Source organism: Erythrolamprus reginae, chromosome 4 (assembly GCF_031021105.1).
Source record: "Erythrolamprus reginae isolate rEryReg1 chromosome 4, rEryReg1.hap1, whole genome shotgun sequence".
Taxonomy (NCBI): domain Eukaryota; kingdom Metazoa; phylum Chordata; class Lepidosauria; order Squamata; family Dipsadidae; genus Erythrolamprus; species Erythrolamprus reginae.
In genome coordinates, this window is record NC_091953.1 from 65,443,900 (window position 1) to 65,515,988 (window position 72,089).

The 72,089-nt window shown below is 39.0% G+C and overlaps 1 protein-coding gene and 1 long non-coding RNA gene across 5 annotated transcripts; one reads left to right on the forward strand and one right to left on the reverse strand.

The window, feature by feature from the left end:
• Window positions 1-19,937: 19,937 nt before the first annotated feature.
• SIK1 (salt inducible kinase 1) lies at window positions 19,938-35,534 on the reverse strand. Its single transcript, XM_070750501.1, has 14 exons — window positions 35,321-35,534; window positions 34,276-34,508; window positions 33,271-33,387; window positions 31,048-31,111; window positions 30,339-30,500; window positions 29,992-30,116; window positions 29,772-29,895; window positions 28,990-29,213; window positions 28,263-28,412; window positions 27,110-27,232; window positions 26,591-26,813; window positions 24,854-25,129; window positions 24,208-24,466; window positions 19,938-22,667 (listed from the first exon to the last, which is right to left on the reverse strand). The coding sequence occupies exons 2-14, from the start codon at window positions 34,426-34,428 to the stop codon at window positions 22,271-22,273; spliced, it is 2,397 nt and encodes a 798-aa protein (XP_070606602.1). The 5' UTR covers window positions 34,429-34,508; window positions 35,321-35,534; the 3' UTR covers window positions 19,938-22,270.
• Window positions 35,535-35,600: 66 nt separating this feature from the next.
• LOC139166662 (uncharacterized) lies at window positions 35,601-44,422 on the forward strand. 4 transcript variants are annotated; one of them, XR_011559010.1, is made up of 5 exons: window positions 35,601-35,849; window positions 36,569-38,402; window positions 38,741-39,157; window positions 41,146-41,262; window positions 44,091-44,422. It is a non-coding gene; the product is annotated as an uncharacterized lncRNA (long non-coding RNA). The 4 variants fall into 4 exon arrangements; XR_011559009.1 differs by lacking the exons at window positions 41,146-41,262; window positions 44,091-44,422 and having other exon boundaries at window positions 35,607-35,849; window positions 36,569-36,665; window positions 38,283-38,402; window positions 38,741-39,503; XR_011559008.1 differs by lacking the exons at window positions 41,146-41,262; window positions 44,091-44,422 and having other exon boundaries at window positions 38,741-39,503.
• The last annotated feature ends 27,667 nt before the right edge of the window (window positions 44,423-72,089 follow it).

A 72,089-nucleotide genomic window follows, 5' to 3' on the forward strand; every position in this document is an offset into this window, starting at 1 on the left:
AATGCTACCCAGAGCAATAACCGGAAAAACTATGGAATTGAGTTCTATACCAAAAGTAATTCTTGCTGAGATTCAAGTTCAATCTGTTTTACATCATCTAGACCCCCATAGCCTTCAGGTACTGGAGTAGGATTCCTACCACATATTTTGCTTCACTAGAAATAAGCTGTTGAAGAGATGCAACCCAAACCTCCCTATTTTGTGTAAATCTATGGCAAAGTAGGAAAGAAGTCTAAGCACTAGGGCAATTGCTGGAGTAATTTCATCTTTCTTTTCCCAGATTGGAATCACTTCTACAAAACATTTCTTCCAATCAACCTCTCTTGTAGATGGCCGCAAAGGCTAATGCCCATTTTAAAATGTGTTTGTTTGTTTGTTTGTTTTGTCAAGTACATATTGGAGGTATGTAAAGATATAATAATATTCATATATATGATACTAGTAACAAGAAAAAAATAAGAAGAAACATTAGATATAATAACATTCATATACATGATACTAGTAAAAAAATAAAAGAAACATTAGGACAGGGGACGGCAGGCATGCTTGTGCACTTATGCACGCCCTTTACTGACCTCTTATGAATCGGGAGAGGTCAACAATGGATAGTCTAAGAGTAAAGTTTTGGGGGTTAGGAGATGATACTACAGAGTCTGGTAGTGAGTTGTTGGGGCGGTTTACATTAAGTTTGTATCTGTTATGTGCTCGCGTGTTGTTGTGGACTTAGATCATTTGATATGAGTATTCCAAGGTCTTTGACAGAGTGAGAGTTGTCTTCAAGGTCTTGTTTATTCAGCTTGTATTTGGTGTTCTGATTCTTTTTGCCAATGTGTAGGACTGAGCATTTGTTGGTTGAGATTTGGAGTTGTCAGATGTTTGACCATTTGGACACAAAGTCAAGGTGTTTCTGGAGAGTAGCTGTGTTATCGGTGATGTTAAAAAGTTTTATATCATCGGCGAAGAGAACACAATTGCTTGTAATATGATCACAAAGGTCATTTATGTAGAGTATGAAGAGTGTTGGTCCAAGTATGCTGCCTTGGGGGACGCCACTCTTAACCGGAACAGGGTTAGATATGGTGCTCCCTATTTTGACAACTTATTGTCTGTTTGATATGAACTCAGTTATCTAACTATGGAGGGATCCAGCCGTAGGATTTGAGTTTTAGAAGTAATAATAAATAAATAAAATAATTGTCAAGTTTGAAAAAACACTGTTCTATATACAGCAAAGGTGGTTCTCTATATTTTGAAAGAACTCTCATTATCATTCAAGTAAGAATGGTAGCATTCTCTAATTCTTTTAACAGTAGTTTAATAGTTACATTAAGCAGATGAGGGCTTTCACATCAAGTTATTTCCAAAGGCCATCTTACCCAAACCTTTAATCAGATAATGTAACCCACTAAGCTTAAATAATGATAAGTCGACATGTTTCACAAATCCAATCGATTTGGATATCTAATGGTTCTCCAGAAAATGAATTCATTCAGTAATCAGGTCAATCTTGGAGTCAAAGATAAGTTGAAATAACAACAGGAATGTCACTAAAAAGTGACAGCTTTTATGTTCTTATTTTTTTCTGCATTGTTACATGCTCCCTGTTTTCTTAACGACACAGGTTCCTGGAGCAGAACTTGATTTCTTTTGGCAGGAAAGTTGATTAAAAATTTCAGGCATTCCTTTAATAATTGGGTTTGTTTATAGCTGTACAAGCTAAGCAATAAAAGTACAAGTATAAAGATGATGATAGTGAAATCAATTTTCTACATCTGAGTCTTGGACAATAGTTTCACATTATTATATGCTTTTGCTGAAGATTCGGTTCGTGGTGTTTACGCTCCTAAAAGATGCTCTGGATATGCATGGTTTTCTAATGACAAAACAAATTCTCCATAGTGTGTGCATATGAGGCCAACTGCTAACCTGCATAACCCAGCTAAAAATGGAAGCTGCAAGGGTTGGGATGACAGCAGTAGAGTCAAATTGATTGCCATGAAATTTATTTTGTAACGATTTCTTTCATTTCATTAAGAAAGCAGGGAGCATGTAACAGGTTTAGGTTAGGTTTATTGGATTTATATGCCGCCCCTCTCCGCAAACTCGGGGCGGCTCACAACAATAATAAAAAAAACAGTACAGTACACAATACCAAATCCAATGCCCACCCATCCAGATTCCAATTGAAATTAATAATCTCATTAAAAAAACAAAAACAAAACAGTATATATAAAAAACAGGCACACAGTCAATCAATCAACAAAACAACATGGGCAAGGGGGAGGTGTTTTAGTTCCCCCATGCCTGACGGCAAAGGTGGGTCTTAAGGAGTTTACGAAAGGCAGGGAGGGTGGGGGCAATCCTAATCTCAGGGGGGAGCTGGTTCCAGAGGGTCGGGGCCCCCACAGAGAAGGCTCTTCCCCTGGGTCCCGCCAGACGACATTGTTTAGTCGACGGGACCCGGAGAAGGCCAACTCTGTGGGACCTAACCGGTCGCTGGGATTCGTGCGGCAGGAGGCGGTCCCGAAGATATTCTGGTCCGGTGCCATGAAGGGCTTTATAGGTCATAACCAACACTTTGAATTGTGACCGGAAACTGATCGGCAGCCAATGCAGACTGCGGAGTGTTGGAGTGATATGGGCATACTTGGAGAAGCCCATAATTGCTCTCGCAGCTGCATTCTGCACGGTCTGAAGTTTCCGAACACTTTTCAAAGGTAGCCCCATGTAGAGAGCGTTACAGTAGTCGAGCCTCGAGGTGATGAGGGCATGAGTGACTGTGAGCAATGACTCCCGGTCCAAATAGGGCCGCAACTGGCGCACCAGGCGAACCTGGGCAAACGCCCCCCTCGCCACAGCTGAAAGGTGTTTTTCTAATGTGAGCTGTGGATCGAGGAGGACGCCCAAGTTGCGGACCCTCTCTGAGGGGGTCAATAATTCCCCCCCCAGGGTAATGGACGGACAGATAGAATTGTCCTTGGGAGGCAAGACCCACAGCCACTCCGTCTTGTCTGGGTTGAGTTTGAGTTTGTTGACACCCATCCAGGCCCCAACAGCCTCCAGGCACCGGCACATCACTTCCACTGCTTCGTTGACTGGACATGGGGTGGAGATGTACAACTGGGTATCATCGGCATATTGATGATACCTCACCCCATGCCCTTGGATGATCTCACCCAGCGGTTTCATGTAGATATTAAATAGCAGGGGGGAGAGGACCGACCCCTGAGGCACCCCACAAGGGAGAAACCTCGGGGTCGACCTCTGACCCCCCACTAACACCGACTGCGACCGACCGGAGAGGTAGGAGGAGAACCACTGAAGAACAGTGCCTCCCACTCCCAACCCCTCCAGCCGGCGCAGAAGGATACCATGGTCGATGGTATCGAAAGCCGCTGAGAGGTCAAGGAGCACCAGGACAGAGGACAAGCCCCTGTCCCGGGCCCGCCAGAGATCATCCATCAACGCGACCAAAGCAGTTTCCGTGCTGTAGCCGGGCCTGAATCCAGACTGCTGAGGACCTAGATAATCGGCTTCATCCAAGGACCGCTGGAGTTGAAGTGCCACCACCTTCTCGACAACCTTCCCCATGAAGGGAAGGTTGGAGACTGGACGGTAGTTATTAAGCACGGCTGGGTCCAGGGAAGGCTTCCTGAGGAGGGGGCGCACAACCGCCTCCTTATAAAGTGGCGGAAAGGACCCCCTCCCCAAGGAGGCGTTGACAATCTCCTGGACCCAGCTCCGTGTCACCCCTCGACTGGCCGAAACCAGCCAAGAGGGACACGGATCCAGTAAACAGGTGGCGGAACTCACAGCTCCAATGGCCTTGTCCACTTCATCAGGTGTCACCAAGTCAAACTCCCCCCAGACAGATGGACAAAGACGTTTAGCCCCAGTCACCTCGACTGACTCATTGTCAGTCGACTCTGTTTCACAATTGGAGTCGAGGTCGGCCCGGATCCGAGCGATTTTATCAGCGAAAAACGTGTTAAAATCCTCGGCACTACTCTGCAAGGGCTCCCCAACTCCCCTCTGATTAAGAAGGGAGCGGGTTACCCTAAACAGAGCGGCCGGGCGGGATTCCGCTGATGCAATCAAGGCGGCATGATACGCGCATCTTGCCGCCTTGAGCGCCACTTTGTAAGTCTTAATATGAGCTCTTACAAGTGTTCGATCGGATTCGGACTTACTCTTCCTCCATCGCTTCTCCAGACGTCTCTTCTGGCGCTTCAACACCCGGAGCTCCTCGTTGAACCATGGAGCTCTACGGGGTCTAGTGCCGCGGAGAGGTCGCAACGGCGCAATCCGGTCAAGAGCCTCCCCTGCAGCCTTGTTCCAGGCCTCAGCAAGAGACTCTGCCGAACTGTGGACAAGTGTATCTGGAATAACCCCAAGCGCCATCTGGAAGCCTTCTGGATCCATCAGGCGTCTGGGGCGGAACCTCCTAATTGGTTCCGCCTCCCTGCGGGGAAGGATTGGAGCCAGGAAGTTAAGCCGCAGTAGGAAATGATCTGACCACGACAAAGGCAGCACTTCTAAGCCCCTTAATCTCAGATCATTACTCAGTTGCTCAGAGAGGAATATCATATCGGGTGCGTGCCCACCCTCGTGAGTCGGACCCTGAACTACTTGAGTCAGGTCCATGGCTGTCATGGTGGCCATGAACTCCTGTGCCAGTCCAGAGGAACCGCCGAGCGACGGCAGATTGAAGTCCCCCAGGACGATAAGTCCGGGGAACTCCACCGCCAGCCCGGCCACCTCCTCGAGCAGCACAGGCAGGGCTGTTGACACGCAGCTGGGAGGCAGGTACGTGAGTAACAAGCCCACCTGAACCCCTAAGTCCAACTTCACCAGGAGGGACTCGCAACCCGCAACCTCTGGAGCAATGAGCCTACGCAGGCCAAGACTCTCCCTGGCTACAATAGCCACTCCTCCCCCCCTTCCCTGGGGTCGAGGTTGGTGCCATACCCGAAACCCAGCTGGGCAAATTTCAGAGAGAGGAACTCCTCCCTCTGGGCCCAGCCAGGTTTCGGTCACACAAGCCAGGTCGGCCTCCTCATCCAGGATCAGATCCCGGATGAGGAGAGCTTTATTTACCACCGACCTGGCATTGAGTAGCAACAACTTGAGCCCAGGGCCAGAATTACACTCATCACCAGTGCTTTGAGTTAAGCTCATGGAGCCTGAAGAAGGGATCGCTACTAAGCAGCGATTCCTCCTTCCCCTGGAACGGCTAGCTCCATGGCTTCCGCCATACCTGCCTCTCCCCAGCAAGACTGGGATATTTTGACCCTCTGCCACCCCAGAGATAAGTGTCCCCTCCCCTCCTGCCCCTCCAGCGTCAGGTGTGCCAAAAATTCCATTCATGTCATATTCATTCATTCCATACATATTATAATCCCTCTCACCCACTCCATTCCATCTATCACTCCCCTCCCATTCATTTTCATTCACAGTATTCCATTCATTCCAATAATTACTAAAATAGTCCCATTCATTCATGCCATCACTACCATCCTCCCATCCACTTAAAAATCCCCACAATAATTTAATTAAAAAGAGTTAATATAAAACTAATAGTTCATATTATTAAAATATTAATTATTAAAAATATAGATAAATATAAGTAATAAAAATAAATATATAGGTAGAAGATATTTCAACTGGTCAGTTAATTAATCAATTAAGCCAAGTTCATATAGATATCATCCAGTCTAAAAAGGTGAGTCTGAGGGATGTATGATGTTATTAGTAGGACAAACAGTCCTGAGTATAAACTCTGTCCTCTGTCGTCCCAGGTTTTCTCTTTGCCACTGTCGTTGTTATCAGCTTTCTCACCTCCACGACACCCCCGGTCTCTCATGGGTCGCCCCAAATGTCTACCAGTACCTCTGCTGTTATTTGAGAGGTATCTCTGTATCCCCTGGTCTTCAGTTATAGCATCCAGCAGCCACAAGGTTTTCATACTGTCAATTTCAATCTGGCAGTTTCTTTCTCACAATCTCCTTGTTCACTATAATGGCAGACCCTCCTTCTTCCAGGCACTCCAACACCGAGTATGTCCACCGCAAAGCCCTCCGACGTCAAGCGTGCCCACCATGTAACCACTCGACGTCCAGCGTCTATCCGGTAGATCCCGTTGTTTTTGGGAACGTCCTGCTGTTGTGGGGGACGTTTTCCTCTATCTACTTTCCTCCTCGGCCCGTGCACAGTCGGCCCAGCATGCTTGCCCTGAACATTCACACACTCGCTCGCTCCTTCTCAGTCCCTCTCCACCTCTCCACCTCTGTCCGTGTCAATATGAGTCAATGCTGGGCGGCAACCCCCACTCTTCTTATCTCTGTCAGCCCCCGGGTTGAGCCTCAATGTAATTGCAACAATACAGCTCACCCCACTGCAGAATGCTCTTAAAAAGTGTGGATTCAGGGCAGAATCAAACCAGCTCGGTCACAATCGCCATTTTCCGAGCCCCAGCTGATCGGGGCTCCCAGCTTTCTCACAGCAGGAAATAAAGAGAAAAGCACTGCCGAGACACAAGGTAACACGATCCTCCGAAACGGGGGAGTCTAATCCTTCTGAACTATCTGTTGTTTTTCAAAATTAACTGAAAAGTTTCCCTATATTTGATCTTAATGCCGTAGTCCAGCGGAGCAGCAGTCTCTTCCCTCCCTCCTGCTACTCAACCGGAACAGGGAGCATTCCACAATAAAAAGAACCGGATGCTGTTACACCCACTTGAATCTCACTCACAGAAGAAACTGAAAATGGCACTTACAGCCTAAAGTGCAAGATGAGCAATGGATCAAGTTCCATCAGTGTGAGATGTGACCCTTCCACAATAATCATTGAATTGGAAGACTGGTAAGTTCTAGCACAAATAGATTTTTAAAAATGAAGCATTTCTTGATTTTCTTAATGTTACAACATGTGCGCTTTGCACAATACATTTCCTAGGGACCTCTCCTTAGTTTATTTTTAAAACAGGGATACATATGACAATTAGCTACTCATTTTCAGCTTCCCATTCAGTGTTCAGTGAAAAGTGTTTTCTGCTAAGCCAAACACAGTTTTTATATTCAAATAGAAAGTTTTACTACAGAAATATCAAAGGTGCAGAGATCACTGGGAAAATTCTGAACAACTTTTTCGCATTTTGAGACTGAACGATTTCTAAAGGTGAACACAGTACTTATAATAATTTCACTAAATAACTGCCAGAATTTTTCTTGCAGACTGTATTTCCACAGAAGAAAAGACTTGTTCTTATAATGAACACATTGTATACAGCACATGAATATGAAGCTCTTTTGATTAATTCTGGCAAACAATATTCTTGTGGTTTCATGTGCAGATATATGTTGACATTGGATGTTTTGCTGGCTTTCTGGAGCCCTCCTAAATAGGACAGAAGATGGAAAGGGGCTAGACTGGGTAAAGCTAGACTCAAGGGCATTAGCAGAGAATGAATGCATTAAAGCCAACCAGAACATCTGTTGTGGTTAGCTCTGGCCCAGCTCCTGCCCCAAGGACTGTGGATGTGGGGGAGACATCCACATGCTGCAGGCCTGTTTTGCCCCCGGTGGAATCTGATGATGAAGGCTCCTCTGACCAAGAAGACATGAGTGACAGGGAGGAGGAGAGTGTGGCAGACAGCTCAGAAGGAGATAAATTATCTAGCTCCTCCTTGGATTCAGAACAAGAGTTAATGATACAGCCATGCATGCGGAGAGCGATGCATAGGCAACAACAACTGAGAGATTATTATCAACAAAAATGAGGCCACCTGTGGTTGGGTGGGGCTGTGGTAATTAGTGAGGCTGCTATAAATAGCAGCCTCTGGGTTTGGCCATTGTGGAGGATTATCTGATCATTGTGTTTCATGACTGCTTTACTGACTTTGGCTTTTTGTGTGCTTGGAAACTAAACCAGAGCAAAGTGTGTTTCACTTTGTGAAAGAAGGACTTTGAATTGCCTCACAGCTGCAAGCTAAGTATCACAGGACTGATAAGGGACTTGTATAAATTACCAGTTTGTTTGGACTAGTGCCCTTTGCTATACCAAAAGAGGGCTTAGTTTAAGTGAATTTTCATTATAAAGAACATTGTTTTGAATTTTCAAATGTGTGTGTGTCTGAAATTTGTACCTGTGAATTTTTGGGAGGATTCTACCAGAGAGCCCGACAGAACAACATCCAATAAAAAAAGAGCAGTTTTTGATGATGTTTGTGGCTATCATCTTGTCTTTTCAACACTTTCCTTATGGGCACCCTGCAATGACAGTAAGCACAGGTGCCCTTGAAAGTCCCATATTCAAAAATGGAACGCTTGTATATTTCAGGGAAATAGCTAATCTAAAATGTCCTTATCTCAAAATGTGGATTTGGAACCCTGCCATCTATTTTAACAGAGCTACAGCCTAATAATCCATATTGTAGCACTTATTTCAATGTTCCTGTCTTCTGCCAGCACATCTACAGAGAGGGTCCAAAAGAAGCCAAGGTAGCAGCTATACTTGGATGACTGAAACATGTTGCGCATATTACAAAGCACCGCAGCCTATTATACTATATTCATCTCAGAGAGGTTTTTTTTAATAACTTAGAATAGACTGAATCTGTAGGCAAGGCTGGAGATCATATCCCTCCCACCCCCGCCAGTTGTGTTTCTGATTGAACATATTGTACAGCTGCTCACTTTCAAATGCCGTCATTTGCAAGAGATTAAATAATGCCAAAGACTTTCCAGGAATCCCCTAAAGAACACTGATACATATATAGAACTGTATGGCTTGATTATTTATAAACAAAAGCTTCTGATAGGAAGAGTTACACTTCAGACAGAGATTCTCCAGTGGGGCTATTGCTACCGGTACTGAATGTCGATTTGCTAAAAATATATAAAAGAAAAATGTTTGGGGACATTAAGGAAGCAGCAGTTGGTGGCAACCTACACAAGTATTCTTCTGTGAACTTGTGTATTACAGGAAATGTTTAAGAGCTCAATGTCACATACCTCAAATCACTGTATATCTAACAGCTACTACCAGCTGGTGGGTCATAACTACACACCCAGATTATTCACTGTCGCAACTAGGAATGGAAAAACTGGTTTGGATTAAGAAGAAGCAACCTACACATGTCTGTGCCTGCATATTCATACACATGCACATGGTACAAAAATAACTTTGTCTGTGTAAGTGCCTATGTATTCTCCAGAAATCATTCTGAAATTTGAATTCTGGAACCCTAATTCCAGGGAAAAAATGAAGTTATTTCAATCCATCCACTATTCTTTTCACACAGCTACAAAACTAGAAGATTCTCCCACACAAACATGTATTTATTTTTGTATGGTGGGTTGCTACTGGTTCAACACAGTACAGCGAAACAGTAACAGTGGTGGGAGGCTCCGCCCACCCATCCGGACATGTGCAGAAATGTTGCACACATGCAAAGCCCGCCCACCCCCAGGGGCTCCCATTCCCGAACCAGTAGTAAAGGTAAGTAGAACCCACTACTGTATACTGTATAAAGGTTTAATCAAATTATCAGTAAACTTTTACATTCTCCATCACATCGTGACAATTATAAAACAACTGATTATCATGACAACCTACAACTATTGAAATCAGCTATTAAAAGAACTACTGCTAGGAAATCTTTATGAAGATGTGAGTCACACATTGCTCCTTTTTCAAGGTATAGAAGGTAGCCAATGCAGTTTTCAATCACAGTCAGAAAGTGTGCCTTATGAATGAGCCTGTTCTGAAAAATCAATTTGACATTCCTAAAATGCTTACAAGATTCTTTGAATTTATTTTCTTTAATTCAAAATTGCCATTATAGTCCTGCTCCAGAGATAGATAGATAGATAGATAGATAGATAGATAGGGAGGGAGGGAGGGAGGGAGAGAGGGAGGGGGAGAGAGAGAGAGACACCCTGATTGTGGATTACAGAGGTCCAGACTAGATTATTTTTATTCCATTGTCATTCCAGAAATAAGTAATGAATGCTTATTGCTAATGCTTCCATTTAGTTTTTTAAAAAATCCACAGTATAAATAATATATGGATGTACCTATTAGGTTTTTTTGGTGTAATCACCATGTTTTACACACTTCACTTTATGGAAAATCGAGATAACTTCTGAACCTTGCCTACTGGTGAGTTAAAGTGCTATCTACTTCTCCTTGAGTCAACCAAAAGCAATGCTTGCAATTCCTGTCCAAACTCATACAAAATGGCACAGTCCTAGGAGATGGCATTCAGCAGGTTCTAACCAGTCCTGGAGAACCGGTAGTGGAAATGTTGAGTAGTTCGGAGAACCGGTAAATATCACCTCTGACTGGCCCCGCCTCCCTTTATTATCTGCATCCTGAGTCCCAGCTGATTGGGAGAAAATGGGGATTTTGCAGTATCCTTCCCCTGCCACACCTACCAAGCCACGCCCACAGAACCAGTAGTTAAAAAAAAAATCAATCCCACCACCATCTAAGTAAGTGTGCCATTTGGGGACAATCAAAGCAATTTTCCAATATTGCTGTCTTCCTTCTTCAGCACATCATCAGCCCCTGGGGAGAATGCAATCTGCAATCACTACACTGCAGCAAGAAACAGGCTCATCTGCCTGCAAATCTCTGTTTATTCTAACCTTTTGAATAAAGATTTGTTTTATAAAAAAACCAGATTCAGAAAGAAGCTTATTCACAATTCTTTAGGAGATATTTCTCTTTCCTTCCTTTCTTTTCTTTATAAAAGCCACAGTATTGACTTCCAAATTTCTGATGTTCTGTTTGGGATGCTGCAGGGGACACAATTGGCACTGTTGTTCCATTGTCATGCTGTCTCAACCTCCAGGTGAAGCGCCAAAAGCCTAGAATTAAAGCCCATCCAGAACTACTGTTTGAACAGTTTAGTCCTACCATGCAATTCTAACACGCCATTATTTAAATTTATCAGTCATAAATTGCTTCCATGATTCCATGGCAGATGTAAAATGGGGCCCTACATGTGTCGTACTGATCTATATGGGAGTATATTTGCCAGAGGAATGCAAAACCACCACCTGTACTAACAAGAACTCAGTTCTACTGTTCATGCACAACTTGGAAGGCCAGTAGATAAACACTACTGTATCCATCTCTTTCTTCATTTAATTAACCAGTTAGTCAATTTATATGGATGTGCAGCTGGCCAATGTAAGTCTGGGCAGCAACATAACATTAAAACAATTAAAAATAGCAGAAATAAAGAACATGCATATATTTACAGCTATTAAAAATTTCATAGGAAACGGACTAAATTTGGGTTTAGCTACGCCAGTAGTACAGCGATGGATTGCTCCTGGTTCGGCAAGCGCATGCACAAAACGGTAGTAAAGGTTTTTAGAACCTTTACTGCCTTTACTGCAGTAGTAGTGATGTTTTCCCCTTCTTCTGGCACATGGCATGTTACAAAAGGCTTCATTTATAATGTAAATGATGTCTTAGTCAGAGGCTGAAGTTCTTAAAAGGACATTGTTATGTTCGTATTTTTAAATAAAGGCGATCACTGATTGGCTTAGGCGCAGCCAAGGGAATTCTTGGCGCGAAAGTTTAAAATGTTGTCACACCATTTCCCCGTGCTAGGCAAAGGTATATAAGGCACGGCTTAGCTGTTAGCGGGCAGTCACGTTCTACCTGCAGACTGGTCACTTCTAATGCTCCTGTTTGCCTAATAAAGTGCTGTTAACTCTTCCTCGGCCTCCAGCCTCTGATTTAACAGACATAAAGAGAAAATTATCAGAATCCAATTTAATGAGCATTATTTCATACCATTAAGCTGATTCTTCGGGAGTTGGGCAGCATGTAAGTCCAAATAATACATAAATAATACATAAATAGATAAACAAATTAAAGATCAAGTTTTTAAAAAGTAAACAAAGAAATATAAAATGAACTCATATGACCAAGGTAAATAATCTGTGAGGGTTTCTAGTAGCAATTTATGGAATTTATTTTTGATCAATACTGAATGTTGTTTTAATCATCTGGGTTATAAATGGGACAGACTTTTTTTTATATCTTAGAAAAAAGTAATAACTTAGAATACAAAATGGCTGTTAAAATAAATGTTACCATTCCTGATATCTCTCAATAGCCTTTTGCTGATTAGGACTGAATGATGAGTCTTATAGTTTGATTATTGATAAATGGTGAAATAGAAGGATAAATATTTTTCATACTGAAATATTAGAAGATTTAAAGTGACTGAAATTGTTAATATGTGTTTAGAGGGAGGTGGTGTCATCTTTTATATATATTTTCTTCTTATTTTTTATGTTATTCTTCATTTCATTTCCTTTTGTTTGTTTTTATATATTTCTTTGTGAGCATTCGTTTTTTTATCTTTGTACTTGTGAACTTTAATAAAATTATATTTTAAAAAAGAACTGGACTGCAAAAATTAACAAAGGGGGAGGAAAAGAGCCACATTTCAATACGGCTCTTTGCTGTAGCTACTGGTTGTCAAGATATTTGCAGCCCTATTCACATTTGCAGATGATCGTTATCCACAAGTGAAAAAAATAATTGTTTCACAGCATCTTTCATAGTTCGACAGAAGTGGGCTAACTAAGTAACTAATTAGGCATCCTAAATAACATTCTTTTGGATTAATGTTATACTAAAAAGTATATGATAGCACTTTAAAAACTGAAAGAACTATGAATGCATTACTTGTCTGTATCAAAGTTCTAATCTACAGTGATCCCTCGATTATCGCGAGGGTTCCGTTCCAAGACCCCTCGCGATAATCGATTTTTTGCGATATAGTGGTGCGGAAGTAAAAACACCATCTGCGCATGCGCGCCCTGTTTTCCATGGCCGCGCATGCGCAGATGGTGTTTTTACTTCCGCACCTGGGAAGACCCAGGGAAAGTTCCTTCCGCCGCCCAGCAGCTGATCTGCTCGGCAGCGCCGCAGCAGCGAGGAGCCGAAGATCGGGGTTTCCCCTTTGCGTGGGCGGCGGGGAAGACCCAGGGAAGGTTCCTTCGGCCGCCCAGCAGCTGATCTGCTCGGCAGCGCCGCAGCAGCGAGGAGCCGAAGATGGGGTTTCCCCACCGCCCACGCAAAGGGGAAACCCCGATCTTCGGCTCCTCGCTGCTGCGGCGCTGCCGAGCAGATCAGCTGCTGGGCGGCCGAAGGAACCTTCCCTGGGTCTTCCCCGCCGCCCACACAAAGGGGAAACCCCGATCTTCAGCTCCTTGCTGCTGCCCGCCCGCCGCTCGCCCGCCCGCCGCTCGAGAGCAAGAGGGGGAGAGATAGAGAAAGAGAGAGAAGGAAAGAAAGAGATGAGAGAGGGAGGAAGAGAGTGTGAGAGAGGAAGAAGCAAGATAGAGAAAGAGAGAGAGAAAGAAAGATGAGAAAGGAAGAGAGTGACGTCATCGGGTGGGAAAATATTTTTAATTAATATTTTTTGAAAAATCGCGATATAGCGTTTCGCGAAGATCGAGATCGCTAAAATCGAGGGATCACTGTATAGCAACATTTCTGATGGGAGATTTCACACCCACTTAGAGAATTTGAAACTGTTCCACAAATTAGTTATCTCCTGTTTAGAATGCATAAACACCATTTCATTACATATGTCTTATTGTACTGGGGTTGTGCATTGTTAGGATTCAAAGTGGGCCAAGATGCCTTCAATCTAACATGACTACTTAGCACCTAGTAAACAATTCCTTAAAGCAGTCTTGACTTTTCCTGGTCTCCCTCAGTAATCATAAGTGCTCAGAAAAAAAATGCTTGAATTAAGTGACATTAAGAATAGAGCAATAAAGCCAGAGTCACTAGGTGGTGTGGAAATTTACATACATACATACATACATACATACATACATACATACATACATACATACATACATACGAGTCTTCGGAGAGGGGCGGCATACAAATCTAATAAATTATTATTATTATTATTATTATTATTATTATTATTATTATTATTATTATTATTATATACATACATACATACATACATACATAAATACATTAAAATGTATTAATTAAAATAAAAATGTACAGCTCCTTTAAGAGGGCACTAACAGCTACAGGAAAGCTATCCATGTTAAATCCTTTGCTCACGTAGGATTCAAATACTGAACACTTGGAATACTGTGTTCAGTTCTGGAGACCTCACCTACAAAAAGATATTGACAAAATTGAACGGGTCCAAAGACGGGCTACAAGAATGGTGGAAGGTCTTAAGCATAAATCGTATCAGGAAAGACTTAATGAACTCAATCTGTATAGTCTGGAGGACAGAAGGAAAAGGGGGAACACGATCAAAACATTTAAATATGTCAAAGGGTTAAATAAGGTTCAGGAGGGAAGTGTTTTTAATAGGAAAGTGAACACAAGAAGAAGGGGACACAATCTGAAGTTAGTTGGGGGAAAGATCAAAAGCAACATGAGAAAATATTATTTTACTGAAAGAGTAGTAGATGCTTGGAACAAACTTCCAGCAGATGTGGTAGATAAATCCACAGTAACTGAATTTAAACATGCCTGGGATAAACATAGATCCATCCTAAGATAAAATACAGAAAATAGTATAAGGCAGACTAGATGGATCATGAGGTCTTTTTCTGCCGTCAGTCTTCTATGTTTCTATGTTTCTGGTTTGTATTACAATGCATGCCAAACACTTTTAAATTTAGATTTGTGAAATAGCTAAACTAATTCCTAATACACTATAGGAAGGAGGAAGGAAAGAGTTAAGTGTAGCATGTGTCAGCCCTGGTTTCCTAGTGGTATGCGCCAAAGGAATTACCGGTATTCTGCCAAAAGTAGGCATGCACAGGCAATTTTTATTTCTGGTTATGAAACAGGAGAAGCATGAGTACGTGGAAAAAGTAAAGCTTTGGAAGTCCTCATTCAAATTCTTGTGCAAAAACAGATGAGACAAATAAAGCCTGCCAACATCTCCTCCAGAGAGTTGAGAACAAAAGATCTCCTTTCAAGAGAACACTCATTGATTAGTCTATGATTAGTTCCTGATGAGAGGGAGACAGAAATCTCCACAGACCGTCCTTTGATTTCTCAGCTCCTACCATGCTGGCATGCAACCCTGTCTCTATTAAAGTTTAGATGGCTGTAATTGACCGGAATACTACTCTTCCACTGAGTAGCTGAAAAAACGTCAATTGCATTCTTGTAGGACCAAAGTTGCCCCATTGCAAACTTACATCACCCCATACTGATAATGAACTTGGTTTGAACACTTCTAGATCTACCAACCAGCTATTACTATCCTGGCGTAACCAGTACTCTGTAACATAGGAAATAACCTATAATAAATATCTAAGGAGTCTTTTTGTTTTTTTTCCAGAAATTTCTTCATATTCTATCCATATCTTGGTGGATTCTGTTAATCATTAATCATACATGATGGAAACGTAACACATCAAATAACAATAATATTAATATCATTCCTATGTATGCAATAGTAACATCTGTGAAAGCTCTCAGCCAGTAGAATTTAGAATTTGTTAAGCCAGTACAGAAGTTGGTGATAAATTAATGACTTGCCACACTATCTGCTGCACGAATCCCAGCGGCCGATTAGGTCCCACAGAGTTGGCTTTCTCCGGGTCCCGTCGACTAAACAATGTCATCTAGCGGGACCCAGGGGAAGAGCCTTCTCTGTGGCGGCCCCAGCCCTCTGGAATCAAACCCCCCCCCCGGAGATTCGAACTGCCCCCACCCTCCACGCCTTCCACAAGGCTTTGAAGACCCATTTATGTCACCAGGCATGGAGGAATTAATGTACCCCCTTCTGATTAGTAAGACTTGAGTATGGTTATGATTGTATAGTATTGATTGTCTTTTAATGATAGTGGGTTTTAACTATAGTTTTAATCATTAGATTTGTACTGTATTTTTATTGTTGTTGTTGTGAGTCACCCCGGGTCTTCGGAGAGGGACGGCATACAAATCTAATAAATTATTATTATTATTATTATTATTATTATTATTATTATTATTATTATCGATAGAAGGCCTGGTGTTTATGGGAACTGGGAAGGGGTGATTTTCATGAGAGAACAGATGCAGCCACAAAGTGTTCTTTCCAGTGGTTCAAGGCCATCCTATGCTCACCCACCTGGGCTGAAAGAGAAGGAGGACTGCCATGAGTGGACAACATGACAAGTTTGTGGGTGGGGGACAAGGGATGTGAACTTTCAACTTTCTCTGCCTCCCTGAGGACCCCTGGAGGCCTCCCTGAGGACCCCTGACTTCCAATGGGTCCAGTAGGTCCATTTTTCACCCTTCCCAGGTTCCAGAGGCTTCCCTAGAGCCTGGGGAGAGCAACAATGGTCTCTCCTGCCCCCCCCCCCCCCCCGAGGCCCCCTGGAAGCCGAAAACACCCTCTCAAGAGTCTCTGTGTGAGCTGATAATCAGCTGGCTGGTGCACATATGCGCGCTGGAACTAAGCTAGGGCAACAGAGATATGGTCCGCATGCCACTTGTGACACGCGTGCCATAGGTTCGCCATTACTGGTGTAGGGTCTCCTATTTGGGCAGGGGGTTGGACTAGGTGACCTACAAGGTCCCTTCCAACTCTATTTAATGTGTAAAAAAAATTATGCTGCTTTTTATCAAACACATTTTCTACAAGCAATGTAAAATCAGCACCAGTTCTTTAAAGCTTTAGCGATGCATAGCTAGCAAACTAATTAGTAATCTAATATTCTAATATCAGATGTATGGCAGCCTATAATTAAACTGGATTAATTAACAAATGGGTAACCAAAGCCGCTCTCGTTTGTCATGTACCTGCCACAATTATCTTAATTTTACTTTACATCAGCATTTAACAAGATTAGCTAAAGCAGCCATAGAAACAATATCAGCCTTCAAAATCAGAATTATATAAACTTTATTGAAGGACAATGGGACAAAACGTATTTTAAAAGATATCAATCCAATGGCATTGTTTCCAAGGACTCAGTAGGCTTTTATATCACTCTATGAGATAACCATTCAAACTGGCAGCTTTCCCTGTTCCCATAGATTATGTTGTATCAGTTACTGTACTTCTGACAGATAAATAGACAGTATGATCATGTATGATTGTAGAAAGCTATTCTTTATAAAAATCAATTTACTCTTGAGTCAGTATTGCATGAGACTGAGAATAAAAGTTAATTTTTGGAATGTCAGCAACATTATGTTTTATCCTGGATAACTTTTAATAGTTGAAAAAATACTATATGGTTGCAGTAGTTTCAGCTGAGAAGCTTGTAATTTATTTTATTAACTGTTTTTACTTCGTCCTCAGTGTTTCTGTTTTACATAATTCAAGGAATACTTTATATCATTTGCATAAAAAGCTTTAACAGTCAGAAAAGCTTTTTATAATTCTGCTTTGATCATCTTTCATATACGCTCCATGCTTCTAATTTTACTATATATATTTTTAGCTAGCTTTTTCATTTTTTCCCCTTAAAATATAATTAGTATTAACAGGTTTATTTAAATGCCTTCTGGAAAAAAGTGAGAAAAATCTTTCTTATCAATAATGTTTCTGAGGCATGATTTGATATAGAATGCATTCACTAAATTTCTAAGACTGCCCAACATGTGAATACAATTTTGGGTAGCTAACATAGAATTAAAATACAGAACAGAAATAATGAATCAAAAATTCCCAAACACAATGGGATATAACCAAGACTGAGCCCCCGCCAACTTCATATCCTCAGAGATCATCCCAAAGATGCCAAATTTGTCGTATTTTGTAAGAATGGTAGAAACGATTTGATGTAGATAGTCCTGCAAGGTCCTGTGCTATGAATGGCATTAGAGATAGTAACTAGCACCTTGAATTGTACCCGGAAGTCTATAAGGAGCCATTACAGCTCACGAAACATAGAAACACAGAAACATAGAAGATTGACAGCAGAAAAAGACCTCACGGTCCATCTAGACTGCCCTTATGCTATTTCTTGTATTTTATCTTAGGATGGATATACAGTATGTTTTTCCCAGGCATGTTTAAATTCAGTTACTGTGGATTTACCAACCATGTCTGCTGGAAGTTTGTTCCAAGCATCTACTACTTTCAGTAAAATAATATTTTCCCATGTTGCTTATGATCTTCCCCCCAACTAACCTCAGATTGTGCCCTTGTTCTTGTGTTCACTTTCCTATTGAAAACACTTCTCTCCTGAACCTTATTTAACCCTTTAACATATTTAAGTGTTTTGATCATGTCCCCCCTTTTCCTTCTGTCCTCCATACTATACAGATTGAGTTCATTAAGTCTTTCCTGATAAGTTTTATGCTTAAGACCTTCCACCATTTTTGTAGCCCGTCTTTGGACCCATTCAATTTTATCAGTATCTTTTTGTAGATGAGGTCTCCAGAACTGAACACAGTATTCCAAATATGGTCTCACCAGCGCTCTATACAGCGGGATCACTGTCTCCCTCTTCCTGCTTGTTATACCTCTAGCTATGCAGCCAAGCATTCTACTTGCTTTCCCTACCGCCTGACTGCACTGTTCACCCATTTTGAGACTGTCAGAAATCACTACCCCTAAATCCTTCTCTTCTGAAGTTTTTGGTAGCACAGAACTGCCAATACAATACTCAGATTGAGGATTCCTTTTCCCCAAGTGCATTATTTTACATTTGGAAACATTAAACTGCAGTTTCCATTGCTTTGACCATTTATCCAGTAAAGCTAAATCATTTGCCATATTACAGACACCTCCAGGAATGTCAACCCTATTGCACACTTTAGAGTCATCGGCAAATAGGCAAACCTTCCCTACCAAACCTTCCCCTATGTCACTCACAAAGATATTAAAAAGTATAGGACTCAGAACAGACCCTTGTAGCACACCGCTTGTAACCAGGCTCTGCTTAGAATACTCGCCATTAACAACAACCCTCTGATGTCTATGCTTCAGCCAACTGCAAATCCACTGAACTATCCAGGGATTAAGTCCACTCTTCACTAATTTATCTATCAGCTCTTTATGTGGAACCGTATCAAAGGCTTTGCTGAAGTTCAGATAGGCAATATCCACGGCATCTACCTTCATTCAACACCCTTGTGACATAGTCAAAGAAATCAATAAGATTAGTCTGACATGATTTGCCTTCAGTAAAGCCATGCTGGTTTGAGTCCAATAAGTTATTGGTTTTTAGGTGCTGATTTATCCTCTTTTTGTGTAGAGTCTCCATCATTTTAACTATAACTGATGTCAAACTAACTGGCCTGTAGTTACTAGCTTCTTCTCTACTTCCCTTCTTGTGGATAGGCACAACACTGGCCATTCTCCAATCCTCAGGAACATCTCCTGTTAAAAGGGATTGGCTAAACAAATCAGTCAGGGGGGCAGCAATCACATATCTGAGTTCCTTAAGAACTTTGGGGTGGATGCCATTAGGACCCATTGAATGAGTATACATGTAACCACTCACACTGCTGCATTTTGAACTAATTGGAGTTTCCGAATGGTCTTCAAGGGCATCCTCATATAGACTTTACAATAATCAAAGCAGAAACTGTCCAAGGTATAAATAATTGTGAGTAGGGGCTCTTGATCCAGAAAGAAAACATGCTTAGCATGGATTGGTACAAAAGAATCCAGTGTTACTGCCTCTTTAAGCAAGAGCCGAGAGTTCAAGAGAACCCAAATAGTACACCATTCTGATGTAGAATATAACCAATATAGAACCAAAAATGGAAAGCCCCCAGTTTCAAATGCCCATTAAATCCACAGACATTTGGTCTTATTGGATTAAGGCCATTGGATTGGCCTGTTCTTCCTAATCCACTAGTGTCGATTCCCAAACTGAGATTTCTGAAACAAGGTCCAGATTTGAACCCCCAAAATATATTCACACATTAATTTTCAAAATAAAAACAACATTGATCACAAATTATTTTAAAACAACTTTTTATTTAAATATTAAATAAAACACAACTAATTAGTTGGTGCACATCTTTCATTTTAACATAAGAAACAAAATGATTTTCAGTCATGATAAAAAATAAAAACTCTATTTCTTAATAGAATCAATCACATAGTGTCTTTAAATAATCTATTGCATTGCAGTCTGCCAAACAGTATTGTCGAGAATGACAAGAAGAAGCAATGCACAAACCCTGAAATGTTGAAAATGACCTTTTTCTATCTCCGAATAATTGAAAGCATATTCTTTATCCTTTGGAGAGGAGATTCTAGAAGTAAAGTGCTTGTCACTGCTTAGAATAAACAGATTGTTTTTATGGCCTGTTGATCCATGGCAGATAAAAGAGAAAGATCCATAAAGAAAGAAACCTACTGTTCTTGAAATAACACATGGGATTGTCTTATGAACATGAAGGCAATGCTGCTGCTTTGGCGTGACCTTGTTTTCCTTGTTGAAGTCACCCTTCCAAACCATCTACCCTGCCACTTTGCACGTAAACTATTTTATCTTACTTTTTTTTTTTTTTTTGCTGAAAGGCACCAGTCAGAGAAGATTACACAAAGTAATTTAGCTTCACCTTGAAGATCTTACAAAACAAAGAGGCAGCAGCAGCAGAAATAGCAACCCAAGGTCCCAGACATGCAGACACTGTACATGAACGAATGAAACTCAAGAGTCACAGACAAAGCCATTGAACATATATCATGTTACCCGTCCCCTCTTCCCCTCTATCCGACAATCTTTGGTTTATTTGTTTAACATACATATTAAATATTCTTTTTTTACATATATAACACTGCAGCCTGCGCAAAGCAGCAGCAACTTGAAGGCACCCGAGTTATTTTTAGAGAGATGGGTCCTTAAAGACAGAATGAACTAGTTTCAGCATCCAAATGGGAACTTGGAGCCCAGATGGCTCACCATATGCTCACCTCCTCCTAATCTACTTCTTCATCCTCCTCTACCCACTGATGGAGGATGGCCACCATCTTTCCCTTCTGTGCCAGACTATGCCTGGCTTCTATCCATGCTGACAGAAGCCACCATATAGTAAGAAACCATACCTCATGAAACAACAAAAAAAAAGCTTATTCAAAAGGCTATCTCGTAGTGCGTAGCAATTTTAAAAATCTGGGGTGTTTTTTTTTAGAAAAACCAATCTGTTCCGATAGAAAACAACAAAACCCCGAAGTTGTGCTGTTCTTCCTATTGTAACTAATTTGTTCAAAAAATCACTGTTGTGCTTTCTTATTCTTTCAACTGTCAAAATAACTGTTTTATTTTTAAAATATTGCACTGTTCCCTAACAAGCCAGTTCAGTTTGGACCCTGAAAGGAAATGCATAAAAACTTCATTTGTAGCAGCAATAAATGTGTACAGCAATATAAAACATTACGCCCAACACACACCCTCAAAGTGAGGTCATGGCTTAAGAAGGAAAACAAAATGAAACCTTTGTTTATGTATTTTCCACCCCAACAGCTCTTGCTGTTTCACCCTAATATTTCTTAAAGCACTGTATGAGCAATTCCAGGCCAATACGTAATATATTCTTAAGTTTCTCTTGCTAAAGAGAAACAAAGACAGAAAAACAGTTTGTAGTCTCTGAACAAAATCCTCAGCGTTGCTTATAATGTTAATTGCTTCTTGTAATTACAAATTTTTCTTAGCTTCTACAGGAGAGTTACTAAGCAAAATGTTCACAGTTTTATCAAGCTATGATCATCTGAGTAGGGAAGAAAAACTGAAAAGTGTTGGTTTTATTAGCATGAACATAAAAAGTGGAGATGCTTTGAGCATTATGTTTCTACAATGCATAATGCTACTGTGAGTTTTGGTGATAGTTTTTATAAGAGGTAATCATCTTCACGAATTCATTAACAAGTGAAGCGAATTGGAATACCATAACACTAATCACATCTTTGAAAAGGCTTTTCCTGTTACAATAGAACCAGAAACAACAATCTACTCTTATATAACAGCAGATCTGACTTTAATACAGTACCAGAAAACCATTATTTTCCCCTTGCCCCCCCCCCCACCTGACTCATTAGTTTCTACAAAACAAAAAGGTTTTCTCATTATATTTGTTCAGTGCAAGAATATTGAAGCCAAAGGACCTAGGTATTGCTTTTTCAGTTTTATAAAGACAAGAGCTTCTTCAAATGAATGGCCTCTTCACATATTTCAAACATGTTATTGCTTCTGATAGTTACTTAGCAAAATAAAATATGTTGTTTGTAGGTTTTGGTAAAAGGAACTGCTCTTTCCTGAAGATGATGATCAAGAAAAGGAGAAAAGTCTCATTTGACTAAGACAAATTTCCCCATCTGGTTTGAAGTAAGATCCTCCATTTCACAGTCTCCATGCTGTAAAGTAACTGCGTCATAGCTCAAAGGTTGCACAGTAAAACTACTTGGTTGAGAAAACATAGAGGCAACTGGAGACACTCCGCTACTAATATGTAGATGGGCATCGAGGAGGTGAGCAGCTGAAGTTACTGGAGAGACAGCAACTCCAAAAAGGTGAGGCTGAAGAAACCGAGTGTTGTGAAAAGCAAGCTCTAATGAGTTCTCACTTTGCAGTTCAGACAGGAGAAGGGATTTAGATGTATTACTGCTTGAGGAGTCGGGCAAGAGGATGTTGTGCGACTGAGAAGGCTGGTGACAGGTTGGTTGGTGATGCTGTAGCTGGAGCATTCTGGGCAGAAGAAAGAGAAAGCAAAGAGGTTACCCACTTGTCCTAAATTTCTAATGTTGCTCTCAGCCACTATTGCCATTCTTCTAACTCTTTTGGGGTTATGAGTGCAGCAACTTTCCTGAAATTATCCTCGCTCCACAAAAACACTCCAACCTTATGTGAAGTAAGGGACAGGTATCATGCTGATCCCGTCCATTCTCTAGGTCAGTGATGGCAAACTTGTGGCACAGGTGCCACAGGTGGCATGCAGAGACATATCTGAGGGCACGTGAGGCGTTGCCTTATGTCAGCTCCAGCACGCAAGAGCGCACTGTTCGCTGATTTTCGGCCTTCTTTTCGGCCATTTTCACTCTCCTCAGGCTTCAGAAAAGCCTCCTGAAACCTGGAGATGGCAAATAAAATGGCCCAACAGGCCTACCAGAAGGCCAGAGGCTTCATTGCAGCCTGTGCACATTCATTCATTCATTCATTCATTCATTCATTCATTCATTCATTATTTGATTTGTATGCCGCCCCTCTCGGGAGACTCGGGGCGGCTAACAACAACAAAACAGTATATAACAAAATCCAATACTAAAAACAGTTAAAAGCCCATTATATAAAAACCAATCATACATACAGACATACCATGCATAAAATTGTAAAGGCCTAGGGGGAAAGTATATCTCAGTTCCCCCATGCCTGGCAGCAGAGGTGGGTTTTAAGCAACTTTCGAAAGGCAAGGAGGGTGGGGGCAATTCTAATCTCTGGGGGGAGTTGGTTCCAGAGGGCCGGAGCTGCCACAGAGAAGGCTCTTCCTCTGGGTCCCGCCAAGCAACATTGTTTGGTTGACGGGACCCGGAGAAGACCCACTCTGTGGGACCTGACTGGTCGCTGGGATTCGTGCAGCATACAAATGTGCAGGGAGGGGTAGTGCGTGGGTTGTGCATATGTATGGGGGGAAGGCATCGCGTGCACATACCCTTGTGGCACCTGAGCCAAAAATGTTTTGCCATCACTGCTCCTGACTCTTGCAGCTTACAGCAGCAAAAATATGTATGACTTATCCATACAAAATACATGGATGTGTCAATGGATATTAAGCTCACAGACATATAGGTAAGACAAAAAGGGCTGAATCTGCAAATGATTGGCCAGCATTACTGATCTGATCAGCATATGTTTCCAAGGGCACTGAGTTGAGAAGAATTTTATTTTAATAGCATGGAAAAACCATGAAGAGCACAAAAATCTTTATTTTACCTTTTACAAATATTTTAAATCTTAAAACATTTCCCCCCCAAAATAAATCCAGTTAATAACAACAGAAACACTGAGCACCCAATAACTTGGTGTCATTAAAATATGTTTAAATCTCAGCACATTATTTCAAAGTGATGCAGAGGCCAATAAACCTCTCCAGAATCTTAATAAAATAAAATAAAAAATAAACAATGCATTTGATTTCAAAGAGAGCCCAAGGTCAATACAAATTACTATTGTCGCAAAGACTGCAGTCTAAGACGCCTTTCCCATGACAAGGGCTACTGTATATGCTCACCTTTGCTGCTGGAGCACCTCTTCAAGTACGTTCCTGCTCTCTCTGCCACTTGCGCTACTGCTGCTGCTGCTGCCATTTCCCCCACTGCTGTATAGGCAGGTATTTTGCTGAGAATGCTGCAAAGGGCCCAGGCCATTCCGTGCTATCCGAGCAGAGGAGGACTGGCACACCTGGCGAGCAAGGCCTTTGATTTTATTCAGTCCGAGAAACCCTTTGGCTCTAGTATTCTTCCGGAGCTGCTGCCTAAATGCCTTCAAGCCTATAGAGCAACAGAGAAGCACATGATCTAACAAATAATGCCTGCCTTAAGCAAACAGCTACCTTCAAGGTTATATCCCTCCTTTCCCACTTAGGCAACCCTGAATGACAGCCACAGATTAACATCTGATTTCATCACAATACATTCCCACATAACATCTGATTTCATCACAATACATTCCCACAGACACATTCCTCTGTCTCATATGTATGTATGTTCTTTTTCTGTGAGCAGAAAAAACTTGCTGGTCTCTTTATAAATACCAGCACGGCCACAATTTCAAATAGGCATACAACATGGTGTATAGTAGACCATGTTTAGGCAAATGACTGTAGACCTAGAGAACATTTGGTGGCTCTGGATTGTGTGTGTACAAGGAATGATTACCTTGAGTTAATGAGGTATCAGAAGCTCTCCTTCCTTCTTGGAAACTGACAGGCAATAGAGAAGTACCATCCCTGCAGTCCTGAGTTTGCAATACTGGAGTATCTGAATGGGAAGTCAGGAACGATGATGTAACTCTAACTGTGGTTGGGTGACCAAGGTTCATTTGATTTTCCAAACAGTTGCTCAGCATTTCAGAGCCATCATTTGCTGACGAAGGGAGACAGCTGTCCGAACTGGTTCCTTCTGTAGGGCTTGCAGAAGAGGAAATGACTATACCTATATACAAAAAAAAAATCCAGACAGAAAGGAACATTTGTGAAATTGATACAGGAAATAACAAGAGTATTGGATATAAGATAAACCTTTTCTAGTTACAAAAGATCCACTCTTAACAAAAACCTTAGAAAGTACTATGGCTGAGGTCAAACAATATGAAACTCAATTCAATGCAACTTTAACTACAGAGTAAGATTGTGGGTTAATTTTATTGCTAAAGCACGTTTTAAAAGCAGGAACAAGAGCCGGGGGTGGTGCAGCAGCTAGAGTGCTGTACTGCAGGCCATGAAGCTGACTGTAGATCTGTAGGTCAGCGGTTCAAATCTCATTACCGGCTCAAGGTTGACTCAGCCTTCCATCCTTCCGAGGTGGGTAAAATGAGGACCCGGATTGTGGGGGCAATATGCTGGCCCTGTTCAAAAGTGCTATTGCTAACATGTTGTAAGCCGCCCTGAGTCTAAGGAGAAGGGCGGCATAAAAATTGAATGAATGAATGAAGGAATGAATAAACAAACAAACAAACAAACAAACTAATTGCAGGAACTAATTATGGTAGCAATTAGGAAGTCTTGCTTCTTCAACAGGTATTCCCATTGGTTTTTAAAAATTATGAATGTTGGAGTCTTTGATGCTCTCTAAGCTTTGGTTGTTTGCTTGGACACCTTTCATTACCTGACTATGTAATATCATCAGTGCTAGTGATTGTGGGGTTTTCTCCCTATTTATTATTTTAATAAATAACAAATTATGAGGATCACAATATTGATCAAAATATCCTGCTCCAGTAGTGGGGGCGGGGGAGAGGGAGTGGACGGGATATGGGATAAAAAATAACAATTTAATTTTACTCTCTAATGTGAACCCATGCCTAAGTAATTATGCCCCATTGGTAAAAGAAACATAAAAAGTCACAATATCCATAAGCTATATTATTGTGCAAGGAAAAAAAGCAAACCAGGATGATATTGTTAATTATTGCTGAATAGGTGACATGGATGATGATACTTCTTGTACTTGTTTCAGAGAATGGTCTGGAATGTTCTACATGTTAGTTGCTAACATTTAAGTGGAATCTAAAGAAAAAAATGTAGGTATTCTCAAATGACATAGGTAAAGAGATACCTGAATATGCAAAAGAAAAAAAAAAAAGGAAGTCCATATTTTTAGCCCACCTCCTACTTTATTTTCCTAAGAGTGGCCATTTCAGAATATGGTACAGCTGAGGCAATTATTGTTTGTAATTCTGACAAATACAGGTTACAAATCAAAAGGAAAGGTTATGACAACTGATTTTTCAAACCTAAGCTTATTTTAAAAATACACTATGAACAAAGATACACGACAATAGATGAAGAAGGAATATACTAATAAATTTGGTATAACTAAATAACTAAAATTTCAATAAAAAGAGAAAGTACTCTTTTAAATATTTATTCTGCATCCCGTCTTCATAGCACTTACATGGTGGAGAATGCTGATAAGAATGAGTTGTTACTCCAGCCAATGTGTGTCTTCGACTTGTGTTGATGGGGAAACCAATTGGATTGAAAGCTTTGATTTCATCCTCCAGTTCCTTGTCCTGCCTTACTTCCTCACTAATTGTAGTTTCGAGGAGGCTGTTTGGAGAGATGGAACGATTCCTGAAAAGGGTGTTGAAGTTCGGATCCATAGGAAAAAACAATGGCTGAAAAGTAAAACAATAAAGGGAATAATACAGTGTCTTTATTTATTTAATCTATCTATCAGGTTTATATGGCCACCCATCTCACAAAATGCAACTTTGGGCAACTTTGTTTGTGCCTCTATAATATTTTTTTTCCAAGAAGACATATGTGATAACGTACATACTGTATTGACATTGGAGGGTAAAAGTAAAAGATAGATCTTTAAACGTATTCTTAAGCCACCTTGGTTCTAGGATTCCTGTTTCACCTGATGGCCTCCAATCAATTATTAAGTCGGAATGCTAAGAGCACCAACCTGTAATGGGGTGTTCAAGTCACAATCCATATCTGCCTGCAAAGGGCACTGAATCAGGTTCAGAGGTTGATGGTATAGCAGAGACGACCTCAAGTTCTCGCTGGCAATTTTATCCTGGGTCAACTAAAGAGATTCAAAACCAAGCAACGATCAGCTACATTTTCATTTGACCTTCTGCACAATCTACATCAATAACAGATAACAAATTAACAGAGTTGGAAGGGACGTTGTAAGTCTTCTAGTCCAGTGTTTCCCAACCTTGGCAACTTAAAGTTATCTGGACTTCAACTCCTAGAATTCCCCAGCCAGCGAATGCCAAGGTTGGGAAACACTGTTCTAGTCCAACCCCTCCTCCCAAGCAGGAGACCCTACACCAATTCTGATAAGTGACAGTCCAATCTCTTCTTTAAAGCTTCCAGTGATGCAGCTCCCACAAAATGTACCAGAACTAATTAATTTGTCCTTTAATAAATACATATCCTGAGTTTAGTTTTTGAATTTCAGAAAAATAAACTGGAGAGTAAAACATTAATTACAATGCCAGCTAACTCTGATGCTGAATGCACAAGATTTCCTACGGCAAATGATTTAACACTTGCAATATATAATTTATTCTAATTTATCATAATTAAAACTTTGATTTTAACCTGCAATGAAATAAGCTTTATTCCAGAACTGCTGAAATATGCCTTTTGGTCATAACATTAAACAAAAAACGGTGAGGGAGATGCCTCTTTCCGTCATTCTAAGCCAGTGATGGTGAACCTTTTTTTCCGTAGGTGCCGAAAGAGCGCGGGCATGTGCTATTGTGCGTGCGTATGTGCCCACATCCATAATTCAATGCCTGGGGAGGGCGAAAACACCTTCCCCCACCCCCCCAGAGGCTCTCTGGAAGCCAAAAACACTCTCCCAAGAGCCTCTGTGCGAGCCAAAAGTCATATGCATGTTGGAGCTGAGCTAGGGCAACGGCTCGCATGCCAACAGATATGGCTCTGCGTGCCACCTCTGGCACCCGTGCCATAGGTTCGCTATCACTCCTCTAAGCTATGTTTCAGCTTTAAGATGAGAGGGAAGGAAGGAGAGAGAAAAAGTTGCATGGGGAATTCACTTGACTTAATATAGCTGACCTAAGAATGATTATATATGACCTTACCTCAAGGTTGCTGAAGTCAGAACTTCTTGGTCTTTGCTGGCGACTGCTTACTGAGCGATGGGACAATTGATTGCTACGGTATTCCCTGAGGCGCTCCAAAAGAAGGTAGTAAATTGCAGCGAAATGATTGTAGCTGCTGTTTTGTAAAGACTACAAGAAATGGAGACAGAAACGAATTATAGCGCAGATACATTTAAAAAGGAATAGCCATCCAAAAAAACCTTTTGTCTGATAGAAAGACAATCCCACACACATGCACTCTGCCTCCCGCCCACTACCAGTTTATCACAAAATAAGATATTTAAAATTACTGGCAAGGAGACTTATACTTCAAAGAACAAGGTTTAGCCATTGTTATATAAAGGCAAACTTCAGGATTATGTGAACTTCTTCAGGAATGGAAAAATTTGGGAGTCTCAGAATCAAGCATTCTATGATTTTAAATTTTAAAATTCATGCCAGCTTGAGCATTTGAAAAGCAGTCTAGAGTATCCATTTTACAAATGTAAAATTATATGAGCTACACAGGAATGCGAGTTTGCGGAGAGGGGCGGCATACAAATCCAATTAATAATAATAATAATAATAATAATAATAATAATAATTTTTTGCAATGCGTTGATACTTGATAGCCAAACATGGGCCACTTTCCTAAATGGCAAACCTCATATGTTCCAAGAGAGAGAGAGAGAGAGAGGCTTTTCAGAGTAAGAAGTCAAAAACTCACCTCAATCGTTCTTTGTCTGTCAATGCCAAGAGTCTGCATGATCCCGAGGACCTGTTCATTATAATCTCCCAGGTTGGAGTTGTAATTCTGCATGGAGAAAGGCAAGCAATGCTCCTGCAGAAGAGATGGGTCGGCTTGCATCCACTTGTGCTGCTTTATTTGAGCAATTGTAATTCGTTTTGTAGGATCCACAACCAGCATTCGTCGAATAAGCATTTCACAATCTGGTGATTTATTTAGAAGACAAGAACAGCAACATTTGAATATAAAAATAAAAGGCAAACAGACAAACTTAAAAGTTAAATTTATTTACAAAAAAGCAAGTCCATAAAAATTGTTTAATAATTAAGATTAATCGATTTCCATAGCTATTTCCCACTTCCTTTACAAAATCTTAGGGAACTTCAATTGTTTTTTTAAAATTTACAAGCACAACTTGGAAGGGATTCTTCTGTTGTACTAGTTTCACAATTTAAGTACTAAAGTCAATGGATAACAATTGAGCTACTGACAAAATAATCATTGACTGAAAGACTAAAATAAATTCTTAAAACATTTTGTATATTAAGACCTTTTCCTTTTAAAGAAAAACCTTATTATATAGCTTCTTACATTTTGAATGTTTTTGAATGTAAAAAAGAACACTGTATTTTCCTAATTAATACAGAGCTAGAGAAATCTTTCATTTAAAATGTTAAAATACCACATAAATAATGCTATGTTCAAAAGGTTTAAAAATTACAATCTAAAACAAGAAAGTTTAAAAAAAATAGAAATCCCACCTTGGGACATGAAATACGGAATACGGAACCGTCCTTCTAGCACTCTTTGTCTTAAAGATGGTAAATTGGGTCCATCAAATGGAAGAGAACCACAAACAAGGACATATAGCACAACACCAAGGCTCTGTGAACAACAGAATGATATATATATAGTCCATGAAGTACACTATATCATCCTTTTGGTATCTTCCAGATGGGTAATATGGGATTTATAGCTTACCCATATATCAAGATACGGGCCTTCATATTCCTTTCCTTCAAACACTTCAGGAGCTGCATAAGGTGGGCTTCCACACCAGGTGGACAGAGGTTCGCCAGATTTGTAGAAATTTCCAAATCCAAAGTCTAGAAAGGAAGATGAATAAAACTTCAGACTCTATTAATAATTTATGAACAATTAAACATATTTCTATCTATTCTGGCAATTATCAAAGACCACCACATCCATTTTTTATCGATTTCCAAATGTAGATGTCAAGGCTGTGTCTATTTCAGAAGCATATAATAAACTCCTAATGAGAAAAGAATAGGAAAACATGAAATGTTTTGCAGTGACAGCATTCTCACCTGCAAGTTTGATATTCATGTTAGCATCTAAGAGAAGATTCTCCGTTTTGAGGTCCCTGTGTACTATGTGATGGCTGTGGCAATATTCCACAGCTGAAAGTATTTGCCAGAATTTCTTCCGAGCTTCATGTTCATTCAGGTGCCCACATGTAGTTAAGTGATCTGTCAAACATGATTAAAAGGGCAGAAATGTCTTCATGTTAATATCAGCTTCAATAACCTATTTAAAACGTCTACAAATAAACCTCCTTACTTAGCTGCACTTCAGCTACTTGAGTTATATATTACTACTGGACAGCTCAATCTACAGCAGACATAGGATTGCTACATACAAAGTAGTAAGTCAACATATTATTATTATTATTATTATTATTATTATTATTATTATTATTATTATTTAAATTTGTATGCCGCCCCTCTCCGTAGACCATATACTCTATTTGCTTTTTGATTAGTGTGAAGTATAAACCATTCCATGGTGGCCAGAGATTTGTAACTAAGTATGACTTGATGAAGAGTCTATCATATAGCAGAAATTTCCAGGAGGAGAGAAAAAGGGCAGGATTTTTGCTGGCTTGCTTTTCTTTCTGTAATTCTCTATCTGTCTGCCACTCCAGTCTAATTAGAATGGTGGAGGCCTGTTATTTAAATGATGGATAAGAATAATATCCATAGGTAATAATATGCTAATATTGCCATGAGAACTTACCAAACATTTCTCCATTCTTTGCAAATTCAGTTACAATGTAAAGCATATCTTTTGTTTCCATAACCTAATGAAGATGAGACAGAAAAGCAACATATCAAAGATGTAAACTTCTGAAATCCTAAATATGCCTTTGAAGATAAAGCACATTTATAATAGCACAAAACACGCATTTCCTTGTTTACCAGTATTTAATCTACAAAGACTTACAGAGATGATCTATAGGAAAAGTTAATTTTCATTGCCTGCAGCCAACTCTTGCATAGTTTTGCATGCAGACCTCTGATTGACATCTAACTCCCCATTAAATGATATTAATTTATTGTGTTAGTTAATATTTATTAAAACATATATAATGATAAGACATATATTTAACTTCACTTAATACAATTCATCATCTGACTTGGAAAAAAAACAGATGACAAATAAATTTCAAATATATATTAAGAAACAAACAAGCTATTTAGTTGTTTATACTTGACATTGTATATGTTTCTTTATTTGGTACAGCCTTTGCTAGCATGAGCTTCTCCAAATATGACAGAACATATGACCTGTAAATTCTGGAAATTGCAGTTCCAAAACATAGAACCACATTGGAGAAGTCTGTTCCAGTATAGGATTAAACATGCCTAATGGCCACATCCATTGCCATCAAAATATGAATGGCTCTTACAATATCAGCATGTTTTCTAAGGGCATTAATCTTTTTAATTTGTTTTTTTTTAATGCTTAATATATACAGTAGTTTTAAAACATTATTTACCAGTGAAATTATTCTGCTTTAAGTTATAAATACAAATTATCCAAAGGAAATTCCTTCAAAGATAATTGGAACATTTTAATATGGTGATGTTGACTTGTATCTCACATCCATAAAAATACCAGGGAGATGGATGAATGGATGGATGAATGAATACGTGTGTGCGTGTTTGTGTAAAATTTCAAAGGCTACAAAATTTTAAATTGTATAATGAAGTTTAAATATCAAAGGCATGAATAAGCGCTTGCATCCTACACATAATAAAAACATACGTGTATTTTATTGAGGAGGGGCGATAGGAAGGAATAAGGCATTTAAACAGTTCTGGGAAAAGGGCCAGCTGGATTAAAATTAGACAGTGCTGTTAAAATCATGTCAATACCATCCTTCCACCACCCAGAGTGGTATTTTACCTAATTCCTATTGCTCAAATTCCATCAAAGAGAAACATCAAGCACAATATCAACAGCAATGAAACACATAAGTTGAGAGATTCAACAAAGCTCCCCAAACAATTCAACTTATTTATTCAAATAGCCAATTAATACAAACTATTTTAAACTTCCTGAAATATTTATTTTTCTATGGAAGTAAAATCAAAATAATCTCAACCGTATTATATTGCTGGGTAGACTGACCATAGGTAGCAGACATTCACAAATATTGCAATGGCAAAGCCTTTTAAAAAAATAATTTCTCTATATAAATGTCTTTTGGGTTGTCATTTTTGTATTTCGTAAGCTACTCGTTTATTCCCTAAAAAGCAAAATGTGTATTGGCAAGTTTATGATAGGCATTTGCACGCTATGCAGAAAATTGGTTCTGTTGTATGTTTCAGAAATGTTTAAAACATATTTTTCCTCTTTATTAGACAGATTGCTTTAATAATATGTAGGTATTTCTATCGAACAATAATGTTATAAAATATGTAATTCATATAAGATCAATTCTGTTTATTCAGAGGATTACAATTCATTATCTGCATAGTACACCAATTTGCTCTCTTTTTTTATAGAATGTAGCAACTGCAAATCAGGATGAATTAGATGGAAATTGCATAGCATTCCATTCTAGATTTTCTTCTTTCTTTTTGTTTAAATAAGATTTTAAGGACACTTCTAAATGGCAGCCGAATCTAAAAAATATACGGTTGAACTATATCCACATTCAGTTTGTACTTTAAACTGTGAACATAAAAAGATATATAAACCAAGTTTTGAAGTTTTCTCCTAAAAATTTTTATATACTATAAACAAAATGTTTTTTTATAAATATCAAAACAAAAAGAATTCAATTTCAGTGAGTTAGCATTTTGGAAACATTCTAATGTAAACTATTTAACATGTTTTGATCTGGAATAAGACGTCCATCTTGTAATGGAATCAAGTATTATTAATATCATTACGTGCATAAAGCTCGAAATATATCTAACAGGCAAACAGTAATCTGAAAACATTTCTTACCTGATACAGTTTGATTATGTGTGGGTGATTCAAGAGCTTCATTATCTGAACCTCTCTATAGATTTTTTCCAGATTGCTTGAATCTAACCGTGTTTTGTCTATAATTTTTATTGCAACCTAAGGTTTAAACAAAAATAAATTCAGAGCACTCATAAAATATGTTACGTTGCTGCAAGTAATATTAACACAAAAGTTAGTATTTTCACAAAAGTGTTGTGAAAAACATAGGAAAACTAAAACTATACAATTACATAAACTCCTTCTTAAGCATATTTTAAGGAAGACAATATACATGTGAAAATGAAAATAATGTAATATCTAAAACAATTTAGTATCAAGTCTGACAGGACTTGCAGTACAGCTTTAGACATATTTATTTGCAGTAGAAATGGTTTTTTTAAAATTCATTTATTTCTAAAGTAAAATCTAATTAGAAAATAATTGCCCAGTTAATGTGATTTCTACTTTTTGATATTCTATGTTTTGTATAATTTCAGCATTTTCCAAATGTTACTGTCTAATCAAATATTCAAATATAAATGAACAAAGTTTGTAAGCATTTATCCCGAGTTACACACATTGGATTTCTTTTTTTAAAAAAGTTAGCCCCAAATGCATAACTCTTATGTCCTCGGAGTCCTCATAGAGGGGCAGCGTATAAATCCAATAAATTTAAACTTACTCTAAAAAGTAGCAATCGTTTAGAAATAAATAATAGGATAACAGTATTTATAATTAAGCCACCAATAACTGTGAAACTAATGCCACAAAAGACTCCTCTATGATTTAGTATTCATTTGGGGAACTATTTGAAGTGTGGAATAATTTGCTATTACTAGCACTTAAACTATATTCTGTTCATTACTGTCTACCAGAGGGAGTTACTGTCAGTGTAAATTGGTTTATTGTACGTTTGGAAAATTGATTAATTCCATGGAGCACCATCTCCCAATGCAACATGATTAATTTCCTCTATGAGGCCAGGCAGTACAATCTCACACCCACCTGCGTTTTGGTTACTCTGTGCCTGGCAAGTTTGACCACAGCAAAATTGCCTTTTCCCAAGGTCCTCTCAATATCATAAAATCCAACCCGAAGAGGCTTTTGCTGGCTTTGGCTTGAGGTGGGAACGGCTGTATAATCTGACATGATCACCATGATTTGAGTTTGGTGGGGAGCAAACACCAATTAGAAGGCTGTCGGCAGAAGCATTCCTTTTTGAAGATGGCAATTTGCACCTGCAAAGAAAGAAAAGTGCCTTGAAATTTCCCCCCTGTTTAAGGCGTACCCAGATCATTTCAGAAATTGGTACAAGTTGGACTTTCCACCAAGACAAGGCTAATGCAGTTGAGGCAATAGAAAGCTTTCCCTGTGGTCAAGAGCTCCAAGTTACCCTAATTAAAAAATAAAGAATGAGATGTCTAAAGTGAGAGTAAAAATTGTCTGTGAAAACTTTGGGAAGAACTGGGAATTCTCACCAAATGTCTACAGTTCAAGGAACAAAAGTCCCAGTTGAAAATGTATGGGATGAGATCCGGGGTGTAACACACGAGAATCTACTCTCATACTCGCAAATAGATTTTTCGTGTGAAGGAAAGAGGTAAAAGAAAGAGGGAGAGAGAGGAGGGGAAAGAGGGGAAAGAAAAAGTAAGGAAGGTAGGAACAAAAGAGAGAGGGGGGAGAAAGAAAGAAAGAAAGAAGATGGATGGATGGAAGGAAGGAAGGAAAGAAAGGTGAAAGGAAGGGAGAAAGAAAGAAAATGAAAGGAAGGAAGGAAGGAGAAAGAAGAAAGAAAGAAAGAAAGAAGATGGATGGAAGGAAGGAAAGAAAGGTTAAAGGAAAGGAGAAAGAAAGAAAATGAAAGGAAGGAGAAAGAAAGAAAGAAGATAGATGGAAGGAAGGAAGGAAAGAAAGGTGAAAGGAAGGAAGGAGAAAGAAAGAAAGAAAGAAAGAAAGAAAGAAAGAAAGAAAGAAAGAAAGAAAATCCGCGCCGTAAGCTTTCACAACATCCGCTCCAGCCCTGCCCGCGCGACTCGCTCCGAGGCCGTACCTTCAGCCCGGCTGCCAAGCGGCTGCCGCCTCCGCGCTCGTCTGGCTGCCAGGCTCTCAAGTCGCCGCTGCTCCTACTCCTCGTGGCACCGCCGCGGCTGCTCTGCCGGCTGCCAGCGAGCTCTCTGCGCGCCGGGGGCAGAGGAACACGCGGGAAGCCCTCCCCCCACCCACCTCGCAAACCGAGACAGACCCATTGACGTCACTTTGACGCCAGAGCGACGCGCGCCCAAGCGTGAGCCTGAATGAGAAGGGAAAGAGAGACATCCAGGCGTTGCCAAGAGACGGGCTGTTCTGACGCGCGCCCAGATGGACCCGTCGCCCTGGTGACCAGGAAGGTGGGGTGACGTTTGCGCAGAGAGGAAGGCGAGGTGAAACGACCATCCCCCTCCGCTGGATTCGGAGCCACGTGATCGGTTTGTTATCATTGAGAGGGGTCGACCTTGTGGGAGCGCAGCACCTAGGATTAACCCTCCGCGCGCCGGCGCTTGGGCTGTGTTTGGTCCGCCGAGCTTCCTTCCAAAGGCCAGGTAATACTTCAGTCCTTCGGACCGTTGAAAGCCGGGCTGGGTTGAACCATTCCTTCGCGTATTTACTTTACCCAAGGCTTTGATGAGCCCCTCAAGGCACCAGAGCCCTTGAGTAAAAGGCGAACTGGGCAGGCAGCGATGTGTCACCCTTCCTGCGTCAAAATACTGTTGGATGAGAAATCTTCACGCTCCAGATCCCTGAAAGCGTATAAATGTCGCCATGCAGTAAAAACGGTGAATGACTTCGGTGTGTGTGAATCCCACCCGTTTATACGACAGAGGCAGATTTCAGCTCTTGCGGCTGGCTGTGAATTTTGAGATTAGCCATTGCAACCTATTTGGTTTTGTTTTAATTAAAAAGTTTTTATTTATAATACATTTAAAAAACATAACATATACTTAACAATATAACACAATACGGACCGATAACAAAAAGAAAGGAAAAGTACATGACAGTCTATTCAGTACAGTATATACATTGATTATTCTCTTCCCACTGATTAATTTTCCAATATCTGTTGAAGCTTGAATTGTTGAATTGATTTAGAATTTCTCCATCATAATGTCTAGCCTTTAATCTTGGTTTCCCTCTCTATCCAATTATATAATTTATAATTTATTCCAGGTTTCAAAATAATCTGTATCCAATTTGTCCTTTAGCATCAGTTTGTCCATCTCTGTGCATGTTAGAATTTTGAATATGATTTCTTCTTCTCTAGGGGCATCTTTATTTTTCCATTTCCCGGCATATAATGCAAGCTGTTTGTGAACCCACGATTCTGCAGACAAGAGGTTTCCTATGTGCAAACATTTGAGGCAAGATGAAAACCTCGGATCTGTGATTTATGATACGGCTAGTCTATTATCTGAGCCTGGCCACACTTGAAGGGATCTTAGGCTTTAGAAAAGATGCTTCCTTCAGTTTGGAGCCACTGAAGAAAATAAAAGATACAACTTTATCTTGTCCATTAAGAGAATGTAAAATCAGCAAAAAAAAGGTTTTATTTTTGCCCCGTTGTTTACTTTAGACTGTGTGGCTGCGGAATTTCTCCTGTTCGAAGCAACTTTATCTGGAAACAAAGCAGCCCAAGTTGGCAATCCATTTAAATAAATTAATTAATTAATTTGCTGCAAAAAATCTTAATACTTGCATTCAAAATGTAGCCAGTTTGCTGTTGTTAGTCCTGAAAGTTTATATAAGTAATGATTGACCATGCCTTCTAGATAGCTATCTTTTATATCTGCTAAATGAACAAATTTAATGAATATGCTAAACCAAAACACCTGATATGACCTTGTCATCTTATTCTGAATTCATTTTTAGTCATCTTGCCTCAACCCCTGCAAAGTGTATATCATCTAAATTTGCCAAGCTGTTGTTCAGTTAAGAAATTTGACAATCTGTCAGCATGCCAGAAATCCAAGCATCTATTTTAATGTGTGTCAAGCAGGAAAGAAATCCACCAAATCTTCAGATTATTATTTGGGATACTGAGTTTAGCAAGCAGCTCTTTTAATACGAGATAATCCCTTTAGCAGGATTAGAAAATTGGAAGATGTGTACAGTATATGTGTATTCCAAGTCACCTATTTTTTTCTATACACTGAATCCTTTATATTCTGTCTGTTTCTACTTTTAAGTATAACCAATTTTTAAGTATTAAGTATGGAAATGAAAGTTGCATTCATAAAAACTGTATTTTAATCATAAATAATAGATATTTACATGATCACCTTAGCTCAGACATTTGGCATGGAATCATAAATGCAATTGCTGGATAGTAGATCCTACTGAAATCAGGTGAAAGATGGCTGAGAAAGAATTTTTGTTTGTTTGTTCATTTGTTCATTTTAATTTATTGGCTTGTGAACTTCAATGGACTCTGGGCAGCATAAATACATAATATTAAGTTGTATATCCTTAACATTTTGTCTTAAATCTGAACCTGAACCTTTGGAAGGGCAGAATAACCATAGAGAAAAAAAACCCTGATCTCAGCAGAAAAGAGATTGGGGAATTTACATAATGACCTTGGGCTTCCCTTGGTGTGTTTTTCTTTTAATGGAGGTGATAATACAAACTTGATCTATGATGATCTATACAAATTTGAGAGAACCTCATGTGAAATCACAGGTAACACTGCTAAGAAATGAAACTCAGTGTTCCTCTTCCAGCACTTGAAGCCTAACAAAACAGTATGTACAAGTACAGCTGCTCCATGTGAACAATTCCCTAGAAGTTATTAAGAAGGAAATACACTTTGACAAGCGGTGCTTTATTACCTTAAAGCCCTGGAAAGATAATGTTCTTAGTTTAACCACATCTGCAGCAGTTTATTATAGACCTATCAATAACAGTTTATTAGTCAGGAAAGAAACAAAATGATAAGGACTAGCTTGGTGTAACTGGCTCACGTGCTTGTTGCCTTCCAGATATGCTGGCTAAAGTAAGCCTGGAATAAGTACCAGGCTGGGGAAAAATGAAGCAAAACAGCTTTTTCTAGATTGAGGGTTACATTGTTTTCCAGTGTCAGCACTCAGCAACATGTAAAGGTAGGACAAACTTTGTATTAATTAATTAGAATGTAAATTAAATTGAATTCACTTATACATAGTTAATAGGATTGTTCTCCAAATATCTAAGTATTTCCTCCTCCTGTTATATTAAATATTACAATTTAGTGACAGGTTTTAGGGGAAGTCTAGGAATTGCATAGGTCTTTGAGAACGCAATATGGTTCTTGAACAATTTGTTATGGAACTATTAAAGGAGTTGATTTGGAATTGCCCAAGTGTAAGCAATGGGCAAATATACTCCCTGGAATTTACTCTACTCTTTGCAAAATTTCTTTCGTTTACTGATTTTCTTTCTACTTCCTTTCCCTTTTTAGGCTGTTTGAAAGGTTTTGTGATTGTGACATCTTCAGTGATCACTCCACTGTAACTGTGGTTTTTGCAGAAGGAATGGGATAGTGGTGGTAAAACATATCCTTTGGCTTGACTGAAGCCAGTCATGGTTTGGAATATTTTGATGGTATTTACTAAATAATTTACATTGATAAAAAAACCCTGATTAAGTAACATTCCCTCTTTTCTGTCTGCTAATTTTAGTTAAATATTAATGCTGTGTTTTCAGACACTAGACATTTAGAGACCCTTTAAAAAGAAAGAAAGTGCTTTGAGGGAGGACTGTGGGCCACAGTGAAATCTGTATAGGAATGAGCCTGCCTTCTGGAAAACCGTTAAAACCTAGCTCTGCCGGCAGGCCTGGGACCATTGAGTATGATACTATCTAGATCCAGCCGAAGGTATGAATGATTTTTTTCCCTATGCGGTTTTTTCATTGTTGTTATATTGATTTTTATATGTTGTATGCCCCCCCAGAATCCAGAAGGAGTTGGGTGGCCTATAAATTAAATTTAAATTAAATTAAATTTTCCTCTCAATACTTTGTGGAGTCTTATTGATGTGTCTCTATGTGGGGTCTCTTCCAAAACTTTCAGTGGTCCGAGTTAAAGAGGTCAGATCAGATTACATACAGATCCTTGTTAGCATTATTTACAGTATGTGAATAAATAAACTTTAGGTTAAGAAAAACTCAGATGCAACAATAGTCTGACTTTTACTATCCATATTTTTTGAGTAGAATCTTACTGAAAGCAAATTGAAGCCATATAATTCATTTATGTTGGCTTTAAAACATTAACAACACTATGAACATTTGTCTCTCCAACGAACCATTAAGAGTTAAAAACAAATAGAGGATAATATTTGTTTGGGAGGTTTTTTTTCTGTAGATTTGTGTTTCTGGTTTTCTAATGTGGTCTCTGCTGATCAGGATGTCCAGGAAAGGTAGCGAGTTGTGAAGAAAACAACAACTCACTATCCTTCCTGGACATCCTGATCAGCACAGACCACAATGGAAAACTAGAAATGCAAGTCTACAGAAAAACCACCCATACTAACCAGACACTGCACCACCAAAGCAACAACCCACCCTCCCACAAGAGAATCTGCATAAGCATTTAAATAAGCCCAAACACACTAGAGCAGGGGTAGGCAAAGCTGGCTCTTGTGGACTTCAACTCCCAGAATTCCTGAGCCAATCATGTTAGCTCAGGCATTCTGGGAGTTGAACACCACATCTCATAGAAGAGCCAACTTTGCCTACCCCTGCACTAGAGCAACCTGTAACAACAGAAAAAGGAAATAGAGCATGTATACAACATATTCAAATAAATGGATATTTATACAAACTTTATCAAAAAGTCCCTGACCACTCAACCTAATGCAGCACATCCAACACAAACCCTAAAAAGAATTACACTGCCATACATCAAGAATATCTCAGAAACCACCAAGAGACTCCTACAACCACATGGAATCAGCATAGCACACAAGCCTATTAAAGCCCTTCAAAACATCCTAAGCAGACTAAAAGACCCAACAACCCAGAAGAAAAAACAGGAGTCATCTGCAACAGACAATGTGAGGACAATGCAATTAACACTCTAGGACAATGATGGCAAACCTTTATTCCCCTCAGGTGCCAAAAGAGCATGTGCGCATACTACATAATTCAATGCCTGGGGAGGGCAAAAACAGCTCCCCCTGCCTCCTGGAGGCGCCCTGGAGGCCAGAAACGGCCTGTTTTCCAACCTCAGGTGGGACCAGTAGGTGCGTGTTTCACCCTCCCTAGGCTCCAAAGGCTTCCCTGAAACTGAAGAAAGATAAAAACGCCCTCACCCATCACCCAAAGGCTCTCTGGGAGCCAAAAACACCCTCTCAGAGCCTCTGTGTGAGCCAAAAACCAGTTGGCCGGCACACACATGCAGGTTAGAGCTGAGCTAGGGCAACATCTCACATTCCAATTTGTGTAATGAAACATTTGCAAGAAAACAGGCAAGGTCAGGAGCACCAAGGACCCTAAGAGTTAGAAACAGCAGGATTCAAATGATATCTTGCTCCCAAACTACCAATAGCAACAATTTATTTCTTGGCTTTCAGTTCACAGAAAATATAAAACAAATATATGCCCCCACCCTACACTATCTATACAGGTTGAGTACATATTTCTGGCCATTTGTCAACATAAAGTGTTTCTCAATCTTGATAATCTGAAGATTTGAGGACCAACTCCAAGAATTCCTTAGCTAGCATGATGGAAGAGGCAAGAATTTTGTCAAGATCATTTATATAAGCTGAGAAAATAAACCTGACAATTTTTACAAGCATTTTGAAACTGAGTTAAAAGTTTCAGTGTGTGTGTTAATTGATCTCTCTATCCATCCCATAGCATGGTTATGTTGCAGCAGAGGATGAGCAAAGATTTACTGTCACCACAGAGCTGGGAGGCATGAGGTGGAGCCCTCAGAGGTTCTGCAACTTGGAAGAGAATTTGTGACCTATTTGGGTGAGATGTGGGGAATGATGGTAAAATTTAAATATTAAATATTGTCCGACTGTTCTCCAGTCACAAGATACCCAAAGCTAAATAAATAAATAATAGTTCAAAGCAGGGTGTGAAAGACCATCTCCAACTATAACCCTTGCATGCCCTAGTCCAGTGTTTTTCAACCAGTGTGCCGTGGCACACTAGTGTGCCGTGAGACATGGTCAGGTGTGCTGCGAAGAAGGAAGCTCAGGTTTCGGTCTCGCAACTTTTTGCTGAGAGAGAGAGAGAAAGTAAGCAAGAGAGAGAGAAAGAGAGAGAGAGAAAGCAAGAGAGAGAAAAGAGAGAAAGAGAGAGAAAGCAAGAGTGAGAGAAAAAAGAAAGAGAGAAAGAGAAAGAAAGAAAGAGAGAAAGAAAGAGAGAGAGAAAGAAAGCAAGAGAGAAAGAGCAAAGGAGAGGAAGGGAGAGAGAGAGAGAGAGAAATGAGCAAAAAGAGGAGGGAAAAAAGAGAAATGAGAAAATGATTGAGACAGAGAATGAGAGGAAAGAGAGAGAAACAAAAGAGAGAGAGAAGTGACTCTTGATTTAAAGCTTATGATAAAAAGCACCCAAAGAATAAGAGAGAAAAAAACCCCAGCCCTCACCTGTTTTTGAAAAGGGTTCCAGAATGTGTACACACACACACACACACACACAAGGGGGGGAGGAGACAGGGATGGAAAAAGAGAGGAGAGTGTCTTAGGGTGTCATTTTGTGTCATTTTGGTTGGTGGTGCGCCCCAAGATTTTGTAAATGTAAAAAATGTGCTGTGGCTCAAAAAAGGTTGAAAATCACTGCCCTAGCCACACCCATGCCTGGCTTAGCAAAAGGGGGGGGGAGAGTCCTGATAAGTCATATAACATCACTGTGACAACTTGAGTTTGACAGCTCTGTTCTATGGGAATCTGAAACAAATTTCATTGTTTTTAAAAAAATCAAAATCAAGCAAGAGGAGAGAAAAAGTGGCAAACATGCACTTTGCAGAAAGCTCTCACTATGGCTTTGAAAGAAAAGGTCTTAACCCATTGTTTCTCTGGCTGTTCTACTCTTGCCGCACAATTATTTTGTGCCTCTCGGAAATTCATCAATATTTTTAATCTGGCCTTTAACTAGCCGTAGTTACTGTGTTTCTTTGGACAGAAAAACTACTTAACACTAAGTTTGCTGGGTCATGTTTCTAAACAAATGTTTATTTTTTATGTTTTAAAATTATTTTATCAGTTCACGTTATTTTAAAGCAATTGGGAAACAAAGTAGGTTTTTCCGTGTTTTACTCAAAATATTTTTTTTAAAAGTTCATAAGCATGTTTGTACTTTTAAAATAACAAGGCACCATTTATTTAAAACAAACAAAACCAAATTTCCATTTAGAAATTGTGTGGTTGATGTTTTGTTTCCTTGCACATGGCAGTGTCTGTAGAATCTTATTTGGAACTCCTTGTCATCAAGGTTTTCTTTGGAGCTATATAATTATAATTGCATAATTCGTATGACGTATTATTCCTTACAATACATGATGCTGTTCATAGTTTATTGTGCAATTTATGGGTTCCTGCACTCCAAAGCATACCATTGGGATAGGAGAAGGTTAGGATTAGCATTAATGTTTTAAATGTGAAATTTACTGCTAAAAAAGTTTAAACAGCTTCTGTGACTCCTTTATCAACATTTGTGCAAAAGTTCTCCTCTTTTGTGTCTTGAATTTCTTCTTTCTTATACTTCAAAAGAACATTATTTCTCAAACCAGGAGGGCTCTGTGCACTATTATATGGAGCACCATAATCTGCTTGAAGCATATTCTGTTTCAAAGATGGCCATTTAAAAAATTAGTATGACCCTGGTAAACAATGTATTTTGGCAGCTGTGTAAATAAAAAATAAACAAATTCACTATTTTATTATGCCAACAAACCACTTGATTAAATTTTCATAGAACTTTAGCAGGCATCTAGGGGTCACAAATAACAACTAAAGAACTCAACAATCCAATTTTGCATAAAATATGAAGGACAAGGAAGAGCCTTAGTGTTTAATTGTAAAATGTTTAATTGTGTGTGTGTGTGTGTGTGTGTGTGTGTCAAGCCTGTGTGAGTTCTATTTATGCAATATTAACATTTAGCACAAGTTAAGGTTACTTTTATTTTTTTGTTTGAATTTTTTATTGTTTTTCATTTTTGAGCATCATAAAAGTTTAACACAGTTCTACACCGATTCAGGTTATTACTACTTAATATACTATACACAATATACATTTGTTTCATATGTTTACAAAGTTCCATATTTTCATCATTTCACTTTGTTTTACATTTCCTTCTTTTTCTTTCTCTTAGCCCGACTGTACCATCTATTCCATACTTCATAATATTCTGAATTATTTTGACCTTTTGAATTTGATAGATAGTCTGTCTATCTCAGCACACCTGTATATATTTTTTCCATTAATATATTCTCCGGTGGTGTTTGATTATTCTTCCAAATTTGAGCATATACTATCCTCGCTGCCATAAAAATATGCATAATTAAATATTGTATATTTTTGGGGTAGCGTTTCCTCATAAAACCCAGCAAAAAGAATTCAGGAGTAAATTCCAAGTTACTTTTAATATGTCCCAAAAGGTAATGTGTGTGCAATTAAGCCTAGTACATGTGAAGTTGTGTTTGGTTTTAGACACTGCTGATCTTCATGTGTGCAAAATGGAGAAAAGGAAGATTCTGTCAGATGAAAAAAGTACACTGTGACATACATTTAATTATGTTTTTATCATTTCCTGTAAAATTTCATTACTATACACATAAAATTATGTTTTTAAGATTTTCACTGTCTACTTCCATTGGAGTTGAACCCATTACTGCATTCAGTAGCCAAAGTTGGCTAATGCTGTGGGATTCACTAACTCTACTAATCGAGTCTAAATGTATTTGGACAACAGATAGATTCTTTCCCAGTATGGTAAGATATATTGTATTTATAGTAAGCACGCTATGTAGATGTAGTTATATATTTAAATTAGAATGTGCAGATTTTATATAAACCTTTTGGGTCTTTTTGTTTGTGTGGTGATGCATTTCTGTTTTAGAGGAGACAATCTCACTTGTATTTCTCTATCTTTGTCTGTATAACCCTAACTCTCTCGTCTTGCTCTCTACTCTCCATCTATCATTTTTTTTTGTTATCATATTGATGTATTCTGTTATGTTCTTTTTCATTGTTTATTTTATAGTTCTATTACGGTATTTTACTTCTGTTTCATTGTTTTCTTTTTATTGTTATAAGGTTCTAGACAGCAAGATAGTTGGCAAATAAATTTTAATAATAATAATAATAATCTGTGCAGGCAAAATCCGAGTTTTCGGAGAGGGGCGGCATACAAATCCAAATAATAAATAAATAAATAAATAAATATTTTTGCATCTATAGCTACTGAAACTTCAGTGCGTTTGGAACTCTTTTTCTGTTTCCTTGGGAAGTGAAACCACATATGTGTTTTAGTATAATGATTCCATGCCCACAGGTATGAGAAAAGCATATTCATCAGTGACCATTACATTTGTCCCGCAGGAATAGATTCCAGTAGCTAGATTATTTATAAATATGTTTAGTGAAATGTGTCAATTTCTCATTGGTTTAATTCATTCATGTGCCATTTATTTTAGAAATAACATATAGCTGGCCACCTTATAACCGATTCTAGACAACTCCCAATACATTACAAAACCATTACAAATAGAAATGTAAATAATTATACATTACACTTTGAGGCACGCACAAGGGTAACCTTTTCCCTAAAAGTTTTTTTTTTAAATGTTATCTGGTCATTTCCACATCCTAGAATACCTTGACATGAACCTGATCTCCTTGTACATAACGTCCATGTAGAGATAATGGAGAAGGGCTTTTATTTATCCCTATCTCTATTTGGAAATACAATTTTACCATTAGAAGATGGAAATGGAATATAAATATTTCATAGATAGATAGATAGATAGATAGATAGATAGATAGATAGATAGATAGATAGATAGACAGACAGACAGACAGACAGACAGACAGACAGACAGACAGACAGACAGACAGACAGACAGACAGACAGACAGACTAAATCCATTCAATTTCTGGGTTGCCAGAAAAGTTACAAAGACCATGGGATTTTGTCTGCAATACTGTACTGTTGTGCAGTCTTCTAAGCTTCTGCCTTTTTAAAAAATGAGTTTGAATTATGTTCCCTTTATTAAACCATTTCCCCCCAAAAAAGTTACTGATGTATTTTTAAATTTGTACGTTTAATTGTGATGCAATTAATATCCTTTCCCCATATAATTATTCCCCGTTCATATTCAGTTCTTGGTGGTTATAGTCAACATGATCAGCCAACATAGGATTGCTCAATGTATGCCAACAGACATTGCTTGTTTTTTTATTTCTGTATTAGTTTGGAAAATAAAATGATTGGCTAGTGTCTGGGTTGCATCATCCAACACTGCTACTTGGACAGCTGCTTTAGTAGTAAGAGAAACATAAAGGCTGATCTGGAATTCAAGATTTGGAGGTTCTGAACACATGTTTTGGAGTATCTATTTTTCAGTCTTTTGTCACTGCTTGAAAATGAAATAAAACAACATTCATTTGTTTCATTCACTTTATTTACATTCACAATATTTATATTGTAGATAGGTTTTTCTGGAGTTAAATTGCAATGTTTGCTGAGATATTATTAAATACATAAATAAAAATAAATGTCCAAGTTTATAAAAATCAAGGAGCAACAGAATTTCAAAGCATTTTATTTTTGCCTGATATGATCGTCCAAGAGATCAAATAAAATAGCTAAGGAAGACATTGCTGCAATAAAGCATCCTTTTAAATTATCCACATTTAACAAAAGCAATGGATTGTTTCTAGAATTTCTTTTTTGTGGTGGAACTATTCACTAGAATTCCAGGCCTGCCTTGGAATTTTATCTTCCCCATGGCCTCCAGTGTCATCCCCCATGTCACTTGAGTTGGTTCTTCAATTTTCTGAAGCAGATTTTTAGGGAGCGAACAGGGCAGCAGGAAGGACAGGATCACAAGTTATTTACAAAGAGAAAATTACCTTTTATTTTAAAATTATCCATCTCATTTACAAGAGATAATTCAAAATCATACCCAATGTATACTATTCCTTGTTGTGATTTACAGTACATCCTTTACAACTACGTGTGTGTGTGTGTTTTCGTAGATTTTCATTTTGTATGTAGATTGTTCTGAGTTTAATATTTTAATATTTTGAGTGTGTGTGTATATATATAGAGAGAGAGAGAAAGAGAGGGAGGGAGAGGGAGAGAGTGAGTATGTGTGTACGTATGTACATACATATATACAGACAGACAGACAGACAGACAGACAGACAGACATACAGTACATACATATACATACTGAGTTTCTCTGAAAATAAGACCCTGAAATAAGTGCTTGGCCTTATTGCCATGCATTCAAAAGCCCAATTGGGCTTATTATCAGGGGGTGTCTTATTTTGGGGGAAACAGGGTATGCACACAGACTACATGTCAATGCTTTAAACTGAGCTTAATTTCGCTACAGTTTACCCCAACTACTTATGTGGAAGTAGCTACAAGCAATATTCATAGGATTGTAATGTGAATCCTGACATCGGTGTCATGAGTTCCAAAATTTTTGCATCGTGCTGACACACATTTTCTGTTTCTTCTTCTCTTTTTGTGCTGATAAAGTATTACTGGCTTTGTGTCATTGATAATGCCACAGATTATGTAACTTCTTTTTTTCAGTGGATCGCCCACTTACTCAATAATAATGGAGACCATTCTCAATTAACAATTTAGGTTGTGGTAATATACCCCTGGGATATTTGGTACATTGGTATTTTAAACAATTAAGGCCTTGTATGTGCTTTTTCTTACCTTTGGTAAGTCTTTGGTTTATGGCAGTATATAAATATGAAAAATAAATAAAACAAAATCAAGTCTGTAAATATTTTTATGAAAATATTGCATCATGTCCGTCCTCATAGTATTTAGAAGGGAGGGATTCCAGGAAACCATAATATGATTTCCTAAAATACTTCTGTAGAACTTTCTGGAGCTGCGTAAAACTTTCTTCCAGTTTAACGTATCATTTTATGTCATTTGTTCATTGGACACTGAATACAGTGGCTTGATTCCAATTTAATTTTACAATGTAAAAAATTTCATTCTAGAAAGCTGATTAGAAATGCTTGCTTGTGATAGTAAACTTAGCTGCAGAAGAATATCACACACACACACACCTCTCTCCCCCCCCCTCTCTCTCTCACACACACACACACATAAAATTTATTAGCCACCCATCTTACCAAAAGATAAGCCTCTGAGCTGCTTACACTATTAAAAAAACTACAAAGCCTAATGATGTAAATACAGTGATACCTTGTCTTACAAACTTAATTGGTTCCGGGACGAGGTTCTTAAGGTGAAAGGTTTGTAAGACGAAACAATGTTTCCCATAGGAATCAATGGAAAAGCGATTAATGCGTACAATCCCAAAATTTACCCCTTTTGCCAGCCAAAGCCTCCGTTTATGCGCTGCTGGGATTCCCCTGAGGCTCCCCTCCATGAGAAACCCCACCTCCGGACTTCCGTGTTTTTGCGATGCTGCAGGGGAATCCCAACAGGGGAATCCCAGCATCGCAAAAACGAGCGCTTTGCTGGCAACGGAAGTCCGGAGGTGGGGTTTGCCAGCGAAGGGAGCATCAGTGAAATCGCAGCATCGCAAAAACACTGAAATCCTTGAAAACCCACCTCCGGACCTCTGTGTTTTTGCGATGCTGCAATTTCACTGATGCTCCCCTCGCTGGGAAACCCCACCTCTGGACTTCTGTTGCCAGCAAAGCGCCCATTTTTGTGCTGCTGGGATTCCCCTGCTGGGATTTCCCTGCAGAATCACAAAAACATGGAAGTCCAGAGGTGGGAATTCCCATGGAGGGGAGCCTCAGGGGAATCCCAGCAGTGCAAAAACGGGTGTTTCTCTGGCAACGGAAGTCCAGAGGCAGAGCATCTCAGCAGCGGCGGTGGGTTTGTAAGGTGAAAATAGTTTGTAAGAAGAGGCAAAAAATCTTAAACCCCGGGTTTGTATCTCGAAAAGTTTGTATGACGAGGCGTTTGTAAGACGAGGTATCACTGTACAATATTATAACATTCCAGATAATATAAGAATATACCGTAAATCATGCCCTATTGGATAATTATTTCGGTCTATTTTTCCCAATATTCTTTCCACTTTGGAAAATGTTAAGGAATGAATGAAATATTAGGCAATTTAAGGTGCTCTCTCAATATAGAAGCTTTGTCTTCCTTTGCTTTTTTTCACTTTGGGGAAGGTGATGAAATATCAGTGTAGTCGCAGTTAAATGCTATCGATGTCTTACAGTGGCAGCTCCCTGAGGAATGGAATGGAGGTGATATTGGAGGGTAAGCCTTTAAGCCTTGCCTATTGCTCTGTCCATTGGAATTTCCCAAGCATATCAGCCCCTGGGAATAGATACTGTATGTACTATATATAAATCCTACAAAGAAGAAGAATATAACATTCATATTAAGGTGAATAGTACAGCACTATATTGTTGCATCTAATGTCATGCAATCTTCGACAAGATCGCTAATATAATTGTCACAATGCTAGTGTTTTTGTCATTGAAGCAATGGCGATATAAACCACTAGCAAGACAATAGGCTGCAAGGAGAGATGTAGCAATAGAAGCAGGAGAGGGGGATTCTGATCCTGCTGCATAGAGCGCTAGTGTGACCACATTTGGAATACTATGTTCAGTTCTGGAGACCTCACCTACAAAAAGATATTGATAAAATTAAATGGGTCCAAAGACGGGCTACAAAATGGTGGAAGGTCTTAGAAACATAGAAGATCAATCTTCTATGTTTCTCTAGAAAATAAAGTGAAAAACTCAATTTGCACCCAATGAATCTATTCCACTAAATACCCCCCCCCCCAAACCATGTGGGAATGTCAGTACCTGATTAAGAATTCTGTTTCTAAAATTACATTTCAGAAACTTTATCACAAATTTGAAAAATGTATTAAACAGGGATAAACAAGATGATTGTTAGCTTTTTTTAGATATGAAAAGTTCTCTGCAATTGATTCCATTTTCCTGTTATAGGTAGTCCTCACTTAACAATGGCAACTGGGATTGGGACTGGAATTTCTAGAAGTAGGTGGTTGTAAATGACCGTGCTGCACATAACCACGCTGTTTGGCAACAGAATTCTAGCATTTCTGGTTGCCATTGGTTAAGTGAATAACTGCAGGTCATTAAATAAGGTTGTCGTGTGCTCACCATGTGTGACTATCTGCCGGTTTTCCTCTAATTTTGCTGGTAGGAAGGTGTCAAAGATGGTCATAAATGACCGGGGGATTACAGGGCTATAGGACGACTACAACATAATTGTGACCCAGATTTCAAGGGCCTAGCTCATGACCACAGGTAGTCTGCAACTGCCATAAGTATAAGGACTGATCCTAAGTATCACTCATTCAGCTCCATAAATTCAAATTGAATGAGTGGTTATTAAACAAGGACCACCTATACAGTAGAACCCCGACTTACAAGACTAATTAGTTCCGGAAGGAGGCTCGTAAGTCGGAACGCTCGTATGACGAAACATTGTTTCCCATAGGAAACAATGTAAAGTCAATTAATCCGTGCAACAACAAAAAAAAACCGCTGCCGCCGAACGCGGAAGTTAGCGTTCGGCTTCAGGAGACAGCTGCGAAGCGGTGCGGGTGTTTTAAAACGTCGCTGCCGGCCTGGGGGGTTCGGGGGCTTCCCCCCGAGCCCCCCAGGCCGGCTGCCACGTTTTAAAACACGCGTGCCGCTTCGCAGCTGTCTCCTGAAGCCGAACGCGGAAGTTAGCGTTCGGCTTCAGGAGACAGCTGCGAAGCGGCGCGCGTGTTTTAAAAGGTTGCAGCCGGCCTGGGGGGCTTGCCAGCACCCCCCCGAGCCCCCCAGGCCGGCTGCAACCTTTTAAAACACGCGGGATACGAGCGCCAAGGAGCTGTCTCCTGAAGCCGAACGCGCTCGTATCCCGAATGTGAGCTCGGGAGGCGAACAAAAATGTCGCTCCCCTCCCAGCTCTTATCTCGAGTAGCTCGTAAGTAGAGGTTCCACTGTATTTGTATACTCAAAATAGATAATATATATTCCTGCACAGATGTTTATTACACCATCCTTCTGTTGCACGTATGCAAGTGTTTACAAATGCCATTTATTTGTTACCCTTTACCAAAAATTCAATCCGTAAAGTGTGATTATAAAAATAAAGTTATAATAAAACATGAAAATGTTCACAGAAATATCCATTAAATATCTATTAAAATGTTATCTTGATAGCTGTTCCAAACAACATATTATATACAGTATTATAGAATTGAAGTGTATACGTTTTCAAGAGAACACTGGGATTGATAAACTCCAAAGTCTAATGAACTACATGAATAATATCAAGATTAAGTCACGATTAATCTTTTAACTGCTCCACCAAGAGATAAATATTATGGTGGATGTTACCAAATACTAAATTGCAGTCTTTGAGGTCATTAGTTTTGTTCTTTGCTGAAGCAGTCGTCAACAAGCAGAAACTCATATTCTGGCATGTGACACAAATGGATGAAAGTCTAAAATAAGCATTATGTTTCACATGACTGAAGGAAATAGAAGAAGAAGAAGACATAGAAAAGCTGGCTGGATGAGATCAAGTTTCTTGGAAGAGTTATTTCAAAGTATGAAAATGAAGCAAAATGATGAGCATTTGTCCATACATTAATCAGTTGCTTTGGAAAATAGCTTGGCCCCTTCCATTCTGTGGCAGCTCCTCAAATATTGGAACAATGCTATCATGTTTCCCCTGGTCATTCTTTTCACTAGATTAGCCATGCTAAGTACTTGCAACCATTCATCATATCTTTCAGCCTCCAGTCCTCTAATCATCTTGGTTGCTCTTCTTGGTACTTTTCGCATAATCTCAACATCTTTTTTTATAGTGTGGTGACCAAAACTGGATGCAACTCTGTGTTTGATGTAGTTACAATGTAGCTCTAAAAGTACTTATGATGATTATCCTGCCTGCCAGCTTTCTAGAGATTGCCATACCCACTATACAGTGATACCTTGTCTTACAAACTTAATTGGTTCCGGGACAAGGTTCTTAAGGTGAAAGGTTTGTAAGACGAAACAATGTTTCCCATAGGAATCAATGGAAAAGCGATTAATGCGTGCAAGCCCAAAATTCACCCCTTTTGCCAGCCGAAGTGCCCGTTTTTGCACTGCTGGCATTACCCTGAGGGTCCCCTCCATGGGAAATCCCACCTCCGGACTTCTGTGTTTTTGCAATGCTGCAGGGGAATCCCAGCAGGGGAATCCCAACATTGAAAAAACAAGCGCTTCACTGGCAACAGAAGTCCAGATGTGGGGTTTCCCAGCGAAGGGAGCATCAATGAAATCGCAGCATCGCAAAAACACCGGAGTCCTCGAAACCCCAACTCTGGACTTCTGTGTTTTTGCAATGCTGTGATTTCGCTGAGGCTCCCCTCGCTGGGAAACCCCACCTCCAGACTTCTGTTGCCAATGAAGCATGTGTTTTTCCGCTGCTGGGATTCCCCTGCAGCATCACAAAAACACGGAAGTCCAGAAGTGAGGTTTCCCATGGAGAGGACCCTCAGGGGAATCCCAACAGCGCAAAAACGGGCGCTTCACTGGCAACAGAAGTCCAGAGGCGGGGCATCCCAACTGCGGCAGTGGGTTTGTAAGGTAAAAATAGTTTGTAAGAAGAGGCAAAAAAATCTTAAACCCTGAGTTTGTATCTCTAAAAGTTTGTAAGATGAGGCGTTTGTAAGATGAGGTATCACTGTATTTGTTATTATACTTAGTATACATGTGCCATGAGACGATGAAACAAAATGTGGATAGCCTTCTTTTTTTATCTACATTACATCCAATAGAAGTACTTATTTTTATATAAATTCTTAATACAGTGGTACCTCTACTTACGAACTTAATTCGTTCCATGACCAGATTCATAAGTAGAAAAGTTTGTAAGAAGAAGCAATTTTTCCCATAGGAATCAATGTAAAAGTGAATAATGCGTGCAAATCCATTAGGAAAATCAAAAACTTTAGAAGCGAGGCAAATCGACGGTGGGGAGAGGCAGCAAAGGGGGACGTATGGATAAAGTAAGGCTAGCGGGGTTCTTGGAGGGCAGCAAAAGAGGGCGGGGGATAAAGCAAGGCAAGCGGGGTGCTTGGAGAGGCAGCAAAAGGGGACGTATAAAGGGAGAAATGGGATGGGGTGGTTGGACAAGCAGGGAAAGGGGACGTATGAAGAGAGAAATGGGAGGGGGGGTTGGACAAGCAAGGAAAGGGGACGTATGAAGAGAGAAATGGGAGGGGGGGTTGGACAAGCAAGGAAAGGGGACGTATGAATGGAAAATGGAAGGGGGCGGTTGGACAAGCAGGGAAAGGGGACATATGGAGAAAGCAAGGCTAGCGGGGTGTTTGGAGGGGCAGCGAAAGGGGGCAGGTGGATGCCTTGCTTCCTCCATTCGTTCCCTTTCGCTGCCCTCCAAGCACCCCGCTAACCTTGCTTTATCCACCCACCACCCTGGGATGGCTGTGGAAAGCTTCTCGGATGCGCCGTTTTCTAGCAGAAGGGAGGGGGGTGGGGACCCCATGCAGCAAAGCCTGGCTCCAGTTCCCTTGAGATCATCAGAAGCTGCAAACATAAAAGCACTTATTTTGGCCGCTGCCTGCAGCAGCAACAGCCAAGAGAAGCGAAGGTTCGTAAGTTGAAAATGGTTCGTGAGAAGAGGCAAAAAAACCTCGGTTCGTATCTCAAAACGTTCGTACCTAGAGGCATTCATAAGTAGAGGTACCCCTGTACACTAATCAAATGGTCCTAATGTTGCATTCTCTCTATATATTTATTTTTCATTTCTAATATTTGCATAAGTAGACTAAATACAAGGGGTTAGTGAATTACTGAAATATTTCCTTTCCATCATATTTTAATTACCTTAAAATCAATATAAAATCAAAACCCTAAATTGAGCATAGAGGCAACATGGAAAAAACACAGTACTGCCCCCTATATAAATAACTCCTGATCTTTTTGGTTAAAGTAATACTTAGACCAACCGTTCAGTTTGCTTACTTGGTAAAGTGTGGCTGAGGGATGAAAGGGATGGGGAGAGGAGGGAAGATATAGATATTGAGGCATCATCACAATGAGAAGAGTTTCAAAAGATAGGTAAGTAATTTACCGAAACAGGTTTCTTTCCTCTGGAAAATGTACAAAGTGGTTTCTGTCTGTATAAATATTGAACAATGCACCTTCCTAGCACAAGAAGCAAAATTATTGATCTCTTGTTAAGGTACATTTTATTCAGTTGGATTTCTACTCAAGCATCATTTTCAACAATGCATCATAAACTCCCCTGCTATATTGGGTGCCTTTTTTTAAGCCCTGGTCATCCATCTCTCTCTCATCTACTGTAGTAGTAACATTTTCCAACATAATTATCAAAATCAACATTCAAGCAAGAAAAGTTATTATTTTTAAAATAACAGTTAAAGTCGCTAGAATTAAAAGGGAGGAAAAATATAGAATATTTTAGAATAGAATATAGAAAAAATTATAGAATAGATAACACCCATTCACAAATACCTTGATTATTACTGTATTATGCAACAATGAAGAGCAAAGCAAAATTTTGGACTGGTGCTGAATTGTCACTCTACATGCATTATTATCAGTACAGTAATTTTTGAAATTAGAAAGAAGCAGTTAATTTCTGTATCTTCCTAAATTAAAATATTGCAGTAATCTTTAGAGTTGTGTCAAGCCTACACTTTTCACAGAACTATTCTAAGAATTGACAAAAGTTTCAGTTTTTCTAACTTCAGTTTGCTAGGGTTTGCATCATGTTTTACTTTTTTAAAGCCCATGTGAAATTTCGATCAATCAAAATAGAGCTGGAGGGACTTTATAGGTCTTCTAGTCTTGCCCCCTGCTCAAGAGGGAGAAGTATACCATTTCAAACAGGTGGTGGCTGTCCAGTCTTTTCTTTAAAATCTGTTTAAAAAGTGATGAAGCATCTAGGACTTCTAAAGGTCTGTCAGAATCCAAACTTTAGAAACAACCACAAAGTCCTAACAAACAACCATGGAAAGCATTGAAACAAAATTAGAAGTACAACTACTGCATGCCTAGAATCACGGCTAACATACCTACAACCATGTTTTGCATCCTTGGGGGAAAAAAATCCAAGCACAGGAAAATGCAAGTCCAACCACTCCACCACCACCATCTCAACCACTACCCCAACCACAAGGACTTACCAACTGAACCACTGAAATCTCCACTATAGTCAAAGACATCATCGAGTAAAAATGTCATAATGCAATTCTATTTGGACTAGAAGAAAATGACAAGTCTGACATCACAAAAGTTCTTATCATCAGCAACCATCATATGCAAACCATTACCACTGAAGATATCAAAGTTTCCAGAGATAGCCCTGAGTACAAGAATAACGATGGCTCGGTGCCTCCCCTGATTCTGCAGAGTGTGTAACAAGTCCAGCAAGTAACTATTTATCTACACTATAAACTCCATTGCCAGAAACAATACCAATCACAACAAACATAGATCCAGACCGGATCTATCTCTATTACAACGCACCCGCTCCTGTGAACTCCGCGCAGAACTCAAGAGACAACTAGATCTAGGTGAAACAAACTTATACATAGATTATTGTATTGAACGCATCAAAAACAAGACTCGCAATCCATCCCACAACATCCATTCCACCATCCCTCCAAAGTAAATCAACATCCCACACACCACTAACAAAGACTGAGAAAATGTGCCTCTTACTTCCTCAATCCAATCGAATACTAACCTCAAATGCAAACTAATCAATTCAAAAAGCATAATTAACAAGATGTCTGAATTACTACTACTACTACTAAACACTGACACCTTTGACATTTTTGTCTGCGAAACATGGCTAAATTCATCCCTCCCTGACAGCAAGAAACTACCTTTAACTTGTTTTCCGGTCTGACCGTGAAACCTGCAGAGGAGGCAGAGTAGCTATATTCTACAAAAAGACACTAAACCTAAAAAGCATCCAAGTTACACATGATCTCACCCTTCCCAAAACCATCGTCTGTGATCTATCCTTAAATGCCACACTTTGCTTCCTACTTTGTTATAGAACCCCAGACTATGATATCACACATGCAAACAAATTAACCTCACCGGTAGCTGCTCACATTGTCTTTCTTGGAGACCTCAATCTACCTCACATTAACTGGACCCTAAACAAATGCATGACTGAATCTTTCCATACAACCCTATTAGAAAATCCTTCATATTTTCTAATCTTTAATCTTGGTTCTCCTCTCTATCCAGTTATATAATTTGTTCCAGTTTTTGTAATAATCCTTATCTAATTTGTCCTTTAACATTGGTCTGTCCATTTCTGCATGTTAGTATTTTAAATAAAATTTCTTCTGTAGGAGCAACAGAATCACAGCATGATTGACTTTAGCCTCAATCTACATCATTGCATGAATCATTTTAATAATAGGACACCCAAGTACAACTTTTAAAAAGCCAACTATGAATTCGTAGACACCAACCTCTCAACATTTGACTGGTAAACTCTATTCTCTGGTTTTAGCAATGCCGATGACCTCTATAACATCTTCTTGCTCAAAGTCAAAAGAACTATCAGATTACACGTCCCACTAATAACACCATAACCAAGAGAAACAAACTACTCATTTATTGATATGAAAGCTACAATGCAAAAAAAAAATCGCTCTGGTGAAAAAGAAACACAGGCTATGTAGCCAACTTCAAAAACCACTACAATATATTTGGTGGCATATACAGTATATGCCACCAAATAAAGACAGAATGCTTCAACTATCACAGCAAACAAGAGGAAAATCTTCTGTGCACCAAATCCAATCACACCTTCTACAACTTTGTAAGTAAGAAACTCAAGGACATGAGACCCATCCCACCACTAAAAGGATTCAACAACAAAGAATGCTACGATGAAGCAGCCAAAGCCAGCCTCTTCAACACATTCTTTTGCTCACTCTTTGTAAGCAGCAACGGCTCATGCCCCAAATTCCCTAGTCATACCACAAATACAACAATTTAACACGAATAGACTTCACTGAAAGTAACATTGAAAAAGCACTATGCGACCTAAGACTTTCTCTACCAATCAGACCTGATGGACTATGTGCATACTTCCTAAAAAAGCTCTCCACAGCCATAGCTGAACCATTAATCATAATATTTGAAAAATCCTTCCAGACTGGTTCCCTACAAAACCCATGGTCACTAGTCATGGTCAACTCCATCTTCAAAAAAGGAGATCCCAGTCTAGTAGCAAATTACAGACCGATCTCTCTATGCTGGGTCAAAGTCACGGAATCAATCATAAACTAATCCATTACCCTCCATCTAAAAACTAACAACCTACTCTCTAACAAACAATTTGGTTTCAGAAAAAAATTATTCTGTAACCTGCAACTCCTACACTTCAAAAATATAAAGACTACACATCTCAATCAGGGCAAATCAATAGATGCAATTTACATAGACGTAAAGTAAAGCCTTCAACTCAGTGGTTCACAATAAACTACTTCTAAAACTGAAATCCTACAGCATCTCTGGACTCCTATTTGACTGGATAACTGTGTTCCTATCAAACAGACAAGTGGTCAAAATAGGAAACACCCTATCTAATTCTGTTCTTTTTAACACTCTTTATATTCTATATAAATTACATTTGTGATCACATTACAAGCACCTGCATTCTCTTTGCCAATGATGTACCAGTCACATTGTGTATTTTCATCATATTATTGTATTTATTGTTGTATTTTTCACTTTTTAGGCGCTCTAAGTCTGTTTTGGAATGTGTGGCATATAAAAACAATAAATAATAAAACTTTTTAACACTACCAATAACACTTTACCCTCCAAAAAGACCTTGACTTTGTGTCAGAATGGTCAAACATCTGGCAACTCCAAATCTCAACCAACAACTATCTCCTACACATTGGCAAAAAGAATCAAAACACCAAATACAAGCTGAATAGACAAGACCTTGCAGAGAACCCTCACTTTGTAAAAGACCTTGAAATACTCATATAAAATGACCTAAGTGCCAAAGCCCACTGCAACAACATCGCCAAAAAGGCTTCAAGAAGTTGTTACCCTAATCCTACAGAGCTTCTGCTCTGGTAATCTCACCCTACTAACCAGAGCATACAAAACGTTCACCAAACCAATCCTTGAATACAGGTCATCTGTCTGGAACCTACATGGCATATCAGACATAAATACATTAGAAAGTGTCCAAAGATACTTTATGAGAAGAGTCCTCTACTCCTCTACTCTCAACAGAATATCTTACACAACCAGACTTGAAATCCTAGGCTTAGAAAGCTTAGAACTACATCACCTTTGACATGACCTAAGCATAGCTCATAAAATCATCTGCTACAATGTCCTTCCTGTCAATGACTACTTCAGCTTCAACCACAACAATACACGAGCACACAACAGATACAAACTCAAAGTAAACCGTTGCAGACATGACTGGAGAAAATATGACTTCAGCAACTGAGTAGTTAATGCCTGGAACTCTGACTCTGTAGTTTCGTCACCAAACCCCCAAAACTTTACTCTTAGACTATCCACTGATGACCTCACCCAATTCCTAAGAGGTCAGTAAGGGGCGTGCTTAAGTGCACCAGTGTGCCTACTGTCCTTGTTCTAATGTTTCCAATCTTATGTATCTGTCACATCTGTCACATGTTTTTGCTGAATTTGAAAGTTAAGGGAGACTATGATAGATCTATTTCAGCCTTATTCTGGCCTCATCAGCTAGCCATACCCTCACTGGGACTTGAACTTGCAACCTTTGCCTTGTAAGGCAGAGAATTAACCTCTAGGCTACAGTATCCAATCCCTTTACCTCTGTACCAGGGAAGGATTACATGTTTTTGTGTCGAATCACCCTGGTATATTGAAGGTATGTCTAGGTATACTACCAATACGTACATGATAAAATAAAATAAATAAATAATAAAATAAAGTGCCGGTCATATGCATTGTGATTGCACCTCGTCACTTTAGTTGACCTATTCTTGTGAAATAGCCATTGCAAGATTGTGCCATTTGCATTGACGATGCTCTCATAAACAATCTGATAATTTTGCAAGTCTGGAATGTATTTTTGCTTAGGTCTCTGTTGATTAGAATAGCGTCAAGAAATATTTCAATTGCCAAGAAGGGAAGGAGATTGGGCAGGAGGAGATTTTTGATAAGAGGTGAACATTCCAGCCAGAGAAGCACAAACTTTGGCAGGATTTCCTAATTAGGTATATGAACTTTGACAGCAATAGGCTGCTTTAAACAGAGCACACAATCTTAGAAGTTCCTAAGATTAATGAAGGTATAGGGAAGACAACATCTGTGAGGATTTATTAGAAAGACTGAAAATACATGTTTTTGAAATACCTGGTTGATTTGCTATTATCTGGCATTGATTCTTGCAAAGGGAGAGTATCATCTAATTCAAAGTACATGAAATATGGCTTAAGGAATGTATTGGTGATTCCCGGCCTTCAGCTGGCTTCTTTGTCGATCTCTCAGCTGAATTTTCAAGCCTGTGCAGCTGCTCTGCCATTCATTAGGCTAGAGCTGAGATAATTGCTTGAATCCTGCTCCAGAAATAATTATAGCCTGTCTCATTAAAATCCCCCTTTCCATTTCCTGTGGCAATGGCAATTTGGCTATCCTTCACTGATTTTAGATATGAACACCCAGCAAGAAGTAGAAAATGTACCTTAGATCAGGAGTCCCTAACTTTTTGGACTTCAGGGACCACCAAGGTCATAATTTTAAATCCTGTGGACCACCAAATTCATAATTTTAAACCTCTCAGACCCTAATTTATAATTTTAAGTCCTACAGACCACTAATATGATCTTTTTTCTGAAAGATAAATACATTTGTGAAATAATGATCACAGAACTTCCATTGTATTAATATTAAATGCACCTATTTAATATAACAAAATTATAAATGCTTATTTAATTATAACAATACAAACTGAATAAACAAATTATCACAGATAATCCCCACTCGGTCAAGGACCTTGGAATACTAATAACTAAAGATCTAAGTGCCAAAGCCCACTGCAACAGCATCACCAAGAAGGCCTCAAGAGTTGTTAATCTAATCCTATGTAGCTTCTGCTCTGGAAATCTCACACTACTTACCAGAGCTTACAAAATTTTCGCCAGACCCATCCTAGAATACAGCTCATCTGTTTGGAACCCATACCACATTTCTGACATTAACACCCTCGAAAATGTCCAAAGATACTTCACCAGAAGAGCCCTTCACTCCTACCTGAAACAGAATTTCCTACGAAACTAGACTTCTGGGTCTTGAAAGTTTAGAACTACGACGCCTTAAACATGATCTAAGTATTGCCCACAAGATCATATGCTGCAATGTCCTGCCTATCAAAGACTACTTCAGTTTCAACCACAACAACACAAGAGCACACAACAGGTTCAAACTTAATATTAACCGCTCCAAACTTGACTGTAAAAAATATGACTTTAGTAATCGAGATACTCCGTAGTATCATCCCCTAACCCCCAACATTTTTCCCTTGGACTATCCACGGTTGACCTCTCCAGATTTTGCGGAGATTTTGGATATAAATCCAATAAATCTAATCTAATCTAATCCTAAGAGGTCAGTAAGGGGCATATATAAGAGCACTAGAGTGCCTTCCGTCCCTGTCCTATAGTCTCTGCTATATCTCGAATTTCTTCTCTACTATATCCTCTATAATATTCATTATGTATTATTGTGTATTGGACAAATAAATAAATAAATAAAATAAAACAAAATCGTAAATACTTATTTAATCATAAAACCTTTAAAGCTTGTTTTAATTGTAACAACATTATTAAAGTGACTGTAATTATTACAAAATAATTGAAGCTTATTTGACTGTGGCTTGTGATATTGTTGGGAAAATCAGTCTCATATTTCAGAGCTGTAGTTGTAATCCCTTCCCCCCATCTCCTCCCTTTCATTCCCTTCCTTTCCTCTTCTTCCTTTCCTTTCCTCTCCTCTCCTTCTTTTTCTTCTCCTTCTGTTCCCTTTCATTTCCTCTTCTTTCCTCCTTTCCTTTCCTCCCCTTTCCTTTTTTCCTTTCCTTTCCTTCCTTTCTTGTTTCTATCTCCATTCCTCTTTTTTTTTCTCTCTTCTCAGTGGCGGGAGAAGGAAAAACATGCTCTCTGTCACCCATCTCGCCTTCAGCTCTGGGACATTCCAGGACCAGGCAGCACTGGGGCATGCGCCTACAGAGCTGCACCAGCCTCAGGTTCTGGGGCTGGTAGGAGCCTTGGCAGGGCAAGGAGATAGTGGTGCTGCCTGGTGAGCTAGCAGTTGGGTGTACCAGGCACTCCCACTCATCCCTTGCTCCAGCCATCTCCCAGGAAGTTTGGAGGAAGTGATGGTGGGCGGAGCTGGGCAGGTCGGCAGTGCCCAATGAGTAAGGCTGGGTGGGGAGGCGTGGCTGATTGTCTGATAGTGCATGTCCAGCCCCAGGATATATTGCCTTCCATAGCCCTGTCACTACTGCTGCCCCCCTTCTCAGCCCCAGAGCAGCAGTAGCTGCATCTCCACCAAGGGCCATCGATCTCGGAAGGCAAGTGTCCATTGCATCTGCAATGGATAGCAAATTCCAGCTGCTCCCTGGACTGGATGCATACCAAAATTTCTTCATGGACCACCAAAATTTTCTCACGAACCACCGATGGTCCGCAGACCACTGGTTGGTGACCTGTGCTCTATAGCATTGTTTTGAGGGTAGGAATTGAAACAGTTTACGTCCAGGATGTGAGGGGTCTGTAAATATTTTCACAGCCCTCTTTTTGACTGGTGCGGTATATAGGTTTATTTTATCTACCGTATTTTTTGGTGTATAAGACACACCTTTTTCCTCCCTAAAAGAGGCTGATAATTAGGGTGTGTCTTATAAGTTGAATGTAGCTTTTTTTCCCAGCCCTAACTAGCTGCTAACATTCTTTCCAGCTCTTACCTTGCAGGCTCTTTCATTGTTTCTCTTTGTGAAGAATGTTTTCCAAGCCCTAAGTCTTTGCAGGGTTTGTTTCATTACTCTAACTAGCTCTGAGTAAGTTTCTTTTAGCCCTAACCAGGTACTAAGGATGTTCCCAGCCTTTACTGGCTTGCAAGCTCTTTCGTTGTTACTTTCTACCAATAATGTATTCCAAATCCTGTCTTTGTAGAGGATTTTTTCCATTGCTTTCTTTGCTTCAGATATTTCTTTCCAGCCCTAGCCAGGTGCTATTAATGTACCCAAGCTCTTTCATTGTTACTCTCTGCGAAGAATGTTTTCCGAGCCCTAAGTCTTTGCAGGGCTTGTTTCATTATTCTAACTTGCTCTGAGTAAGTTTCTTTCCAGCCTTAACCAGGTACCAATGATGTTCCCAGCTCTTACCTACTTGCAAGCTCTTTCATTGTTACTCACTGCAAAGAAAAATGTTTTCCAAGCCCTAAGACTTTGCAGGATTTTTTCCATGCTCTACTTGCTCAGACTATTTCTTTCCAGGTGCTAATGATGTTCCCAGCTCTTCCATTGTTACTCTCTCAGAATATTTTTTAAGCCCTTAACCAGGGGATAAAATAATGTGCTGAAGCTGACCAGACTATGGATGATAGCCAGATGAATACCTAGTAAGCAGATTCTTTTCCCTATTTTCCTCCCCCAAAACTAAGGTGTGTCTTGTACTCCAGTGCGTCTTATACTCTGAAAAATACTGTAGTTGGTTACTGTGATGCTTAATCTTGTAATAATCCTTATGTCCATTAATTATATGCACAAATGACATAGCAAATTGGCTTTTATAGAAGTGGTTAACCAACAAAGACAGTAATTGTTAATTCTATGTATACCATTACCATTTCATTAAATCTAGCATGTTCCCTTTAGCTTCTAAAGCATTATGAGTTAATAGTGAGGACATATTATAAACTGAAATATATTTATCATGTATGATCATGTCATCATGGGAACTTAATTCTCTGAAAATAGTAGGCTCTAAAGCAGAAAAATAAATAGTTATTGCATCATTTTACCTTTTCAATCTATTTTCATTCAATTTTAGAATACACTCCTTTTTTTTAACAACAGGACTAATATTTACCACCCTGAAATAGAAAGCATATATAATGCAGAAAGCTGCATTGATTACCAATAGGTCTCCAGGCACAATCTAAAGTGTTGGTCATGATCTATAAAGCCCTACATGAGACTTAGGACCAGGTTACTTACGGGACTGTCTTCTGCCTCACATATCCCAGTGACTGGTTAGGTCCCACAGAGTTGGCCTTTTCTAAGTCCCATCAGCTAAGCAATGTTGGCTGGCAGGGCCTGGAGAAGAGCCTTTTCTGTGGCTGCCCCACCCTCTGGAACTAACTTCCTCCAGAGATCCCCACCCTCCTGGCCTTTCAAAAGTTTTTTAAAACTTACCTTGGCCGGCAGGCCTGGGTCATTGAGCTTAACATCTCACTCGAGAATATGATTGCATGATTATAGTTAGAATGAATGTGAATGCTTGGTTATTATATCTTTGGGGTTTTAATATTAGTTTTAGGTTGGATTTGTCTTGCTATACTTTGTACTGTATTTTATTCTCATTTTTTAAGTTGCCCTGTGTCTGCGGAGAAGGGTGGCATAGAAATCCAACCAGCCGGCCAGCCAGCCAGCCAACCAACCAACCAACCAACCAACCAACCAACCAACCAAATAAATAAATAAATAAATGAACATACAAACAAACAAATAAATAAATATCTGATGATACATTGAGAAAAGGAACCCATGTAGATTTCAAAAACAAGACTCGTTTCAGTTTCTTAGAGGTCAAGCAATTGTCTTGCTCCTTTGAAGGTGCTACAGGCAGGAAGGTAAAACAAGCCAGCATTTTTTCCACCTGATCCCCTATCTTCAGATAGGACAGCAACAGATTCTACTGAGAGGTTGGAATTCTTACTTTATAATAAACTCAATCAAAATAAGCATGATGTAGAGTGAATCCAGAGTTTAAGGTGGGAATTATAATTGTCCCTTATTTGATTTTCAGAAATTAAAAAAAGTTAATATCCATGAGAATTTATTTTTCCATAGCTCTATCTCTCATCACACGTATACATACCCACTGAAGCAATTCTGATTCTGATTAAAAGATAATGTTCAACTTTCCTCAATGTAGTCAGAATTTTCTCCCAAAGAAATGTCATTTACTCTTCCTTGCAGCCCTAGGTTTTCAATACTAATAAATATGTTCTACTCTTTAGAGCTGTGTTATAAAATCTTAACTAAATATAGTTTTTAATTCCCTCCACGAAATCCTCAAGGTAATTTTCATGTGTTACTTGTGACTCAACAGGTTGGGGAAAAAGTATATCCTTAGCTAGGCGAAAGGCATAACTTTCCAATTGGCCTCAGCCCATTTTCCATCAAAGTACCTTTTTTGTAGCACAACAAATTCAGGATACGATTTGTGAATCTTTTAGCAAAAGAAATATAGATTGATTCCAGATTGTCCTTCAAGCCTGCTGTACAAAGCACAAATGGTATCTTATTTTCAAGAATGGCCTTGGCATTTTGCTTAACTTGTGGCATCTGTCTGATGAAGGGAAACATGCCTGCTTCAAATATATATGGATGCATTAGTACAGTGTTTCCCAACCTTGGCAACTTGAAGATATTTGGACTTCAATTCCCAGAATTCCCCAGCTAGCAAATGCTGGCTGGGGAATTCTGGGAGTTGAAGTCCAGATATCTTCAAGTTGCCAAGGTTGGGAAACACTGCATTAGTAAACCTCTCAAATCTACTTTATGGATCAAGGATGGTTCAATAATGAGTGAATGCAACTCTCATTTTCCTATCTCAGAACTGAGAGGAAGACAAATAAAGACCTTTTAAAAATAGACTACACATAGCCATCATACAAGAATTCTGCTTGATTCATGAATGGCTTCATATGCCTGTTGTAAAAACAAATCTTCCAAATATACTTTATCCAATCTTTAAAAAAAATGAAATTAAACAAAATGAGTATGCTGCTTAGTTAACGGGTATGTCTACAGTATCCTTATAATTACCCCTCTTCTCAACATAGCCATATGTATTCATAAACACCAGTGGCCTGGGCAAGGCCAAGGGTTGCTGAAAGCTGGCTAAAAGAAATGTCACTTGGTAAAACAAGAGGATAAGTGATAAAAAATTGTATCAGGAATACCAATTATCTTGGAAGATAATCCTTGAAGACAGCAAGGGGTGTCATTGTGGTATATCAAATGTCCCATGCTAGGGCAAACTCTTATTAGCTAAAGTATTAATGGCAGCCTATGGCATCTACTAATAAATATTTATAATAAATATACAACTTATATAATAATAAATACTGTATACAACTTATATGTGATTTCCCTTCATGCCTTCAGTAAGACCTCATTTATCTTTCTGAGAATTGGGATAATATAGCCTTTCTCTCAAGAATATTTAGGCAACCAAAATTTTAACCAGCTTGAACATGTTTGGCAATATTTAATTACACTCAATAGCATTGTGTCCTATTTGCTCAATAATAGAAAAAATACTGTTTAATAATTTGATTATATTTAAAACTGGCAATCTGTGCTAAGAATAATAATGCTGCAGATGAATCTGCATAGAACAGTTCCTCTCTTTCCTGTTTTATTCCTTTAACCTCGTGGCATTGTTGATGATATACTTCGGAGGGAAATTTGCCCAGAGATGGATAATTAACTTCTTGGATTAGAGAAAAGACTTCCTGCTCATTTACTAGTGACTTATGGACTTTTGGCAAAAAAATTAAAAATAATATGGTTTATGGTTTTGATGATTAAACAGATAGATTATAGAAAGAATATTATGATGCAACTTCACAGAGAGATTAAAATATAATGGTACCTCTGTGAAAAAAGTCTGGAAGTCATTTCTGAGGTTTTTTACTTTTCTATTTCTCTTAAACTCCCCCCCCCCCTATTCTTGTACTTTCTCTTTGCTTTCCTTCCTTATTTTATATTAGTTTGTATTATGTTTTCTAAAATTTTCAATAAAAATCACATACTAAAACACATTTGGCTTCAATGAATTTTCTATTAATCTCCCAGTGGTTAGTTTGTGTCAGAGAAAGGCATCTAGAACAGCTGTTATTCAATAAGTGATATACTGTATATTATATTCAGGATGGGATTTAATAGAAGACCTGCCAGCTTAGTGGTAGAATATTATACAGCAGTCTGCCCAGTCACTTTCCAAGGCACATGAACTTTAAAATTGACAGGTGGTGCACAGCGGGTGACTTGGATCAGCCAATTGCTCTTAGCTCATTTTTTTAGAGTAGTTATTGGTGACTTTTCTCTTTTTAGAGAAGTAGTTATAGAAACATAGAAACATAGAAGACTGGCGGCAGAAAAAGACCTCATGGTCCATCTAGTCTGCCCTTATACTATTTCCTGTGTTTTATCTTAGGATGGATATATGTTTATCCCAGGCATGTTTAAATTCAGTTACTGTGGATTTACCAACCACGTCTGCTGGAAGTTTGTTCCAAGGATCTACTACTCTTTCAGTGAAATAATATTTCCTCACATTGCTTTTGATCTTTCCCCCAACTAACTTCAGATTGTGTCCCCTTGTTCTTGTGTTCACTTTCCTATTAAAAACACTTCCCTCCTGAACCTTATTTAACCCTTTAACATATCTAAATGTTTCGATCATGTCCCCCCTTTTCCTTCTGTCCTCCAGACTATACAGATTGAGTTCATTAAGTCTTTCCTGATACGTTTTATGCTTAAGACCTTCCACCATTCTTGTAGCCCATCTTTGGACCCGTTCAATTTTGTCAATATCTTTTTGTAGGTGAGGCCTCCAGAACTGAACACAGTATTCCAAATGTGGTCTCACCAGCGCTCTATATAAGGGGATCACAATCTCCCTCTTCCTGCTTGTTATACCTCTAGCTATGCAGCCAAGCATCCTACTTGCCTTTCCTACCGCCCGACCACACTGCTCACCCATTTTGAGACTGTCAGAAATCACTACCCCTAAATCCTTCTCTTCTGAAGTTTTTGCTAACACAGAACTGCCAATGCAATACTCAGATTATTGGTGACATAAAAGGATATTCCCCCATATATTGCTTTAAATTGTCAGAGTATAGATGAGTTATAAATACAAAAAATGAAGGCAATTGATCAATAAACGCTGCAAACAGCTCCCCTCCCAAACAAGGGAGGGAGATCAATCCCACCCCATTCCATCTCATAGCACATCTGGTGTAACATAAGAAACAGCAGTTGTTTTGCCTCTCTGCCCCTCCTCCACCTGGCCACCCTTTCCTCCAGTGTAATGGAATTTCTCTTTCCAGGCAAGAGAAGCTGTAATTAATCAATGGCCAACAGGCAGATTTCATCCTACCTCTTTTTTCTGGCCCAGATCACTCTGAAATCGTACAGTTGACATTCAGCAGCAACCCATTTCATTTTCCAGGGTTTTTGTTGATTTGTTTCTTATAAAATGGGCGTATATAAGTGCACTGATGTGCCTATCATCCCCTGTCCAATTGTCTTTCCTTATCTCATATATCATATATATTCTCTCCTTATCTCTTATATCATATATATTCTCTCCCTCCCATCTACTTCTCTTCTTTTTACTGTCTATCATTATATATATTACTTAATGTCTATTCTCTTCCATATGCATTGTATATTGGACAAAGAATAAATAAATAAAAATAAAATAAAAACAAGGAAAAATAGGTGTGTTCATATCCTAACGTGCCTACTTTGGTTAAATAAAGGAGCAAATATTCTTCTCCCCAAAATAAGAAAAAGCAGCCAGTAAATTCTGACCTTGTCCCCTTCAAGAGATTTTGTTGTTCCTTTTATAGCTCTTGGTAGTCAGAAATAAAACAGCCTTTGTTTATTAAAAGTATAGTACCAGATAGCTTGCCGCAGATTTAGTATTATGCATTATTTTTTAAGATAACATTAGTTTGCATGTATGGTCAATTTAAATTTAAAGGCAATGTTTATTTCATTTGAAAAACAGACTGTATGGTCCATGATATTCTCTGGATCATACGGTAAAATCTGAAGCCATGACTTCTCCTTTTTTATCTGGAATGCAGCCTCAGGTATATTATTTAATATCTCCCTCATTTCACTCAGATCTCCCGAGAGTGTAATTAAGAAAACAAACCAATGGATCATCGAACAAATCAACCCAGACATTTCGTTTGAGGCACAAATGGCAGGTTCATATTATCCTACTTAAGCACATTATGTAAAGTCCCATGTGTCCCAGGCTTTAATGTTGGGAAAGGTGGAACAAAAGAGAAGAAGAGCAAAGTGATGGACTCACACTGGTAATGGTGGCACCATTGGGAAGCTTGAAAGAACAGGTCATGGACAACAACCCAACTATGTGGTCACTGGGTCACCCACATATTTGCTCCACATAGAGGCTCCCTGCAATGAGATTGTAAAATAGTGATTTCTAATGGGTTTGAGAGCCCTGGAAGCTGGGGGGAAATCACCCTGTCTTAGTTGTGGTTCAACACCTTCAAGCAGATATTGGATCCATATACTTCCCCTCTTAACTAGTTTAGGAAGTTGTTTGTTAATGATTTTCTGGATATTAAGAACCTTCCGAATGGTAACTTTCATCCTGACTGGAGAGTTTCTTCTACCCTGGATGAAAAAAAGGTGTGGATTAAAAGAAAAATAATAATTTTTAGAAAACAGTAAAAAGGAGCAGTGAGTGAGCAGTGTGGTCGGGCAGTAGGAAAAGCAAGTAGGATGCTTGGCTGCATAGCTAGAGGTATAACAAGCAGGAAGAGGGAGATTGTGATCCCCTTATATAGAGCGCTGGTGAGACCACATTTGGAGTACTGTGTTCAGTTCTGGAGACCTCACCTACAAAAAGATATTGACAAAATTGAACGGGTCCAAAGACGGGCTACAAGAATGGTGGAATGTCTTAAGCATAAAACGTATCAGGAAAGACTTAATGAACTCAATCTGTATAGTCTGGAGGACAGAAGGAAAAGGGGGGACATGATGGAAACATTTAAATATATTAAAGGGTTAAATAAGGTCCAGGAGGGAAATGTTTTTAATAGGAAAGTGAACACAAGAACAAGGGGACACAATCTGAAGTTAGTTGGGGGAAAGATCAAAAGCAACATGAGAAAAAATTATTTTACTGAAAGAGTAGTAGATCCTTGGAACAAACTTCCAGCAGACGTGGTAGATAAATCCACAGTAACTGAATTTAAACATGCCTGGGATAAACATATATCCATCCTAAGATAAAATACAGAAAATAGTGTAAGGGCAGACTAGATGGACCATGAGGTCTTTTTCTGCCGTCAGACTTTTATGTTTCTATGTTTCTATGTTGTAAAAGAATTTATGAAGATTACGTTCATCCCTCCATCCTTCCCTGACTCCATTATCAAAGTAAAAGACTATCATATTTACCAGTCCGATCGTGAAACCTGCAGAGGGGGTGGAGTTGCCATCTTCTATGAAAAGTCACTAAACATAAAAACTATTCAAGTTACATATGAACTCCCTCTTCCAGAAACCATCATGTGTGAGCTGTCCTTAAATACACGCTTCACTTCCTACTATGTTAAAGAGTCCCTGATTACAACATCACATATGTGAACAAGTTAACCTCCCTACTAACCTGGGCAGCCTCCTGCCCACACATTTTTATTGTTCTTGGTGATCTCAACCTACCTCATATTAACTGAACACTAAATAAATGGACAACTGACTTTGCATCACCTGCGAAGTCATGGAATCATAAACCAATCCATTACCCTCCACTTAGAAACTAACAACCTACTCTCTAATAAACAATTTGGTTTCAGGAAAAAAATTATCCTGTAATTTGCAACTCTTACATTGCAAAAACATATGGACCACACAACTTGATCAGGGTAAAGCAATAGATGCAATTTACATAGACTTTTGTAAAGCCTTTGATTCAGTGGTACTCAACAAACTACTTCTGAAACTAAAATTTATGGCATCTCTGGATCCCTACATAATTGGATAACTGAATCTTTTTCTTTTCTTTTTTCTATACCTGCACTCCCTATTTTCTTTTTATATTTTTCTTACTTTGTATTAGCATGTGTAAAGTTAAAGAAGAATATTTTTAAAAAATTAAAAGTGAAATCATACTTTCCATCTATTTGTCAGGTTATTCTAAATATTCATGCAACAATGATTTAAATATATCATTTGGTTTTTCCAGGCAAACAAGCTTTTTATAATAATAGAGACAAAGTACAGATTAGTAATTGCAAAACAACGTAAGTAAGGTAAAAATCTTGTTTCTCCACCCACCCCACCCAGCATTAATACATCTTTCGGTTCAATTCCCATGAAGGCTGTTGACTGCTTTAATATAATGTTTAATATTTCTCAACCTTAGCAACTGTAATTATGGGAGTTGAAATCTACACATTTCAAGCTTGCCAAGGTTGAGATACACTGGTCTAAAATGACTATGCTGAATTTGTTGGCCTTGTTAGCAGAATGAGAGATCTGAACTTTAAAAATCAGTTTTATAAAACTATGTAGTTTAAAGCAAGCTTTCCTATTTATGCACTAAGATAAGAGTTCCACCCTCTTTGGTTACCAGGACTAGTGGCTAATCTAAGATAATTTAGGTATCCATGTTACTGAATGGCACTTGAACTGCTTTACTAATGAGAGTCTACGGAGAGGGGCGGCATACAAATCTAATAAATAAATTAAATAAATAAACCTCAAGTCCCAATTTCCAGAAATGAGGAATAAGAGCCAGGAGACAAAATTTAGAGGAAAAAATAAAAATAAATTCTATTAATACTAATAATTTTTAAATGAAAATGACTAAAAATTTGGCAACATATCCAAACTCAATTTGTACGTCAATTAATTAACATATATTAGAAAAATAAAATAAATGAAATCTTGAAGACTATCCTTATAAATGTTCAGTAATTTTACACAGTATATATATACAGGAAGGCTGAAGTTGTGTGCTATCTCATGAGATTTCCAGGTTCTTTCATAAACTCTCTTGAAAATATGAGAGATTCAATGAAAGCACCAAGAATCTGAGAATTTAAAGAAAGAACCACACTGTTACCTCTTCAATAATTTCAGTTTCAGCTACTGCCCTATTAAATATCTACTCAATTTCGCAAATAAATGAATCAAACCAAAATAAATTAACCTTTTCAATAAAGATCACATACAAAGAGATAAATCATGCTTACACATATAACTCAGGATATTTTTTTTGCACAAATGGAAAAACTAGTATGACAAGGAGAGTGGATAGATAGATAGATAGATAGATAGATAGATAGATAGATAGATAGATAGATAGACAGACAGACAGACAGACAGACAGACAGACAGACAGACAGAGATAATAATAATAATAATAATAATAATAATAATAATAATAATAACAACAATAATAATAACAACAACAACTCTGGCATAAGCTTGTGAAAGTGGTCCCAGAGGTACTTGGCACTCTGGGCGCAGTGCCAAAGGATCTCAGCAGACATTTGAAAACCATGGGAATTGACAAAATCTCCATCTGTCAATTGCAAAAGGCTGCTTTACTGGGATCGGCAAACATAATTTGTCACTACATCACGCAGTCCTAGGTGCTTAGGAAGTGCCCAACTGGTGATGCAATATGAAATCCAGCATAGTGATCTCGTTTGCTGTGTTGTACTGACATAATAATAATAATAATAATAATAATAATAATAATAATAATAATAATAATAATAATTTATTAGATTTGTATGCCGCCCCTTGATGAATGGATCGATGGATCGAGGGATCGAGGGATCGAGGGATGCCGATAGATCGACGGATGGATGGACAGACAGACAGATGGATAGATTAGAGCTGTAAACATTATGTAGCCAAATCTTCTGCTCAGTATAGGATCTACTAGAGTCATGATGGCGAACCTATGGCACACGTGCTATCTCTGTGTGCACACGAGTCATTGCTTTAGTACAACTCCACTGCACATGCATGCATGCCTCTCACTGGCCAGCCGGTTACCAGGTCTCTGCCATGCATGTGCAAGGTGTGTTCAGGGGGGTTGTGTACACATATGCGGGAGGTCAGAGTGCATGGGGGGGCTATGTGTGCATGCATAGGATGGTGCGCATGCAGGGAGGTGCACACATTGCATTTTGGGGGTTCAGATGCATGCATGAGCACTTTGGGCACTCACTCTGGAAAAAGTTAACCATCATTGTACTAGAGCATTTCTTACAGATTATCAAACAACCTCTATCTGAAGATCCTTAGAGGAGGTCTTACCAGTTAGCCTATTCCACTGGCAGCTGCTATCTACCATGTTTTGCTAGCAGTTGACTGACTCTTTCCTTTTCTTTCTTGACATAGCTAAGAAGCTATTCTTGTTTTAGTTTTCTTGTGAGCCTAGGTTCCTTTCTTATTTTCCTGGGGAGTTTTCGGCAGATATTAGTTCATTGTAGGTATTATCTACTGCAGATATTATCCACTT

Bases quoted from the DNA above. Each gene is read 5' to 3' on its own strand.
- SIK1 (XM_070750501.1), bottom strand. From the start codon at position 34,428: ATGGTGATCATGTCAGATTATACAGCCGTTCCCACCTCAAGCCAAAGC. The intron at 33,388-34,275 runs GTGGGTGTGAGA...TTTAAACCTTAG, and splicing joins ACAGAGTAACCAAAACGCAG to GTTGCAATAAAAATTATAGA. The intron at 31,112-33,270 runs GTAAGAAATGTT...CATCTTCATTAG, and splicing joins ACATAATCAAACTGTATCAG to GTTATGGAAACAAAAGATAT.